General features: G+C 52.5%; 2 protein-coding genes across 3 annotated transcripts; both read left to right on the top strand.

Moving 5' to 3' along the window:
- Positions 1-427: 427 nt before the first annotated feature.
- Positions 428-7,603, top strand: SFXN3 (sideroflexin 3). 2 transcript variants are annotated; one of them, XM_065893780.1, is made up of 11 exons: positions 428-480; positions 1,635-1,798; positions 2,456-2,626; positions 2,971-3,069; positions 3,406-3,481; positions 3,867-3,952; positions 4,168-4,295; positions 4,475-4,524; positions 5,387-5,436; positions 5,926-5,973; positions 6,246-7,603. In XM_065893780.1, exons 2-11 carry the CDS (start codon positions 1,638-1,640, stop codon positions 6,340-6,342), a joined length of 966 nt encoding a protein of 321 aa, XP_065749852.1. In that variant the 5' UTR covers positions 428-480; positions 1,635-1,637; the 3' UTR covers positions 6,343-7,603. The 2 variants fall into 2 exon arrangements, with proteins under 2 accessions (XP_065749852.1, XP_065749851.1); XM_065893779.1 differs by lacking the exon at positions 428-480 and having other exon boundaries at positions 1,638-1,798; positions 2,456-2,630; positions 2,975-3,069; positions 6,246-6,342.
- Positions 7,604-14,757: 7,154 nt separating this feature from the next.
- Positions 14,758-29,535, top strand: KAZALD1 (Kazal type serine peptidase inhibitor domain 1). The gene is made up of 7 exons (XM_065893892.1): positions 14,758-14,944; positions 17,448-17,739; positions 25,571-25,721; positions 27,207-27,726; positions 28,868-29,028; positions 29,109-29,256; positions 29,441-29,535. The coding sequence occupies exons 1-7, from the start codon at positions 14,758-14,760 to the stop codon at positions 29,533-29,535; spliced, it is 1,554 nt and encodes a 517-aa protein (XP_065749964.1).
- Positions 29,536-60,948: the final 31,413 nt, after the last annotated feature.

Here is a 60,948-nt window from a genome sequence, read left to right as displayed (position 1 = left end):
CAGCCATTAAGTAAACAAGCCGGGCGGTAACCCGAGTCTCTCTGGGCGTACCGTCAGAGGATGCCCCTCCACGCCGCCCGCCTTCGCCCCGGGTACCTAGACCCCCGGTTGCAGAGGCCGGGTGCCTCCCGAGGCCAGCCGGGGGACTGCAAGCAAATGGGGCAGCTCCTCCCCTCCTCTCTCGGGTTGGGGACGTGGCCAGAACTGATCCCTGAGGTCGGATTGGCTCTGGGAGACAGCGTAGGGCCGGGTCTCAGTGGCCCGGGCTGGGGGCGTCGCCCTTAAATGACACCCATCGCCCCCAGGCTCTGCCAATCCATGGCCTCGCCGGGCGGATGCGCCAAGGGAGTCCCCGCCCCTCAGGCTGGCGAGCGTCACGCGTGACGTTACCCGTGATGGGTGTGAGGGCGGGGGCGACGCGCGGAGAGGAAGGCGGGACTGAGAGCTGCAGAGGACGGGAGCCCAGGAGCCTAGGAAATCGTGAGTGCTCATTGTGCCGGGCCGGGTTCGGGGGTCAGGGGAGAGGGGCTTGAGGGCTGGGAGTCAGAGGGGAAAGTTGCCTCCGTGCTGTGAGATTCAGCATCTTCGGCTCTAAGGCACGAGGGGAGGTGAGTTGGGGAGGGAATGTCGGGGTGAGACTCTGTATCGTCACACATTCAAGTGTCTGCAACTGATGGATATGAGCTGTGTGTGTGTAAGTAACGGTCTTTGTATGCAGGGCGTGTCCACCCTGTTTGCAGGTCTGTGTAGGGCGTGTATGCTGGTGTCTTTGTGTGTGGGTATGTGAATGTGAGTGTGTGAGAGGGGAGGGTGTGTCTGCCTGTGAGGGAGGAAGTGTGGTTGGAGAGAATTAGTCATTCTGTAGGATATTGCCCAACATGGCCAGATGAATGCTTCAGGCTTTCTTCTCTGTGCTGAGTGGAGGGTTCACTCACTGAATCCTGCTCCTTTAGAGGTAGGTAGCTCAGGGAGAGGTAGATGTGTGTTCCTGCCAGCCCTGCCCAGCTAGGGAACAAGGAGAGCCTTGGGCCATTCAGTGTGGGCTGAGGAAGATGGGTCTGGAGAGGGGACTGTGCATGCCCACGAGCACACCTGGCTGGCTGGCATCAGAGTCCCCTGTTTGAGATCTGGAATAGGTAAGCCCTGGAGTTGCCAATGAACCCTTGCTGTCCTCCAGTCAGGGCCTGGGGAGTGAGATGGCTTATGCCATCTTCCCAAACAGCCTTGGGGGTTTGTATGTAGGTCTCAAGGCAACTGGGGCCTAAAGCTGACAGGAACGTGGATGTGTAATGCATATAAGCTGCATTTCTGTGCATACAGAGCACAAGAGTAGCTGCATGGGATTAGCTGCTGCTCATGCGTCAACCACACACATGTAAATCCTCACTCATGGAAATCTGTACCAGGCCAGAGTGCAAGGACATCTGTTTTCCTGGCCATGTTCTCTAGTGGCCCAGGGGGGCTGGAACATTGCCTAGAAAACAGCTCCTCCCCACATCCTTGCTTACCTATCTAGAGTCATCTTGAGCTCCAGAAGGATTGGCAGGGACCAGGGCAGCACCACCAAAATCTCCCCCATGTGGACCCCTTGGACCCCTCCTTGGAGTCCTCTGACTTTGGTCCCTGCCCTGCAGAAAATGGGTGAGTTGCCCTTAGATATCAATATCCAGGAACCTCGCTGGGACCAGAGCACTTTCTTGGGCAGAGCCCGGCACTTCTTCACTGTGACTGACCCCCGAAATCTGCTGTTGTCCGGGACACAGCTAGAAGCTTCCCGGAACATCGTACAGAACTACAGGTGACCCCCAACCCCATTTAACTCAGGGGCTCATTCCCTGCTCTTAATACAGTACCTTTTGCACCTGTCTCCCCTAACTTGAGCATGACCCTGTTCCAATCCTCCACCCCCTCACTCCCTTGCCCTCTCGGTTGGAATCACAGACAACTAGGGCACAGAACTTTAACTTAAAGGATTTCAGGGTGTTTGGGTTGAGGAGGTGGTGTCGATATTTGTGGGTAGGGGGCTGCTCTGTGTTTCACAAACCCTGTACAAGGACCTGTCCCACTGCTGGGCCATCCTCTGCAAGGACAGAGGGGCTCAGCTGAGTCCCAAGGAAGTAGGAGGGCAGCCTCCTTGTCTCCAGGAGGAAAAACTCATGCAACACCCCAGCCATTTTTGACTCATTGGAAACCACCATTACCCAGCATTGGCCTAGCATTTGGGCAGAAACAGAAGGGCACCCCTCTTTGTGTGGCTAGAAGGGAAGTAGAAATAGGAGCCCTCCTTCTGGCAAGACATGATTCTTCCCCAGAGACAAGTAGTTCCTTTGTTTTGAGATTGGGAGCCAAAGTGCCTGGTCCTCTGCCCAGACTTCCCCTGAGCTGGGTGGGCAGGGCTTGGGAGGGCAGATCTACCCCTTAGAATTGCCTGTCTCCTCCTTGCCAACCTCTGCAGGGCCGGCGTGGTGACGCCAGGGCTCACCGAGGACCAGCTCTGGAGGGCCAAGTATGTGTACGACTCTGCCTTCCATCCGGACACAGGGGAGAAGGTGGTCCTGATTGGCCGCATGTCAGCCCAGGTGCCCATGAACATGACCATCACCGGCTGCATGCTCACCTTCTACAGGCAGGTCCTATTCTGTGTGTCTCCTCCCTGGGTGCTCTGTTCAAGGTACAGTGTAACTTGATGACTAGGCACTTCCTCTCTGGGCCCGTTTGGGCAGAAAATAGTAGGTGGGTGGGAGCTTGCGTTAGAATCCCTTCCATTCCTCAGAACTCAGCCCCCGGGGTCCTCCCACCCCAGAGACAATGGGTGTGTTTGTGTAAGGAGGGTCATGCAGGGGTCACCAGAGCAGGTTCTAGGGGCATCAACAGGGCCCCTCCTGAGGGTTTGGGGTTAACCTTTGGGGTTTTATTATCAGTGTCCAAGGATGTGGGACACTGTGGAAGTAAGTGTCTTTGTTCCCTCAGGAAGACCCCCACCGTGGTGTTCTGGCAGTGGGTGAATCAGTCCTTCAATGCCATCGTTAACTACTCCAACCGCAGTGGCGACGCTCCCATCACTGGGGGGTGAGAGCTTGTTCCCAGGGACTCTTCTCCCGGCCCTCCATTGCTCTCTTCTGTTCCCCTGGGCCTATGCAGCCAGTGGCTCAGCGGCCTCCTCTCAACCTGTCCCCCACTCACTTTCCTGGCCTGACTGAGGGCCTGAGGTCTTCTTGTGTATGCTTTGGGGGACCCAGTCCTCTTCAAGGGTAGGGATTGGGGCTTCCAGACAAGTCTGCACTGGAGCAGGGGAGACGTTTCTCTGCACTGAGGCCACCCTCCCATGCCTCACGTCCCTGAAGCAAAGAGCCATATGCTGGACTGTTTACCTCCCACCTTGTGTCCTGGCTCTTCCGTCCACAGGCAGCTGGGAACGGCTTACGTGAGTGCTACCACCGGGGCTGTGGCCACGGCCCTGGGACTCAAATCCCTCACTAAGGTAAATCTCCCCCATTCCACTGCCCCCCCCCAGTTCACGCTTTATCTGCCTCCTTTTTCCCTACCACTCCTCCACCCCAATCTACAGGCTCCCCATCTCTCTCCTCAGAGTTCCTTACCACCCCGTGGCCCTTAGGGTCACTAAATCAGCGGTCCCCAACCTTTTTGGCACCAGGGACCGGTTTCGTGGGAGACAGTTTTTCCACGGATGGGGGTGGGGAGATGGGTCAGGCGGTAACACGAGCGATGGGGAGCGGCAGATGAAGCCTCGCTCACTCGCCCGCCTGCCACTCACCTTCTGCTATGCGGCCCAGTTCCTAACAGGTACCGGTCTGCGGCCCTGGGGTTGGGGACCCCTGCACTAAATGACATCTTTCCTCCCCCAGCATTTGCCCCCGCTGGTTGGCAGACTCGTGCCCTTTGCAGCGGTGGCAGCTGCCAACTGCATCAACATCCCCGTGATGAGGCAGAGGTGAGTGGCCCCAGCTCCTGGCGTGTGCACGCCCAGGGCGCATGTAGGCACACCAGCCAGCCACACGAGCTGCAGGGCCTAGTCTCAGTCTGGTGCTGGGATCCTGGGGTGGGAGAACCAGCCTTTGAATCTAGGCTGTCTGAGGGGACTAGCTGCCCGTGAGAGCATGGCAGGTCAGATTTGGAGCCTGTGATCTGACCCCCTTCCCTTCTCAGAGAGCTGCAGGTGGGCATCCCAGTGACCGATGAACAGGGTCAGAGACTTGGCCACTCGGTGGCCGCAGCCAAGCAAGGAATCTTCCAGGTGGTGACATCAAGAATCTGCATGGCGATTCCTGCCATGGGTGAGGCAGGAGTGGCTCGGTGGGGCATGGGCGGCTCTAAGAGAAGGGGGTGCCATTATTCGGGGGGTTTGAGGACTCTGGGGGGAGTGGGAGGAGATGCAAAGGGGGATCGCCCCTTCCTTAGGGTCCTGACTTTCACTCTACTAACTCCCTCCCTCCTTGCCCTGCTCTCCCCTCAGCCATTCCCCCCGTGATCATGGACACCCTGGAGAAGAAAGACTTCCTAAAGGTACGTCACTCTCACCTCTCCCGTCCTAGAAATAGTGTTGACTGGGGGCAGAATTGACCGGTCCCCAACTTCCTCTCCAACCCGACTTGAGTCTAAGACTTGCTACCTGTTTGCCCCACCCCTGTGCTACCCCTTCCACCTTCATTAATTCATTCAGCAAGAATAAATTGAGCTGGAATGAAGGAACACTGAGGGTGCAGGAGGAGAAGGGAAGGGAAGGAAAGAAAGGGTTTCTGGCCTGAAGGAAGCTGGTGTCACTCCAGAGACCTCTGACACACACAGGGATGGACTATCACAGCCACGCTTGATATCGTGCTCGTGCTGTCAGCTACAAAAAACATTGAGACACACACACAGGCTCACCCGCACGCGAACAGAACGGAGAAGCAAGGCACAGGGATACAAGCTCTGGCTCATTTGTTGAATCATTTATTCGCAAATATTTATTGAGTGCCAACCATGTACATGGAGCAACAGATTGGTGGCCTCTAAGGCTGGAGCAAATCAAGAAGGGTGTGCAGAGCAGGAGATGTGTTTGGAAAGGGACAGATTCACGCAGTGGGATGGGAGGGAGGGAGTGGAGGGTTAGAGGAGGCTTCCTGAAGAAAGCAGCTCCTGAAGGAAGTGTGGGAAGCGATTAAGAGAGGTGAAGATGGGTGGTGGGACGCTAGGGATGGTGTCAGCAAATGGGCCTGGCTGGAGTGGAGGGTGGTGAGTCCCTGTTATGGGACTGGGGGAAAGAAAAGGGCCACATATCAGAGGCTCAAAGGCAGCGCTGATGGGATAGAGCCGCGGTGGGTGAATGTGTAGGGGTGAGGGGAGCCAGGGGACACACACCATTACATTCTCTCTCTCCCCACAGCGCCGCCCCTGGCTGGGGGCACCCCTGCAGGTGGGACTGGTGGGCTTCTGGTAAGTGTGCGGGGAGTTAGCTAGAATGTGTGGGAGTATCCTTCTGTGGTGGATGTGGGGGGGTCTTATTGCTTTTAAGATAAGATAATTAAGATAATTTAATACATTAAATACATCATTCATTCATACATTCAGCTGGTAGGGGTCTTGGACACCTGTAGGGCATACTGTGTGTGTTAGGAGTGATCTCTGTTCTTGAAGGTCAAGAATCTAGTCGAAGGGGTTCTACATCCACCACGGAAACCATGGAAATATACCTTTTGGTACCAGCCCAGAGTCTCATGCACATTTAATTCCTGATTCTGTCACTGGCTGTGGCGCTCTGGGTCACTGCTTTGGAGGCTCTTTCTTCAGCCTGAACCTAATGTCATTGTTGGCTTTCATCAGTCTCTACCCCTAGGGGCTGTCTTCAGAGATGGGGTGGGGTGCCGGGAGGGAACACTCTTAGATCAGAGCTTCACAAACCTTTCCAACACTCTTCTCCCTCAGCCTGGTATTTGCCACCCCCCTGTGCTGTGCCCTGTTCCCCCAGAGAAGGTAAGTGTTGCCCCCAGGCTTGGCTGGGGGCTTCAGACAGGTCTCTACATCTCTGGGAGCAGCTGATTTAGGTTCCTTCAGTGTGTTCCAGGAGGAGGCCTGGCAGGCATTCAGCTTATTCTGGGGGTGGGGGAGTGACAATAATCTGGGCCTCTGGCAGTCAAAGGAGAAGATTCAGCAACCTGGGAGGAAGAGGGGTGGTGATCGGGGGCACCCAGCTGAGGGGGGTGGGCTCAGGGGACATTCAGCCTGCCTGTGCTGTTCTGTTGCAGCTCCATACACGTGAGCAGGCTGGAGCCAGAGCTGAGAGCTCAGATCCATGAGCAAAACCCCAGTATCGAAGCGGTTTACTACAACAAGGGGCTTTGAGGGGGCGTCAGCCCCTGGCCTCCTCTCTCACATCCTTGGGCTGCTGCTTTAGTGGAGCCTTGCCGTCCCTGCCACTTTTCCATCTGCCTGGTACTGGGCGGGGGCCTGGTGTGGGAGCAGCCGTTGAGACCAGCAATCTGTTAGGCTGGGAGAGGTGCCCCCGTAGCCTTTTTCTCTCCTCTGATTTCAAAGAGCAGGGTCACATGATTCCTTCTGCGCTAGTGTGTCTACATATGTACATATGTGATACGTGTGTGTACAGGTTGTCCTGGGATGTCCTCATGTCTGGCTTCCCTTCTTGGCCTCCTGTCACCTGCCAGCCGGCCAGGCTACAGGACTTTCTCGCCTAAACAGTTCCACCAGCCAAGTCATTCCTGATGGAACCTTGCCCCTTCTGGACACGGGAGGAGACCCAGGATCTCAGGACAGAGACTGAGGTACACTAGCAGGCTAAACTGGGCTGAATTCTTCAGATTTCTGCTTCCTGGCTTCCGAAGCTGACTCAGGAACTGGGCTGGCAGAGGACAACATGGCAGGATAAGGGAGGCAGGGGGCTTACCGCATTCCCCACATCCTGGAATGGGTCATTTCCTCTCCTCTTCTCTGCTAGAACAAAGGAGTGTCAGTGTCCTGTACTGCTCTTGCCATCTCCCCATCTCCCCCACACTGTAGCACGGGCATCTTTAGGCACAATCCTAGGAGTTCTTGGGCCGCAAGACATCATAACCTTAAGTCTAAAGTTACAATCCCAACCCCCTCCCCTAACCAAAAAGCCACGAAGGCAGAGCAAGCATTCCTGTTTAAGAGCCCCCACTGCACCCTCTTACGGAGGGACACAGCATAGGAACGGTGCTTAAACTCCACAGGTGTCTGAGTGGCTGTAACTAGGACACCTCAAGGGCAACTAGGCCCTGAGCCTATGACCTCAAGACAGGGGATTTTGTGTTCCACTGATCTTGCTGGACGTTCAGCAGGATCCTGATCTTAGTTCCTTCTCTTGAGGCTTTTTGGCCCTGCTCCCCCACACCCCCACCTCCAAGAGGAGGAAGGGCCCGGTAGTCAATGGCTGGTCCAAAGGGGAGGTGGACTTGGGGATGGAATATGTGTTGGTGAATTCACGGAGTGCAGAGCTGGACCATGACTCCAACTCCTGTGACCTCTGGCTGAAGTGGGGTGAAGGCCCCAGTGCGATCCTCTAAGAGCACTTTCTTGCTCCCCCAAACAACCGCCACCTGTAATGAAAGCTGTGGTGCCACTGTTACTCAATAAACCGAAAACCTGTCTACTTCTTGATCTTCATTCAGTTCTATGTCCTGAGTGTCCAGGCAGAGCTTGCTGCCTGCGGCCTTCCATTTTCTCCCTACAAAGTTCAGTTCTTAGTCTCTTCCCTCCCCTTCTGTAGGGAGCCTCAGCCCCCAGCAGAGGGAGCTCTGAGATTAGAAAAATCAGTCCTCCATCAGCACCCTGAGTGCTAAAGTAGGAGGGATGTGGGTAGATACCTCCACCTTCTATTCCCTCAGCAGATGGAGTGCTGGCTTCATTTCCTTCTTTTCTGGCCGGGGGCGGGGGCGGGGGCGGGGGCGGGGGATGCAGGTGTGCTGATCACACACCTACAAACCAACTCAGGCTCTGGGCTTCTTGGTTCCCTTCAGGCATTTGGCATGGGGTGGTGGCCTCTGGGAGAGGAAGGCTAGAGGGCTAAGGACTGCCTGGCTCCATCAGAGAAGTTATTAGGGCGCCAGCACACCTCTACACCCCTACACACGCTCATTGATGCAACACTGGAACAAGCCTGGTCGGGACCATTTGCTAGTTAACACCCCTTCCCCCCACCCCAGGGCCCTCTACTCCCTCCCTGCTTATGACCCCCGCCTTTTTTTTTCCGGGAAAAATAAGGCCCAAAGTCTTGTTCACGCCTATGTAAAACTGGTGAGAGCTACTATTAAACAGTGTATAGTCGTCTTTTTTTTTTTTTTTTTGGCCCTGTGGATTGCGGGATCTTAGTTCCCTGACCAGGGATTGAACCCGCGCCCTCTGCCCTCAGCAGTGAAAGTGCACAGTCCTAACCACTGGACCACCGGGGAATTCCCCCAATAGTTGCCTCTTTTACCCCAAGTCTCGGCTTAGGAAGATTCAAAAGAATAAATGTGAATGAATCTATAACAAAATCCATTCCCTATTCCCTGCAGGAAATACCCCTCATCTCCCTTTTTTTCAGCCTAAAGCTCTCACACTAGGTGGTCAGGAGAAATCTTTAAAGCTGAATGGTCCCACAACAGCCTCAAGTGACCTGTTACCCTGGCCTGCGCTCACTCGATCCTCTTAGGAAGTAGGAGTTTACTTGATGGGCAGTGGGGGTGACACCAGCTACTGCTCATTGAGTCCTTCCCTGTTGTGCCAGGCAGGCTTACTGAAGCCAAGTGCTTTAAGTTCATTGTCTCCTTCGATCTCCACAACCACCCCTGTGAGGCCGGACATGTTATGTCCATTCATAGCAAAGACACAGGCTTATTAAAGACATTAAGGAAGTTACCCTTGAAGAGAGGCCTTGCACTTTTACTGGAAAATCTAGGTAAAAGAAACCCACTTGGGGAGTGAGGTGCTGGAATCTCTGTAAAACAAAATCATTAAGAACATTTAATAACAATTATCTGTGCTCTGCAGATAATACTAAACCATGTCAGAGAGAAGGCTGGCCAGGGCACCAGTGGGCCAGTTAGAAGAAAGGCTTTCCTGCCATCTTTCATTCCTAGTTCCATACCAGCTTCTCAAAGAAAAAACGGTTGGTTTAAGCTAACTTCACAGGTTCTCTAGGGGCAAATCCTAGCCAGGCATGTTTTCCAGACTGCCTCCACATGCTTGGAATTTTCCTCGGAAGTCAGCATTTGGGTAGAGATAGCACTTTTCTCACAGTTAAATAATCGGCCCCATTCTTGGGCCTCCTCTCTTCCTCCCAGTGCTCAGACTCCAGGAACCCTCTCTGGGAACCTGCGTCTGCATCCTTGGCCTTTCTCCCCAGCCTTCTTTCTCTCTCCTGGCCTACGTTCTAAGGGAAAAAATGGCTTGGACCTGGAGGCCTGGCTTACCCTGGCCATAGGGAGGGGACCAGGTGGCCATATCCTGCTCTTTTCCTTGGTCACTGGGGCTAACGGCCGGCATCTTAAGGACAGGTGGTTTGGGCCAGCTTTAGCTCAGGCCCTGGGGACTCATGCCAGTCAGACCACCCTAGTTCCGCCCTGGCTGTTGTCCAAAGAGCCAAAACCAAGTCCTATTTCCTCCCCGTCAAGCTTGTCAGTCTCAAGCCAGCCCCGCCCCTGGGCCTGTTAGTCATAGGTGAGCCACGCCCCTCGTGGGGGACATAGCCAGTCAGAAGCAGAGTCCCGCCCCTGCTCGGCTCCTGTCAGTCAAAATTCGGCTGGCTCCGCCTCCTTCCCGTTTCCCGGGCAGTGACTTAAGCGCCGCAGGCCGGGGATACGATTCACCTCGCCTACCTGATCCTGGAACCTACGTCAAAGATCCGCTTCCTTGATGACCTCGGTCCTGAACCGTTAAATCCGCCAAATCCCCTCCCTACTTTCCAGTTTCGAAATCCAAGAGCATCCCAGGGCCCGCCCTTTGACTTCCCGCCTAGAAATCCGCGAGGTTATTGAGGAATCACGCGAGGCCCCTCCTGGGTCCCAAGCCCCGATTTTTTCCAGTGGCCTGCGAGGCTGTTGGTCCTGCCTCTTGCACCTGCCGTGGTCTCTCCGTCTCTCCACCCTTGTATCCCACAGTTCACTGAACTCTGCTAAGTGTGGCTCTGTGCCTGGCGCTGAGTAGAAATGGGCTGTTGGGTGAAGAGGGCCTTCCCATCTGCAGGGACGCAGCTCCGTGCAGGGCAGGCATTAAGGCACCTCTCTCGGTACCCTCTTCCTCAGTCTCCCCGCACGTTGCAGTGATCTCAGGTCCTAATGCCGGGCAACCTTTTGTTAGGACTTGTGGAGGAACCTCGAACCAGCTGGATCAGTGTCCAAAAGACAGCTTCTGGGGCTGCTCCCTTCTCTCTTCTTTTATACACATCTTTTTCCTGACTGGCAGTCCCAGCCCAGCAACAGCAGCCTCAGCTTCAGGCCACAGACTCCTCCAGCTTCCTCCTTCCAGTCTTCTCAGACCAGCGACATTTGGCAACTGAATAACGACCAGGAGAATGGGGGAGGAACTCGGAATAATTTAGGCTACTTACACAACTCTGTCCTCCTCCCATCCCCATACCTCCAGTAGGAAAATAACCCTGTGCCTGTAACAAGCAATACACAGCTCCTTCAGGGTAAAGTGTTTGCTTATGCAACAAGAGTTTGCTATTTTAACCTATAAATCAACCACCCATGCTATTTTCTGACTGAAGACCTCCCCTCCCCTATTACCAGCAAATCCTCAATTGACAACTTTTATTTCCCAGAAGGGGCACCACTGGTTTGGGTTATAATTGAAGTTATTTGTAGAAAGCAATAGAGAATGATTGTGGCTAGCTTCGGTAAATGGAGGGATGTATTGGAAGGATTCTGCCGTAGCTCTCAGAATCAGACATGGAGCTAACCAACCAGGCCTTGGAAAGGGCAAGAAGCTGGGCAGTTCTGGAGGCCTCAACAATGGGAGTATATGGACACTGCCATGAAGGTAACAGCTTCAGCCAGCTTCAGTCTCTCCGTTCAAGTCTGAAAAATTGGTACAGCTTAGATCAGTTGTCTACCTCTAGGAGGTGGCCAGAGGTCAGGGTCAAGTTGCAAGGACACTACACATCATTACTTCAGGTCCACCTCTGTGGTTGGGGCTGTCCTCAAAGAAGGGCAGTTATGAGCTGGGATGTAAGTTTTATTTTGTTTTTTATAATTACTGCTCTTCATTCATTTATTTATTAACATCCTTATTGGAGTATAATTGCTTTACAATGGTGTGTTAGTTTCTGCTGTATAACAAAGTGAATCAGCTATATGTATACATGTATCCCCATATCCCCTCCCTCTTGTGTCTCCCTCCCTCCCACCCTCCCTATCCCATCCCTCTAGGTGGTCACAAACCACCGAGCTGATCTCCCTGTGCCATGCGGCTGCTTCCCACTAGCTATCGGTTTTACATTTGGTAGTGTGTATATGTCCATGCCACTCTCTCACTTTGGCTGGGACTTAACTTGATTGGTATTTGCTACAACATGTATTCCTATTGATCCTATACAAATGATTTTCTCCAGCTTAAATGAAAAACGTGAGGACAGGCAGCATTTTATTGTGATATTCACTTTTTTAAAAAAATTATTTATTTATTTTTGGCTGCGTTGGGTCCTTGTTGCTGCGCGCGGGCTTTCTCTAGTTGCCGCGAGCGGGGGCCACTCTTCGTTGCGGTGCACGGGCTCTAGGCACGTGGGCTTCACCAGTTGTGGCACGCAGGATCAGCAGCTGTGGCCCGCAGGCTCCAGAGCGCAGGCTCAGCAGTTGTGGCACACGGGCTCAACTGCTCCGTGGCATGTGGGATCTTCCCGGACCAGGGTTCGAACCCATGTCCCCCGCACTGGCAGGCAGACTCCCAACCACTGCACTACCAGGGAAGCCCGATATTCACTTTTTATTGTGATGAAAAATTCATAACATAAAAACCGTCTTAACCATGTTTAAGTTCAGTAGTGTTAAGTATATTCACATTGTTGTGGAGCTGATCTTCATAACTTTTTCATTTTGCATGTCTGAAACTCTCTACCCATTAAGCAACTATTCATATCTTCACTTTTATATGCCCACAGCACCTATAATAGTGCCCGAACCACAGTAGGTACACAATACATGTTTCCTGAATAAATGAATGTGGAATCCAGAAGTGCCCTAAACCCCACTCATATGTTGGTCCTAGGTTACTAACCACTAACCGAGTGGTTCTCAATCTGTTTTACTCCTCAACAAACCTAAAAGATATGACATATTCACAACAGAAACAATGGCTCACAGCTTCAGTGATTTTCAGCCTTGAGGATGGGGAGCATGTCCTCCCAAGGAGGCATGTCAGAATCTTGGGGGTAATGTGGCTTGAAAAGTCCCCTAGGCAAAATGAAGCTTATCCCTAGAGATGTCCCTACATACGATAGCCAGCAAGAGAAGGAGCTCAGCCCTCCCTCTTCTGTGTCTCCCTAGGAGTCCTAAATGCAGGGAGGTGAGGGAGAAAGTATCTAACATGTAATCAGAGCCACTGTCTCCAAATGTGCTATCTGCTTCCTTGCACATGCCAATGCCTTTTCCTTTTGGCAGTTCCCGGGGGTGCTGACCTGCCCTCCACCTCTGCCACTTCTTGGGGAGGGCACCGAGCAGCCATCATTTAAGGCATGCTGGAAAGGAGACACCTTCACCTCATTCTTGTCCAGTTCCTATAGAGTAGTCCCACGCAGAGTTGCTGGTCTCTGGTGATATAGTTTCATTGTCATGACCTCCTTTCCAGGGCACCAAGGTACAGTGGGGTGGAAGGTGGTGCTGGGTAACAGTGATGTAAGACTAACACCTCAACCCCCAGGCTGTCAGACTCCCCTCCTTAGATCTGACCTCTGAGTTGTGGATAAGATTCAAGTTCTTTTCCTGTGGCCAAATCAGATGACCTCTGTTCAGCCATCCCAACCTTTCCAAGACCACTAAGGAGGCTTGTTGCTTAAAGAAAACAGGTAGATTCCCTAAGTCTGTGGTTTCCAAACTGTACACTGAGGCACCCCAGGGTGCCACAATGAACTCATAGGACTGCCAGACATTTAAAGTTTTTGAGGGAAATCCAGCAATACTCGACATTTGCTAGACACTGCACAAACTACTAGCTTGAGGTAGTTCACAGTTTCAAAACTAGTTTGTGCTACATCACTTTCAATGATGTCTTTGCAAAACTGGGTTTTTGATGGTTGCTGTGACAAACAGCAAGAATTGCACAAAAGTCAGTGTGGAACAGGAACCGGTGGCAGTATCCAAGCTGATTCCAAGTTTTGAGAAGTTATGCAGAGCCCAACAGACACACATTCCATTCATTAGTAATCGAACTTAAGAATAATGTAAAAAATATTCTTTTTTTCTTCCAATTTATGTGTGTTCGTTTTTCAAATGGCTATGAAGGAGTTAGGATGTAAATATTTATTAAATTGTTTGGCCCTAAGTACTTTTTTTGGCCGTGTTGGGTCTTCGTTGCTGCGCGCGGGCTTTCTGTAGTTGCGGCGAGTGGGGACTGCTCTTTGTTGTGGTGTGAGGGCTTCTCATTGCCGTGGCTTCCCTTGCTGCGGAGCACGGGCTCTAGGCGCACGGGCTTCAGTAGTTGTGGCACGCAGGCTCAGTAGTTGTGGCTCACAGGCTCTAGAGCACAGGCTCAGTAGTTGTGGCACACGGGTTTAGTTGCTCCGGCATGTGGGATCTTCCCGGACCAGGGCCCGAACCCATGTCCCCTGCATTGGCAGGCAGATTCTCAACCACTGAGCCACCAGGGAAGCCCTAGACCTAAGTATTTAAAGGGAATTGTTAAGATATTTCTTTTGGCCTAGGGTACTGTGAAAAAAATCACTGAAAAACTAAGGGCTCCATGAATGTAGAAAATTTGGGAACCCCTGCCCTAAATGAATGAAGGAATGAGGGAATATCATTGGGTTGCATTTGGGTCTCAGACCTGGCCCCTCTGTAAGCTCAGCAAGTACTGTGCCTCTGTAGGAAACTTTCTCTTATTAAATTCTTAATAATTGCTTCTGGGGAGTCTTAATCTTGTTTCAGTGATACAGGTGTTCACAATGTGATCAGAGGGTGGTAGAGCGTTCCTAGGGACTGGGGATGGTGGTGGTAACTTGGAAGTCAGAGCCGCATTGACCTGGTCAGCTCAGAAGATCAGAAGCAAAGGAGAGAATAGAGGCTGAGGACAGTGGGGCGCCGCCTTGACGGCTCTGCTCTGCACCTTCAGCTGGGTTGCATCAGGTAGCCCAGCCTCCTTGGTAAAATCTCCAGAGACCTGCCCCACACTACGCCCCCTGGAGGCCACACTGGGTCTGCTGGACAAATAGACGCGCTATCTCTCGGCCCCCGGAAATCTGGGGCCTTTGATCCGCCCCCATCCCCGGGGAGGGAGGGGTGGGTGCCGCTGGGTCCCCATGCAGGTCTATGCTTCTCTCTACTTCCCCGCCCGCATCCTCAGGTGACTGGTGGGCGCCTTCCCGGCGCGAAGACTGCAGAACCGGCGGGTCCCTAGCGCCCCGGCTCATATATTAAAGATGCGGAGGTGCCGGGACTGCGGTGCCACAAACATGAAGACAAATTTTTAATCCCGAGCAAAAAGATGCCGGGAGATGGTGGGCACGGGAGAAAAATGAATTAGGTTTTTATTATGTGTTTTATTATGCTGTAATTGAACAGGATTAGGTGAGAATACAATATATTTCTGATGCGGCTGGAGCGGGGAGCGGGCGGGAAAGAGGCTGACAGCGAGCGAGAGACGGACGGCGAATCCCGCAGAGAAGCCGGGGCTCCACGGCGCGGCGGGCCCCAGGGGAGGGCTGAGGAGCGGCTGCGTGGGCGATCCCCTCCCAACCCTGCTTCCCCGGGCAGTTTGGACCTGGATGGGGGTGGGGGTGAGGAGGGCTGCCTTGGGAGGACTGGGTTAGCGGCAGGTCCCGCTAGCATATGCTGGAGGAGGGGACGCGCTTGAGAGTTGGAGGACTGGGAGCTCACAGACCCGCCCCAGAAGGGAAGGTGAGTCACAGAGGGGGAAGGGGCGCAAATATGAAAAGACGAGGCGCTCTGGAGCCATGGGGTCATGGATGCCCGCGAATTCACACTTGCTCCTAACATCTACCCCCTCTTATTAAACGTCGGGCACAGGCCTCGTAGGTCAGCAAACATCGAAGCGCCCACATTGTGCCCGGTCCTTGCTTACTTACGGCAGGGAGCCTCGGGCTTTCAGACCCTCCACCTCCCCGTGTATCCCACCCAACTCCTGACACCTCTGAAAAGATCCCTAACTACGCAGGTCTAACCCAGCACCTTCCCTCCAGCCCTGCGCCCCCAGGAGGCCTCTTCAGATAAAGGGCGCCCCGGTGAGCCCCGGAGCTGGGATTTCGGACGGGAATGGGCGACCCGTCCTCTCACCCCCGGAACCGCCTCCCTCCCCAAGCTCCCTCTCTGTCCGCCGCAGCCCCGGCAGCTTCATTAAGGGCCGCCGCCGGCTCCGCGTCTCACCTGCTGCAGCAACCCCTTGCGCTCCGCCAGGGACCCGCTCCTGGCGGTGATGAAGAGGCCCATTAGCCGCTTCTACCTTTAGGGCGGACTGGGCCGCTCTCCCCACCTCCCAATTAGGACATTAGAAACCGTCAACCAAGATTAATAGTTGCCCAGCTCCGGGGCAGGGAGACGAGCCCAGATACGGCTGCAGCGCCGCTCGCTACGCGCCGGGCCAACCTTGCGCGGGCCGGGCGCACCACTCGCCGCCGCCATCCCTCTTGCCACCTCCTTTTCCGCCCCCAGGCGTCCCTGAGGCTATCGGATGAGTCCCACAGTGGTGTCGCGAGTGTCAGAGACCGGAATTCTAGGCCCTGCTCTGTCTCCGACCTGGGCTTGTTCTGAGGCTAGGCGAGTAGGGGAGGCAGGTGCACCCTCTTCAGGGGTCTCCCCCACCTCCCCCAGGGTTTGATTGAAGGATTTCTGACCTTAAATGATGGACTGACCTTCGCTTTCTCGGAGAGGCTTCCTTGACCCCCTCTCCCCCAAGTCAATTCCTTTTCTTATTCTTGCTCATTTCCCCGTGTCATATTTTTCAGTATATGTACCATATGTGTGCTTTCACCTTTATCTGTGTGATTATATTATTGTCTGTCTCCCCCACTGGACTGGGGGCTCCAGGGGGAAGGGACCATCGCTTTGCTCACCATGGGCTCTGGAGCACCTTCAGTAATTGTGTGTTGAATGGATGAGTGGGCAACAGGCTTGTTCCCTGTGTTTTTGATTGAAATATCTGTTTCCTGTGTAAACTCCCCCACCACCTTCTTAAGCACCCTCACAGCACCTGCACTCTTTCTTCTAATTCGTATTATAATTGTAACTTATTTCTGTAATTATCAGTTTGATGTTTTCTCTCCCTTGAGGTCATAGCTCCTGGAGGGCAGGCAGGAGCTGGGCACACAGCTGCCTGCCAGCTGGGAGCTCAGCACTTAGTCCGTCAGATTATGGTGCCTGAGGACTCAAGAGCTTTAGAGCTCTTCCAACTCCATTCTTTTGAGGATTCCGTGGCCTAGAGTGGCAAAGTGACTTGCCTGAGGTCACACAACCAACTAGAAGCAGAGCCAGGATGAAAACAACTCTTCTCTCCAACACACTGTGATTTTTCTCCAAAGGTCACATCATCTGGGATCCTGAGGAAGCCCCTTCTGAATTCTGAGGTTTCTAAGCGTTGAGGAATCTGTGGGGTGGTCCCAGGTGTCTCTTCCTTGGCGATGGTGGTCACCCAGAACTAAGCCTTTCCCCCTCCCTCCAGGGGTTTGGGCGCCACATGTACCCTATGCTCTGTGTCAACAGGGGCAAATTCTTTCCATTAAGTCTCGACTCTAGTTTCTCTTCCTTGGATGTAAAACTAGGGGATTCTCATCTCTCCAGGCCTGGAGAGTTGTGAACTGTCTGTGATCTTCCTCTCCCATCCCCACACCTACTCCTCACCCCTCAGCTCCAGTGGGGAAATGACTTGGGAGCAGAAAATGAAGGCAACTACAGAGGAAGTACTAAGATGAGAGAGTGGGGGCCTGAGTTCTTCCTCCACCTCGTCACACCCCTCGTGTCACCTCTCTAGAACCCACATACGCTAGGGGTGAAGGGCGGGACTGGGTTTGGGGATGGAGACCAGATCGATACTTCACTAGGTTTTGAAGACCGCAGGCTTTCACCTTGCAGATAATGGGGTGAGCGGCGGTAAACTCTCACCGACAGAAAGGGCTCCCCCGGCCTTAATGAGATAATCAATACTTGTTCTCGGCTTAATTTCCATCTAATTGCTCTTTAACGACGCCGGATAATGGGACGCCTCCTGTGAGGAGAGAGCTGGCTGGGAATCCGACCCGCCTCGGACTCCCGCCCCTCCTCCCGCAGGCGAGGTGCCCTCGCGCAGGTGGTATGGGGGCGCACCCCACTTCCCCGGCGGGGCTGGAGCTCCCTCCGCCGGCCACCTAGCCCGGCGCTGCCATCTGCCTGCGGCGTTCTCGGCCCTCGCAGAGGGCGCTCCGTGCCTTGGATGCGGGACCCCACCCAAGCCGCCGGGGTCAGGGCTCCATCTGACTGGGCCGCGGAACCGCTCGGTGCCCTCGGCTCCGGACGGCGCCTCATCCTCCCTGCTACCCGCCGGGCCAGGCACGTTGCGGCCCAGCCCCCAGGCCGAGCTGAGGCGCCTCTGGACGCGACCTTTCCTCCTTTCCCTTCCTACCTCCACGCATTGCACGTGGCCGTGGTCCGGAGGCCTTGGGTAAATTGCTGTGTGTCTGCATCTAAGGAGGGCTCCGATGCTATTTTTCCCTGTGAGGTAGCTGGCTGCTTCCTGCAGAGGAGCCTCGCTGGTCACCACAGACCGACCACTCAAGCAAGGAGGGGAGAGGGACAAGAATGAGGAAGGCTGGGGCGGGACCCCTAGGCCCTATGGCTCAGGGGCTCACGCTGCCCTCCAGCTCAGAGAGCCACCACATTTCCAGTCACCATCCCCTCCACCCTAGCCACCTATAGCCAGGAAGATTCCTGCCAACTCTAGCAGTTCAGGTATCAGCTGTAACACCTGTCGCCTCCCACCTGCCTGTCTCAGCACCAGGAGGCGCTGGAGGTTCTCCCCAAGGCCTCTAACGGGGGACTGACCTGCCTCCCCCCTGCCACCTCCCCAGAAGCCCCAGCTCGTCTCTGTTGTCTTCTTTTGATGCCAGCCCTGAAGCACTTTGGCCTCAGATGACCAGATGCTGTGACCAACGAGGTTCCCCACCACCTCCCTACCTCCTGATCTGCCGTCTGGGCGCACACTCACCTGTATTTCTACAGCTTGGCTCCTGAATATAGGGTGTTTAAATTATAAAACACCAGCTGCAGTTCTGGCTCCAGCTGCACTGGAGTTAGGCTGACAAAGATACAGCGATATCGTCAGGATAATGAACGTGATGGTTAGAATCGGGCCTTGGATGTTGGCAGCCCCAGGTTCAAGTCTTGGCTCTGTTGTTTACTGGTTAGTGTGACAGTGGGCAAATTTACCTACAGGTACAAACCTCAGTTTTCTCATTTAAAAATTAAGGTTAATAATAATACCTTTGTAAGTCTGAAATAAGCTGATGTATGTAAATTGCTTGCCACAGTGCCTGGCACACTGGAACCATTTGATAAGGGGTAGCTATTGTTTTTGTATGTTAGAGCTGAAGTAACCATCTAGTTCAAGGATCATAAACTCAAAGGCCACATGGGCCAGCAAGAACCTTTCTTATGAATTTATTTATTTATTTATTTTTGGCTGCGTTGGGTATTTGTTGCTGTGCGCTGTGCGCAGGCTTTCTCTAGTTGCGGCGAGCCGGGCTACTCTTTGTTGCAGTGCGTGGGCTTCTCATTGGGTGGCTTCTCTTGTTGTGGAGCACAGGCTCTAGGTGCACAGGCCTCAGTAGTTGTGGCAGGTGGGCTCAGTAGTTGTGGCTTGTGGGCTCTAGAGCACAGGCTCAGTAGTTGTGGATCACAGGCTTTGTTGCTCTGTGGCATGTGGGACCTTCCCGGCCCAGGGCTCGAACCCATGTCCCCTGCATTGGCAGGCAGATTCTTAACCACTGTGCCACCAGGGAAGCCCGGGCAGCAGGATTCTTATGTGAGGGAAGTAAGCCTGGTTGGGACTGTGGAGAGCTGGAGAGGGCCAGCCTTGCCTGAAACAGCAGCCAATGCTCATCTTCAATGGTTGCAGGGTGGACTAGATTCCCTGGGGGTTTTTTTCCCCAAAAAATCTGGCAGCACTAGGAGCTTAGATATTAGCTCCAACTTTTCTCACTTCCTTATCTCAGCACTAGAAGCAGCTGGCCTTAGGCCTCTCTGAACATCCTGGCCTAACGACTCCGGCCCCTAAATTCTGGATTTTTATATAAAATTTCTCATTATTTAAATATTGGCAATTAAGAAAAAAGAACCCACTGTGCCAAATACAACATGTTTGAAGGCTGAATTCATCTTCGTTTCTCAGAACAAACTGAGGTTCAGATGGGTCACAGCTGCTGGCAAAGCTGACTGGAAGCCTGGATTCTATGTTAAAATAAAAACTTCTCGGAGGCCCTTCCTAGACTGTGGGGCATTTTAAGCTGCCTCCCACTACAGCTACCGCCTGCTTTGCAGACAGCACCCGGCTGCTGGGCCAGTGTTAGCACTTGACAGTTCCCAACGCACAAGACTGATATACGACAGCCTTCGCTCTTGTGATAAATCCAAATTCTTTAAAAATGTTGTAAGGCTTCCCTGGTGGCGCAGTGGTTGAGAATCTGCCTGTCAGTGCAGGGGACACGGGTTCGAGCCCTGGTCTGGGAAGATCCCACGTGCCGCGGAGCAACTAGGCCTGTGCGCCACAACTACTGAGCCTGTGCGTCTGGAGCTTGTGCTCCGCAGCAAGAGAGGCCGCGACAGTGAGAGGCCCGCGCACCACGATGAAGAGTGGCCCCCGCTCGCCGCAACTAAAGAAAAGCCCACGCACAGAAACAGACAAAAATAAATAAATAAATAAATAAAACAATGTTGTAGAGGGCAGTGTGACAGCAGGTCAAGTCCCAGGACCCCAAAGATTTCAGTCCCTTAACTTAAAACGCCATATTTCTACACAATTCTTGAGCTCAACTTCTGTGTGATTCTACTCAACAAATTTCCCACTGGGGTGTCCCCCAGTCGGGGGACAGAACCAGCAGGAGGATTGCCAGGCAGAGTTCACCTGATCGTCATCTTTTGGTACCTCTCTCCCTGTATCTTACTCCTGGGGAAAATGGTGGAAAATACACGAAGGAATTGGGGATTTGTGAGGCTGTGCATATCGACATGTAAGGTTTATGGACTCAATAACATGCTCAAAGGTTTATGCTGAGCCTCATGTTTCTTCTTTCAAGCCCGTGTTCTTCCTAACACGTCTGTTCTGATAGTACCGAATTGCCCAAACTGAACAGAGATGGCAGCTGTTCGCTGCTCAGCATTACACTTACCATATTCTGATGCTCTCCTGGAGTCCAGGATCCTATGTGTGATTTGGTTGCCTAAACACCAAGTAGTTCCTGGCTTGCTGTTAAGTTCTCTTTATTTTCCGTCAGCCCTTGGGAAAGCATCCCACCATTTTTTCCTTGGAATTCTAGCATGCATTTCCCAACTTCTTCCTTGGCTTCAAGGAAACAGCCAGCTCAGGAGAGTCTTGGATATTAACCTATTGCCCAACTCCCCACAGAAGCCAACGCTAAACTGTGTTATGTCTTAAGAGCAAAGGTTGAAAGTGGAATGTAAGCAAGGATACTGTCACTAACAAATGTAGTTTGGGGTCCAAGAAGTTTTCCTCGTCCATATGGTCTTGATGGGGCTCTCAGACAGATGGCCTCCTCCCTCTACAGAGGTTATCTTAATTTTGATTCCCCAGAAAGCAGAACCCAAGACAGGGATTGTTTGGGAGGTTATCCCAGAAAACACAGTGAAGGAGAGGGGAAGTGACAGAAGGGAGGAAAAGTAAATAAAAGGTGCATCAGTAGGGGGGAGCCCTTCTGCAAGCCTGAAGAGAATACAGCACAGAATTATTCCACTGAAAGGAAAGGAAGCAGGGGTATTTATCCTCCAACTCCTGGGCCTCGCTGGCTATGGCTTGCTCCTGAATTAACTCTGTGGCATTTTTAGACTGCCCTGCTAGCTGAGCTCACTCTAGGGGCCAGAGGACTCCCTCAGGTAGAGAGACCCATGAGATTGTACAGGAACTGTCTGCAGGTAACCTTTGCGGGGCGGGGCATCGACTACACCTGCTGCAGGGGAGACGAGCTCCAGGCTGGTCAGGCCTCAACCACGTGATTAATTCCTGTTGAGCACATCACCCCAGCAGAGTCAATAACATATTTCCCTGCAATTTGATGTACTGATGCTTTTTCTGGGAGCCATAAGTATAACGTAGGCTGGAGCTGCTTATGGCCTTCTTCCTTGGCTGCTTAGAAGAAAACATCAGGAGATTCATCAGTTTGGATATATTGGTGTGACTTTCAGGATAAAGGTCTGTGCCAGAGATAGAAGTTTGGTAATCATCTGGACATTATATAAAATAATGGTGGAAGGAATGAGGAGTCACTGTAGAGGTGTCAGCAGGGAGGTATCTCACTGGCCTCACACAAAATTGTCAAGTGAAAAGTCAGGTGGGACTGAAGAGCCTTCTGCTTTGGAGAACACCACTTGCCATCACCAAATCTTCCCTTCCAAGTGTGCCATAACAACAAGTAGACTTCAACCAGTGAACCTGGGACTCTCCCCATGCCCACAGCTGCCCCAACAGGTAGATGTAGAGTGAAAAGTGTGAGTGTATTAGCTATCCTGACAACTAGCCTCCCTTCCCTTCAGTGACTCTGGGTAATAATTGAAAAGGCAACTTATATAGTAAATGACATTTTATCTAGTATTGCAGATTCTACTGGCTTTTCCCTTGGCATGAGCTTTAGCTTCTCATACGCCAGAAGACTCATTAACTCACCTCATGGTTACATAAACCTATGTATGTGATAAATTTTCAATTATAAACACACACACACACACACACACACACACACACACACAAATACATGTAAAAACAGGTGAAATCTGAATTAATGCCCATAGTTTAATTAATAGTATTGTAGCAATGCCAATGTCCTGCTTCTGATAATTATACTATGGTTAAATAAAATATTATCATTGGGTCAGGGTGAGTGAAGGATACATGGGAACCTTCTGTGCTATTTTTGTAATTTCTATATAAGTCTAAAAATTATTTCAAAATAAAGCTTTTTGAAAATCCAGGGGAGGATGGGTCATGTTAGAATCTTAGGCTCTAAAATATTTATTTAATTGCTAAAACTAAAAAGACTGACAATACCAAGTGTTGGCAAGGATATGGCATAATGGGGAAAAATTTGGAAAAATGGTTTGGTAGTAACTACTGTTGAATGCATGCATATCATGAGAAGCAGCAATTCCATTCCTAGGTGTATCCTAACTTATATAAAAGTCAAAACCAGGTAAAATGAAAATATAGAGCTTAGAAGTGGTTATCCAGGGGGAAAAGGAGGGATTAATCATGATGGGGGCTTCTGGGGGTGTTAACAATGTTGTATTTCTTGACCTGGATGATGATCACACGAATGTTTATTTTGTAATAATTAATCAAACTCTATATCTACTTTGTGCACCTTTCTGCTTGTCTGTTATATTTCAAAAATTTTTTAAAAAAGGTTAAAAACAAAGAGAACAGAAATATAGAAAGAGTCAATGATTTTACATCACATCTAAGTTTATCAATACAAAATGTGGCCACATTGTTAGGTCAGATGGAGCTATGATTTCCATCTCAAAGGTGGATGGGGGACTTCCCTGGTGGCGCAGTGGTTAAGAATCTGCCTGCCAAAAAAAAAAAAAAAAAAAAAAAAAGAATCTGCCTGCCAATGCAGGGGACACAGGTTCGAGCCCTGGTCTGGGAAGATCCCACATGCCACAGAGCAACTAAGCCTGTGCACCACAACTACTGAGCCTGTGCTCTACAGTCCACAAGCCACAGCTACCAAAGCCCATGTGCCTAGAGCCTGTGCTCTGCAACAAGAGAAGCCACAACAGTCAGAAGCCTGTGCACAGCAATGAAGAGCAGCCCCCGCTCACCGCAACTAGAGAAAGCCCGCGCGCAGCAACGAAGAAGACCCTGACGCAGCCATAAATTAATTAATTAATTAATTAAAAAAAAAAAAGATGGTTGGGAAACTGGGAGCCTGGGGGAAGGAGTTGCCTCCTGTGACATAAAAGTAAGCTGAAGAAAATTTTCACCTGATTTCTTTCTGCATGTCACAAAGCTCATTCAACTTGCCTTAACTATTCCAGTTAATGCCTTAACTATTCCAGAGAGCTAGTCTGCTGGGTGTTCCAGCTTTCATTTGGTAATGCTTTTTGTTGCTGAATTATAATGCTTATCTTCCCACCTGGTTAGCCCAACGTTCTACATTTATCTCAACATCCTAATTTACCTATAAAAGTAGCCTCTACTTTTTTATTATGAAAAATAATTTTACAAAATAAAGGATTGTGAGCATTATACTCAACCATTTGCCTTGTTCCACACTCTCTTAGGGTGTTTGTTGATGATATATATAATATTTACACAGCTGTGATCAGTATTCATATACTTCTCCTCTTCACTTAACTCTATTTTCCAACATGTATTTTTCATTTTGACCGAGTTCACCAATTTGTCGTAGTAGGTAGCTACAAGGTATTCCGTCTTAATTATTTATGTTGAGACTTTTTTGACTTAACTGATTCTAATGTTCACTGGAAGCACAATTTCTCTGTATCCATTTCTAACGGGTCAATCTGGACCATCTATTTCACTTCTGCTTTTTCCAAAGTTGCAACCCTATAATTTTCACTAGTTGTGTCAAAATAGGGTTCAAGAAGTGACAGGTTAGAATGTGTGGGTCCTCCCAAGTAATTTCTTACCAAACTGATCCTTTATGCTGTGTTTCATCTTATATTGTTCATTTGTCTAGGACCCATTTCATTCTGTCATTATATTTAACAATTATCTCATGGGTCAGTGGCTGAAAGAAAGTAAATGTATGATAACCGTGAACTCCAGGCTATGGCTCACAGTGGAAAGCAAACTATATTCTATACCCCATTCCTTCTTCAGTACAAGAATCTATAGGAAAGAGTAAGGAGAGGAAAGAGGCAGGATTATCTGTTCTTCAACAAATTTTAACTTCACCCTCCTCACCTGAATCTAGTCTCCCTCATGCCGATGCAAAGGATGCTGCCACCTGGCTTCTTTCCTTGCAGTAGTCACATCATCTGAATTAAGAGAATCCTTTTCCTGTGGCCCAACAATTTTGCATGATCCGGTCAAACTGAGTCAACATTTTCAAAGTGTAAGTATGCAAATTTATTAAATTTATTTATTTATTTACTATTTATGATGCGAATAGATGTTACTGAATGTGTTTTGGAGCCTTAGTGGATAAAGTGTCAGATGATGGGGATCTGGGAAAGTATCTAAACTTTCAAATTGTGTCTTATGCAAAAAAATTCCCTTCTAAACGTATTTTTACAATATGTTGAGTTTTCCTGAAACAAATCTTTACTTAATAAAAGAAGATGTCCTGTAGAGTCAACAACTTTGGTGCCTACTGTATGCATGGTCCTCTTCTCGTCACCAACCGCTAGACCACCAGAGGGCGCTCGTTCCCTGTCTATCCAGCCTTCGTCAGCGACTCCGAAAATCCACGTTAAACTTGGACTTTTACACTCAGGAAAAGTCTTTCACATTTAATCCACAAATATTTACCGACAATTTATTGGGCTGCCAGGAGAGGGGCTAGGTTTATAAGATACAGTGGTGAGTTAGTCACAATTCCTAATACCAGACGTAAAGAGCACAGCAGAGACTGAAAGTAAACAACCGGCTACAAGGTGGGTAAGTGAAGAGTTTCTAGATCTGTGGAGTTTGTTATTTAAATATTGGCTCCTGGTTTTAGAAGCCGGTAACAATTCATTAAGAGATCCCGGATTGCTTCCGCTCTGTAACCCGGACATCGATCTCAGCCCTCATGGTACTTTGTAAACCAGAGCCAGAGACCTGTCCTTGGGTGGCTCCATTAGTCAGCTCCGCAATTTCAAGTCCCCCATCCCCCTTTTTTTTCAGGGCTTCCCGCAGTTCTCTTACAGTTCACTTCTGCCCCAGGTCGACACTCTCAGTTGCCCCCCAGGGCCAAGGACAAGGAATTACCCACAACCATCAGCCTTACCGGGCTCCACCCATTCTTTTTACGGTTTAAAACCCGCGGGCTTTTCCTGTTCTGAATTCCTAGACTTCCTTCCTGTTTTGATTCTCGCGACAGTTACGAGACATCGCGTGAAGTTTGCTTCCCTTCAGTCTTCTGCGTTTTAGAGACTAGGGTGACTGTGTATCTGGCTAGGGACACCTCAGTAGAGCCCTTCGAGGGAACCCCTAAATGAAGGGGCTTGGCTGCGTTCAGGTCTGGAGAGAGAGTCTCTGACCGCTTCCGAGAGCTCGACTCCCCGGCACCCAGTGCGCATGCGGAGACAGTCCTCCTGGGCGGTCCAGAGGCCGAGGCCCAGCCGCTAGCTTCGCGGTTGATGGAGAGGCCGGTGTCCACCCCGGGCCAGGTCCTTCCGGAGGGAGCCTGACTGAATAACGTCCCCTCCCTGGCTGCAAAGCTCAGTCTCCGCCCCCTACAAACTGGACTGCAGCGCGGTTTCTGTAAGCCGCTGGGGGCAGGCCGAGGCGGGGCCTGGCAGACCCCCGGTACGGAGGTCGGGCCTCCAGGAATGTTCTCCTCCCCGCCCCCAGCCCGAAGTGCCACGGTGGCGCCGGTGGCGGCTGCGAGACCGAATGCCTCTGGCCCTGCCGGCCTAGCAACCATAACCTGTAATTCTGACCCGGAGCGCTGCCCACTGGGGAGGCGCCCCACCCACCTCTCCCAGCGGCCGCCGGTCAGCTGGGACCTCTATAATCACCCGGCTCCTCCTCGGGTTGGAGCACCTGCCGGATTTGGGGAGGGAGGAGGAGGCCAGATGTGAGGAGGCAGAAGTAAACGCCGAGTCTCTGGTCTGCGACTTGGTGGGGAAGTGGGGTGGACAAGCCTGCAATCGCCCCTGGGCTGCGGGGAGACGACGTTGGTTGGCTTTGCCCTGCAGGAGCGCCCGACTTGGCACAAGAATTCCTACCTCCTTGTCATTTTTGCAGCTGCTCTAGCGGATTGGACTGTAAAGTCAGATGGGACAGGGCCTAGCCTTTCAACCAACTCTAACTTCCCAACTACCCCCCACCCTCCCATCCCCTACTCCGAACCCGCACTCCACCCCATCTCTAGTCCTTCCCCAGCTTGGGTGTCCGGTTACTGCTGTTCTGTTCTTACTGTGAGTTTGGACCAGGCTAGGGGGAAGTGGCCCAGGAGGGTCCCGTACGGCTGCATAAAATTGGCAGCTTCAGAACTAGGGGAGGGGGTGGGGTATGCAACGTCGAGGGGCGGGGAGAGGGGGCGGAGGAGCTGCTCTCTGAGTGCCAGTCCGTGGACTCTGTCAGAGATTCTCAAGTCGGAGCAGAGGTGGCTGGCGGGCCCACCCGATTCCTTTCCACTGCCTGCTTTTTCGGACAGGAGTCACGGCTGCTCTGAGGGGCATAGTCCCGGACACCAGGTGAGCGCTCTGGGCCCCAGGGCATCACCCCACCCCCACCCTAACACACACAACCTCCCCCGCTCCACCCCCTTTCCACCCTTATTAACAACTCCTTCCTCCTAGGACCAGCCATTCCCACCCACCTCTAGGGCAGGAAGCTTCGAAGTTGGATGGTTTGTGGTGGTGGTGGTAGTAGTGGTGGTGCGCGTGTGTGCTTGAGCTTTATCGTTCCCTCCTCTCACCTCTCCCCAACCCCCCAAAACAGCCCAATCAATTACCACCCAGCGTAACTGGATGACCCCTCCTATGACCCTTCGACACTTGACTCCAGGGTAGCAGGGGAGGGGGCACTGCTAGGGTCCAAGTTGGTACGAGTAACAAGGAGGTTGCTTCTGACCTCCTGACCTGGTTTCCATCCCCGGCAGGGTGCCACGCACGCGCTGAAGCCCCTAGTGCTCTCGAGGCTTCCAGCTAATCATGCCCCAGCCGCCCGCAGCTGCCTTGCCGCTGCCCGTGCTGCTGCTGCTGCTGCTACTCCTGGTGGTGCGGACGCCGTCCCCGGCTGGCGCGCGGCCATCAGTAGGCCCCGATTACCTGCGGCGCGGCTGGCTACGGCTGCTGGCGGAGGGCGAGGGCTGCGCTCCCTGCCGGCCAGAAGAGTGCGCCTCGCCGCGGGGCTGCCTGGCCGGCCGGGTGCGCGACGCGTGCGGCTGCTGCTGGGAATGCGCCAATCTCGAGGGCCAGCTCTGCGACCTGGACCCCAGTGCCCACTTCTACGGGCGTTGCGGCGAGCAGCTTGAGTGCCACTTGGACGCTGGTGGCGACCTGAGCCGCGGAGAGGTGCCCGAGCCGCTGTGTGCCTGCCGCTCGCAGCGCCCTCTCTGCGGTTCCGACGGCCGCACCTACGCTCAGATCTGCCGCCTGCAGGAGGCGGCCCGCGCTCGGCCGGACGCCAACCTCACCGTGGCGCACCCCGGGCCCTGCGAATCGGGTACGCACGGCCCACGACCCCGACCCCCGCCACTTGGGTTTCTCAAGGCGGTGCTCCCCGGTCCCCGACGGCATTGGTCTCTGGCCAGCGGAGCGAAAAAGTTGACGCCAGGGAGGCCTCGAGTCCATTATAAGAGTTTGCTCTCGGGGCCGGTCCGCAGAAGCCACCGCCTGAAGGTGCGGGTCCGGAGCTTTGTCAATAAGCAGCGTGCGCTGGGGCGCGTGAAAGCTCCAGACCTGGCTGGCAGAGACCAACCCTCTGAGAGAGCAGGCACATAGCCAACGCTTGGCCTCAAAATTGAGAGAGTGAAGAGAGACTCTCAGACTTTGCCCAGACCACTAGAATTCAGGCAGGGAAACTTGGGTTCCTGTGAGATGCAATCCGGTTTCTTTTGGGCGGCTCCGTAGAGCCAGTGCTTAGTTAACCTAGTCTCTGGGCCTCTGCCCACGCTCCCCTTTCCTCTGCGTTTAGGGCTTAGTGGAGCAGGGGGACTCTTCTAGCTCCTCCTCCCCCATCCCAGCGGGCTGAGGGCTATTCAAGCCTCAAGTTTTCTTTGGCAGCTCTAGTAACCTTCACTTCCTGAGCCCCTTTGAGGGGTCTGGCTTGGCTGGGGCTGCTGGGAAAGTAAACGCTCTGCTGGAGGGTCCCCCCACGACCCCAGGCTTTCTGCCTGCTGCCCATATTGATTTCAGTGTCCTTGCCTTTGCCACGTGGACTGCCCCACCACCAGGGTGGGGTGGGGGAAGGGCTGATCTTCGGGCCTTTGGCAGCAGGACCTGGTTAGAGAACGGGGAGGGTGTGGGGGAGGGAGGTGTTGCTTACAAGTCCAGCAGGGTAGGGGCCTAGAGGGTGGAATGAGGACAGGGGAGCAACCAGGGACAGAGTGTGGTTGCCAAGCTGAGGTGTGGGTCTCTGTGCTTGTTTGCGCATTTTGTCTGCCTGTGCATTTCCATCGCTGTGTTCCCACCCTTGTGTGTACCTGCAGCTACATTTGTGTATGTGTCATGTCTTGTTTATGGATGTGTATTTACTTCAGCATATATGTATTCCCTCACAAACACATTCAAAATGGTTTGTATATGGGGTCCTTGCTGGGCTGGATGTGCCATCCTGTTCTTAGGCCTCCTATCTCCACCCCCAGAGCCCCAGATTGTGTCGCATCCATATGACATTTGGAACGTGACGGGGCAGGATGTGATCTTTGGCTGTGAAGTGTTTGCCTACCCCATGGCTTCCATCGAGTGGAGAAAGGACGGCTTGGACATTCAACTGCCAGGGGATGACCCCCACATCTCTGTGCAGGTAGGGACAGGGAGCAGAGGCCTCCCCGGGGCAGCCCACGGTCCCTCTAGAACGATGCTGCTGACTCCTCCTGGCTCCAGTTTAGGGGTGGACCCCAGAGGTTTGAGGTGACGGGCTGGCTGCAGATCCAGGCTGTGCGTCCTAGCGATGAGGGCATCTACCGCTGCCTGGCCCGCAATGCCCTCGGCCAGGTTGAGGCCCCAGCTAGCCTGACAGTGCTCACACTGGGTAAGGGAGAGCCCTGAGCTCTGGGGGCTGGGGGAAGGTGGTGGATTCATGCCTTTGAATGTGTGTCCATGTGTGTATATGCATGTGGGTACACACACAAGCATGGCTTTCTCACAGACTGGGATACATGGGCACTGACAGCCCTCTTTCCTGTTCTCTCTCCTTTGTCCCCATGTGTTTGCAGACCAGCTGAACTCCACAGGCATCCCCCAGCTGTCATTCCTGCACCTGTTTCCTGAGAAGGAGGCTGAGAGTGAAGAGGCCGAGGATTACTACTAGGTCCAGAGCCGTGGCCCATGGGGGTGGGTGAGTGGGGATAGTTTTCAACCCTGCTCTTGAAAAGATCTAGAAAGGGGGAGCAGGGCCCCTTCACAGATTGCTTTAATGCCCTTAGTAGGGGAGATGTGATGGTGGTGGGAGAGACAAAAGTTGGAGGGTAAGGAGAGAGGCAGCAACTAGGGGAGGTGGGATGCAGAGGGGCCCATGCAGGAGGTGCTCTGGCCAGGACAGTCTCCTGTGTGGACCAACCAGGCATTAGGCAATAGCTGCCTGCTGGTCTCTAGGCTGAGTGGGGGGGTAGGGGTGGGGAGGAGTGGAGGTGACACAAAGGGGTGCAGACAACAGGATCCTTTACTTCTTTCCAGCAGCCCTCCCTCCAGCTCTGCTCAGCCAGTCTTCTGACTGCCCTTCTGCACAGCTCCTGCTTTTATTTTCCTAGTCCCCAGTCTTTGCCTAACCTCAGTCTTCCCTTTCTTGAAACTCACCTTCTAGAAAATTTCCCTCTCTCTAAGTCCCAATTGCACATACTAACTGCAATCCTCTTTGCTATTTGCCATCTGCTGTCCAGGAAGGCACGATGGAGCGTGGTTTAGCTCAGTGCAGTAAGATGGGCATTTGGGCATGTCTGATTTTCCTGTCATTCTGGGAACTCCATGAGGGCAGTACCGTATATTATACCACTTTGTACTGGACGATGCCTAGCACAAGACTAGGCACAGTAGGCACGCAATAAAGATTTATGAACAAACTGAGACAGATGGTTCATGCAGATTTGCACACAGAGACCGCATTTCTCTGGGAGGCCTCCCAGGGTAGTAGGACTCTGGCTTCCAGAAGAGAGTAGGTCCTGCTCTTTAAGCACATGCCTGCCAGATGTAGAGGAAGCTTGAGCTGGGGCCTCCCCCCTGCCCCAGGCAGGAAGTTTGGAGCCATCTGGTTGGGAGGGAGGGTATCCCCCCAGTCTGCACTCCATTGGGGCTGGTCTAGAGATAGATTGCCTGCCTCTCTGTCCCCTCCCCAGGCAGAATGGGAAACCAGATCTATGTGGGTAGGACCCAGTATGAAAGCATAAACTGGATGGAGGAGGGGAGAAGTTTGGTCACATGTATGGGCCACACCCTAGGATTTCCCTACGAAGCCGCCCATTTCCCAGCCGAACCCAGACAAAATCATGGTAAGCTTGTTTTCTCGTCTGCCCCAACTGTGACTTGTCTTCTCTGGCTGGAGGTGCCTCACAGAGCCGTACTCTTTTGCTCCCGAAATCTCTCTCCACACTCCCCTTACCTCGCCCGGGGACACTGGTGAGGCGTACTGTTTATTGACTGACTAATGGAGAAAATGAAAGCTTAAGTTGGCGAGGCCAAGACCCCCGTGTGTGGGTGTCGAAGGCCTCCTACGCGCCTGGGTTCCACCCGAAGCCTGGCGGCACACAACGGGAGAGGTCGCAGTTGACTCGTGTCTGAGCTTGTCCTCTGGGGCCCAATACAGGGAGCCCGGCCTCTTGGGAGGGGCGTGGCCCGGACCCCAACCCAAGGGCTTGGCTGCCCCTCCCGCAGAACCTCAGGACTCGTCCAGAGGCTAAGCCAGAGGACAGCTCTTGTTGCTGAGTCCTGGCTGGAGTCCGGCGTTTCCAGGAGCAGCACTCAACAGCTGGAGCGGGTTGGATACTTGAGGCGAATTCTAAGTTGACCGCGAAAGTAGGGATAGGGATGTGAGCAGTATGGTGGGGGCAGGAGGGTCAGGCCGTTCAGCGTCCGGCCCAGAAGGAGGTCTGCTCCGCGCTGAAAGAGGGGACTGGGGTCTGGGTTCCCCAGCAGCCAGGGAATCCGCCACTGACTTGTTCTTCGCCGGCGACTCCCGGCCAGCTGGGCTCGAAGGCGCCCCCTGGTGGGCCCATCGATCCTACCGCGCCCACTTGCAGAGCAGAGGCTCCGCACGATCCTAGAGGGTCACACGCATCCCCCAGAACCCGTACTCCTCCATCACTTTTGCAGATATTACAGGATGTTCAGGTGCAGCCTCCTTATAGCCTCAGTTTCCCCCTCCGCGGTGCTACAGGTTCAGGCCCCACAGCCTTGAATAGGAGGAACCCCTGCTGCGCATACCCCCCCCCCACCTGCTCCAGCGGACCGGCTTTAATAACGTCGCTGGAAAGTGACACGCGATTTATTATTAAAGAATTGCTGGGACGGGAAAGGTTTAATAAACGCGCTGCAATGCTGAGGATTATTCTCCGCAAATAAATGAGAACGCGGGCGGCGTTTTAATAAATAATTTCCCGCCGCTCCCGGGGGAGGAGAGGGGAGGTGGAGGGGGAAGCCGAGCTGCTGCCAGAACTCCCGACTTCGCCTCCCCACGGGTTTCCAAGACTTCCTCGCGTTTTTCGTCCTAGGTTGCTCACACCCGACGTATGAGGTTCCAGGGGAGCTGACTCGCAGTGGTCTAGGTCTGGAGGCAGGAGAGGCTCTGCCCCATCCTACTTCCCCCATCTCTGGGATTTTAAGTAGTTTGCCTAAGATGAGCAAATGCGCTTCCTTCCAGCTCTGAACCAGAGGTCTGAAGTCAAGACTGGACCGGGGCAGGAAGGGTTAAACCGGGACCAGCTGCTCCCAGGCTGAGGGTACTAAGTCCCAGGGCCTAGCCACTCTCCTCCCAGCTTTTGGCTGACCCGGCTGGGCATCCCAGGCAGGATGTGGGGAGTAAGCCGCCAAAGGGGGCTGTGTGTACCGGTGTGTGTAGGTGCTACAAGTGTCCAAATGTCCCCGACTCACTCCTTGGGCCATTTTGGGGAATAGGGCCACTGAAGCCGGTTGCTTGTTAGTTCGAAGGCTTCAAGGAAGGGTCCTTGAGCCGCGCTGGTCTGAGTCGAGGGAGTCCAGGTGAAGTCCAACCGCTAGCTCTTTGGTGAACGGGGTGTGTGTATGTGTGTGTGGATCTGAGGGCTGAGCAGAACTGGAGCCCCAAAGGGGAGTCCACTTCTCTAACAGAAGCCTGGAGGCCCAAGAGGATGAATCTGATTTCAGAGAGGGCAGAGATTGCAGGCTTTGGGCACCAAGGACAAGCGCATCAGTCTTGTAGGTAGGGGACAGGGCAGTGCCTGGGGTACGCCGGCTCTGCAAGCTTTGGGCGTAGGCGGAGAGAGACATGTCTGGCGACACCTCTGGCAACACTTAGGAGAACAGGAAGTGGTGAAAGAGTGCCATCTGGTGGTTATTTCTGGTTATAGCAGCCAAACCTGGGCCTAGGGTCTTGAGACAGTTAAATTGACTGTAAAAATTTGAGTAAAAAGGTGCTTGAGGGCTTCCCTGGTGGCCTAGTGGTTGAGAGTCCGCCTGCCGATGTAGGGAACACGGGTTCGTGCCCCGGTCCGGGAAGATCCCACATGCCGCGGAGCGGCTAGACCCGTGAGCCATGGCCGCTGAGCCTGCGCGTCCCAAGCCTGTGCTCGGTAGAGGCCACAGCAGTGAGAGGCCCGCGTACCGCAAAAAAAAAAAAAGGTGCTTGATTTGTATTCATATACGTATGTGAAGGTGCACATGTATATGTAGTATATATGTGATATCTATAATATGTTCATACTATTTATGTGTGTATGTGTCTACATGCACTGTGTACATGTATGTATATATATGTATGTACATCACAATGTTATGTATGTAGATTATCTAAATGCAGGTATATGTATGTAGATAACCATGTAGGTGCATATATGTATGTGTGTACATAAGCACTGTATATATGGATGTGTTGTTATATGTGTATACAGCTGTATGTATACATTTATTTGCAAGTACATGTTCTATTATTTGCCTTTCTTTCAACAAATTATTATTTTTTTTATGTGGTACGCGGGCCTCTCACTGTTGTAGCCTCTCCCGTTGCGGAGCACAGGCTCAGGACGCGCAGGCTCAGCGGCCATGCCTCACGGGCCCAGCCGCTCCGCGACATGTGGGATCCTCCCGGACCGGGCACAAACCCGTGTCCCCTGCATCGGCAGGCGGACTCTCAACCACTGCGCCACCAGGGAAGACCTCTTTTTTTTTTTTCTTTTAATTTATTTTATTTATGTTATTTTTGGCTGCGTTGGGTCTTCGTTGCTGCACGCAGGCTTTCTCTAGTTGCGGCAAGCGGGGGATACTCTTCGTTGTGGTGCACGGGCTTCTCATTGCAGTGGCTTCTTTTGTTGCGGAGCACAGGCTCTAGGCACGTGGGCTTCAGTGGTTGTGGCACATGGGCTCAGTAGTTGTGGCTCGTGAGCTCTAGAGCACAGGCTCAGTAGTTGTGGCGCACGGGCTTAGTTGCTCCACGGCATGTGAGTTCTTCTTGGACCAGGGCTCGAACCCGTGTCCCCTGCATTGGCAGGTGGATTCCTAACCACTGTGCCACCAGGGAAGTCCCCTTACATTCTATTCTAAGATGTGCATGTGAATTAATTATATACATGTATGTTTACAGGATTGTGTGTGCATGTATATATGTATAACTCTGTTTACATATATATGTGTGAGGAATAGACAGGCTTAAATACTCTGGTGGGCTTGGAGATTCCCTGTTTTTTTGTTTAAAAGCTCAGGTCCTGTCACCTAGGACTCTATTTCTAAGTGTGTAGGCAGCTGAGGGCAGAGGGAAAGAGGCTGGAGACATAGGCTGATTACCTCCTAGGATATGTTTTGGTTATTTCCTCAGCCCTCTGAATGACTAGGTTCTTTCTAAACAGGGAACAGCTAGGTAAGTCCACTTAGAGTGATGGAATGTTAATGAAGATCAATTCTCACCTCTCTGCTCAAAGCAGCGCACCTTAGGAGGAAGGATGATGGGTTGGGGATGGGTGGGAATGGAGTCTGGGAGGTCGGGGGTAGGAATAGGTTCTCGGAGGGCAGTGGTGGGTGCATTTAGAGACTGGAAGAGATCCAGTCTGGGAAGTAGTGATGGAAGCTCTGGGACTCAGTTGCAGATAATGGGGGTGATTTGAGAACTCTTGGGGGAAGGATGAGCTGGTGGATAGAGATGGGGCCTGAGGGGAGTAATGAGGTCAGGATCAGGGATGGAGTTGGGAGGGTATGGAGGTAGAGGCTCTGGTGGCAAGGAAAACCAATCTTGGGGTGGAATTTGGAGGCCATCTCAGATGGAGTCATCCCTCCCTTTCTCCCACCCCTCCCTTCTCCATGCAGGGGCCCCTAATGTTCTTCTCTAGTCCTCTCTCCTCAAGCTGGGTCCCAGATGTGTGGGGGGCAGAGGAGAAGAGCTTAGGCTCCAGAGCTTGGCCTGGCTTAGGTGACTCACTGGTGGGCGAGGTGAGGCAGAACTCTTGGCACCATGGTCCCATGAAGCCCCATCCCAGCCACCTGGCTCATTGCCTGCCCAGCTGCCATTACCAGGTTTCAATTTGGGCTCAGCCCAGGGGGTTCAAACAATGGTGACCTGGAAAAGATCACAGAACATACCCTCCCCTCACCACACACACATTCCTGGGACTGAACTGGGAAAAAGGTGCTTCTGGATCATTCCTTCCCTCCTTTTGCTAGATGTTCTCCAGACACAGTCAAGGCCAGAAGTCTTCAGGTGCCATCCTCACTCTCGGTCTGTGGTAACACCTCATTCCTGTCCCCTTCCTTCTCAGCCTCCTGTGCTGGACTACATCATCCTAAAACCAGGGTTTCTGTCCTTTCATTGCCTCTCCTCCCCTTCTTCAGTCCTTTTCTTCCCAGGGTTGAGATCTTAGGTCCCTGGACTGTGACCACACTGGTTGAGGGAAGGGGGATGGGCTGAAGATACAGGCTGGTTCCTGGCCTGCCTTTATTTTCTATATTTTCTCTGCTATCTGGGCAACTGAAAGCTCTCTGAAGAGGGTGAAGAGTTATGAAAATCAGTTTTGGTGACAAATGTTACCCCACAATCAAGTTTCACCCTGTCCCCTTGGTGGGCAGCACCATGGGAGGCAGGATGGACTTTAGGGTACTGAAATGGGGTCATGAGAAGTGATGGGGTCTTCCAGGATGAGTGTTGAGGGCTCTAGGGACAATTACTTCCTGCCTCCCCTCTGTCCCCCCATCCCAACCCCAGATCACTAAAGCGGGGAGAAGAACCCACAGGTCTTCGGGACTCAGCTGGCCCTCACAGGGGCCCAGGTTTTAACTCCTGGGGATCTCTAGGGGAAGTTGGTCTCTGAAGGGTAAAGATAGGTCTTTGGGAACAGAACTGGGGGTCTGTGGTCAAGGATAGGCTGGAGAGGGGACATGAGCTTTTGTGGTACTGCTTTATAAGTGCATACCTTGGGCAAGTTTCTAAGCTTTCCTTCTTCTGTGTCCTCCTCTGCAAAATAGTGATAAAACTTCCTCTGTAAGGGTTGTGATGAGATTAGAGATCTTATAAGTAATGTGTCTGAAACACAATAGGTATTCAACAAATGGTCAATTTCACTGTCACTATTTCTAGGTGGGTGAGCTACATGGAGATGGGGCAGGGTACCTAGCACAGAGCTTCCTGCTGAAGTGTGTGGGTAATTACAGTCTTGTGCCTGCCTGAAGGAGGCCTGAGAAATTGGGTCTTAGGAGGAGGAGAAGGGCTATGGCAAGGTGGGGATGGGTAGGGGCTGGGCTTCCAGAGAGCTTGGCAGCTTTCACCCTCACACACCCCCAACCCCCGCCCTCCTCAGGGAGCCCCTGTCAGAACCCAGGGCTCTAGCTCTGGGCTTGGAGGGAGGGGCATCCTCGAAACTCACTTCCATCCATCTCTTTTATCTGGGCTGCTGAAGGGCTGGAGCTCCAACGGGGCCTCTGATGGGGAACAGATACAGACCAGGCGGAAGCAGCCGGAACTGTGCTGAGCTGGAGCTGAGGACCAGGCCGGGGGGTCAGTGAAGACAGATAAAGCTCAGAGCAGCTGGGGACTCAGGAGACCCGTGGGGAGGGGCAGCAGGGGCTGAGGGCGGGCTGTGTCCTGGGAGGAGGCGAGGGCCGGAAGCTTCGGACGGGGATGATGTCCATCAAGGGCTTCAAATGGCTGGAGGAGGCCTTTAATGACTCTTTGGGAGGAGGGAAGGGGCAGAGCTCCCCCCCATCCCCAGATGTGGCTGCCGGAAAGCCAGGGTACCTGCCAAGCATGAAGGTTGGTCCCAGGGAGAACTTGAGCCTGAGAACAGGGGGACCTCAAGGTCCAGGCCAGAGGCAAGACTTCTGGGGGCTGCCTTACCTTTAAGACGAAGATGGGGAAAAGGTTAGTAAGTGATTCTGCGATTTTAGTTCCTGTTTTAATTAACTTTGAAGGGCTTGGGGCTTCCCTGAACGCCAGGGAAAGAAGCAGAGCAGACGTTTATTTTCCTCTTTTTCCTTTTAAAGACAATTTTATTAAAACACTTTGTTTTCATTCTGGCTTGAACATGGGGCATTTAAATGGAAAAGTAATTATTTCGCCTCATTTGCTTATGGTGAGAGGAGAGTCAGAAAAGGGAGGGATGCCAGTGAGGGAAGAGGCTGGCAGCTTTGGGCTGGCACATGCGTGCATGCACATGCACAGGTCCTACAGACAGGCACACACAATCAGGCTCACACTCACAGCAGCATGAGTCACCACACAGAGCCCCTCATGCTGGCACACATTGTGCACCCGCAGAAAGACACACCTCATCCACACCCTCCCAAATGCAGACTCCTCAGGACTTGCAAGCTCAGAGCATCCACCCACCTGAAGATACACTCCTTTACCACAGCCATACCTACAGGCAAAAGCTCTCTCTCCTACACAAACACTCGCAACACATAGTGCTCACGGTATAGGCCCCCTCACAGGTACCCACACGCACCCCTTCCAAGCACGCCCCCACCCAACATATTTAGACTTTATCAAGTCTGTCGAGTTGTATCATCACCAGTACATACATGTTCAGACACACAATTCTCATTCTTAAACACACAAGTGCAGGAGTTCCTTGGTGGTCTAGTGATTAGGATTCTGGGCTTTCATTGCCTTGGCCTGGGTTCAATCCTTGGTCGGAAACTGAGATCCCGCAAGGCGGGAGGCGTGGCCAAACCAACCAACCAACCAACAAAACAAACACACAAGTGCACCCTGACAAGGAGCCTAGCAATAAAGCTGGGGGTGAGGCGGAATGTTATCATGGAGAAGGAGGCGGGGTAGAACTCTCCCTCTCATTGGGGTCCCTGGGTCCCCAAATCGACCTACCCTCCAGGCTACTCCATGAGCCCATTTCTCTGTACCTGTAACATCCTCGGAACGGTCTCTCTCCCGACCTTGATTCCGCAGCCTCTGGGACGGAGTCCTCCCTGCCTCCCACCCGTTCCCCACCCCAGGCGGGAGAAGGCCAACAGGTCCCCTAGGCTCAGCTGCCCTGGAGGGGACCGGATTCTAATTCGGATTTCCCCACCTCCCCGGCCCCCTCTCTCCCCTGCTGTGTGGCCCGGCGTTAGAGGGGTTAAAACTTCGGTAGCGTGCCCCCCTCTACTCCCACCCCTGGCTGGTACGTCGAGGGCCGGGTTCGCGGGAGCCGTACCTGTACTTTGTCTTCATCTGTCACCGCTTCTGACAGTCAGATACATCTTGTGCGGGGGTGAGGGGGGAGTGGGGGGCGGGGGAGCAATAATTAACCTCTCCCGCCTCACACCCCAATGCGGCTGCCTCTCCTGGCCGGCCGGCCGCACTCGCTGCAGGATCTGCCAGAGAGAAGAAAGGGGGAGGGAGGGGGAGGGAGGGGGAGAGAGGAGGAGGGGCGAAGGGAGAAAGCGGGAGAAACTAGAGAAGGGCGCTGAGAGGAAAGGGAGGAAAGGCCCTGACATTTTTATTGCCCTGCCAACTTCTTTTCTGCACCCTTCTTTCCACTCTCTTCCTGGGGGAATGGCTGGGAGTTGGAAGAGGTGATTAGAGGGACGGGAGAAAGCCAAGTGCACTCACGGACTCACCACTTCCCCCTCCTATCTCAGGAGTTCAGGCCCCTCTTGAAGGCCTGGGGGCTGACTTGGGAGAACAGTGGTGTGAGGGAGAGTCTTTCATATACCAGCATTGCACAGGGACAAGCAGGAGGAAGAGAGTGTTGGGTGGGGGACGCCATGCTGGTGTTTTGCATGGATGGCAAATGACTAAAGCTTGTGTTAAGGATTAATTACTCTTCCAATCACTAAAGGGGGAGGGGTTTCACCTTATTCCCGAAGAAGGCAAGTGAGCCCAATGCCAAGGGGCTGTGGATGACAAGGACTCCAGATTTGGGGTGGTAGACAGAGGATGCTTCTAAAAAGTAAAGTAAGGCCCTGGGGGGCAGGCTGGCTGGACTCAGAGCTTGCACAGGAAGAAGACAAATTTGTCTTGGTCTAGGTCCTTGGATGAGGCAGGTGGGACTCAGGGTCAGGCAAGAATCACCGGCAGCCAAGGAGACGAACGTGAATATAGAGTATTCCTAGCAGTCTGACTGCTACGCCCTGGGGTTTTCCCAGGAAGAGGAGGGAAGCAGCCCGGACCATAAGAAGAGGTGTTGCTGTCACTGCTGGGCTCTGGGGGGTGCAGAGGGAAAGGACCCTGCCTGTCCCCTGGGCAGCCTGAAGGCCAAGAGATTCTAGCTTTTCCCATCTCTTTGAGAAGTTGTTAGTCAAATCTGTCATCTACCGTGTCTGAGAAATAGGACCTTTCTCTAAGGTCCCTGAATGAGTTGTGGACACAGTGTAGTCCACAAGTCAGGATCCCTGGTTCTCACCCTGGTTTTGCCACTAGCTAGCTGTGTGGCAGAAGAGGAGTCATTTAACCTCTCTGGACTTCAGCTTTATCATTTATAAAGTGGCAGGGGTGGAGGTTGGGGGAGACTGTTGAGACAAACTCGAAAGACACTGTTGATACTCACGTCCCATAATTTTCAAAGATCTGAGGAACCTTAGCAGGCTCAGCTGTGCCCCCCACTGCGCCCCTTACACATTCTCTGAACCCCTCCCATCCCTGATCAGCACATACACAACCCCAAAGGGTGCATGTTCTCTTCCTCTCTCTCTCTCTCTCTCTCTCTCTCTCACACACACACACACACACACACACACTCACTGCCTCCTTTCCCCTTGTATTGTGCATCCCTGGACTCCCAATCATTTACAAAATTTGCTGTGCCCAGGACCAGGGCACCCCAACAGAAAAGCTGACTCTATGTATTTCTGTTAAAAGAAAAAGGAGGGCTTCCCTGGTGGTGCAGTGGTTGAGAGTCCGCCGGCCGGTGCAGGGGACACTGGTTTGTGCCCCGGTCCGGGAAGACTTCACATGCCGCGGAGCGGCTAGGCCCATGAGCCATGGCCGCTGAGCCTGCACGTCTGGAGCCTGTGCTCCGCCACGGGAGAGGCCACAACAGTGAGAGGCCCGCGTACAGCGCAAAAAAAAAAAAAAAAAAAAGGAAAATGCCTATCAGAGCTGTAGACTGGAGCACTGAGGCAGAAAGTTAGCACCAGAAAGGGCTTGCAAGTGGGGAGAGGGGCCATTGGGAGAGGGAAGAGAGCCCTGGAGAGGTGAGGAGAGAGAAAGACGGAGACGGCTTAGCTTAGCTGCAGGGGACTCACGCTGAGAGTGAGGAGTGAAATGCTGACAGCCTTGTCAGGAAATCACCTCAAAGTGTCCCACACCCCAGCCTGTCAGGCTCCATCTCCCCAGGGGAGGAGCCCCTGTGAGTCACACTGCTGTCTGTCCCCTTGATTCCACCCCTTCCTCCTAAACACACAGCCCTGCTCCAGAAGAGGGAGTTCATGTCTGGCTGTTATTTCCTTCACCTGGAGAAATGCTGTGCATTTTGGCAGCATCAGGGGAGAGGAGAGAAGCAGGAAGAAGTCGAGACTGCCTGGGCTGGGGCCTCCTAGGATGGCTCTGCATCAACCAGAGCAATGTGGTGCCTAGTATGGAGCTGGTCTCCTAGGCAAGTGTGGCACATAAGAAAGAAGTGGGGTTTTCTCTAACAGCGTGGAGTCTGGAGCAGCGGTGGGTCACCTAGGACCCATCAGGGGCCCTGGAACAAAGCTGGGCTCTTGTATAGGCTCAGCTCTGTTGAAGGGGAAGCTTGGAGTTTGGAGAGAATGGTTCGGGCAGCCTTACTTGTGGAGTGGAGAGTCTATCTCTCTCTTAGCCTTGGAGGTCAGAAATGAGTTTAAGTCACTTTGGGAATATTCTGGGGTTTCTTCTCTGGCCCTGTCTCCTTTCTCCCACCTCCCCTTCTGTGGGAATAGGTCTCAAGTTCCAGCCCCAATCCCCACTTTCTCCCACTTCCAGAGCTCCACTCATCACCTTCATAACTCCCTAGTCTGTCTTTAAAGGATTCTTTTCATTGTTCTTTACTTTTAAAATATAATACATGAATATATGCTTATAAAAATTTCAAACAGTTTCAAACAATCCAGAAATGTGTAGCGCAAGAAGTAAAAGCTCCTCTTTCCTCCTTCCCTCTAATTCTACTCTCTTCTCTATAACTTACTGGAGTTAACAATATGGTATGTATTCTTCTAGGTCTTTTACATATTCACTACACACACACACAAATTAGATTTTGAAACAATTATTGTATATATTTATCATGTCATACTACTATTTTAGTATTTGCTCTTTTCACTTTAAAAATATCAGAGATATTTGCCGGGTCAGCACGTACGGATGTACCTCATTACATTAGATAATTTCACATGGTACTCCATAATAGATTTAACCAGTTCCTTAGTGGTGGGCTTTTACATTGTTTCGAAGTTTTTGCTCTTACAAACAATGCCACAGTGAACCTCCTTAAACATATGTCATTTTGCACAAGAATGAGTATTTCTGAGATTCAGATTTCTAAAAGTGGTACTGTTGGGTCAAGAGATATGTAGTGTATGTATATCTAACCCTGACTTCTCTTTCAAGCTTGAAACCCACATTTCCAAGCAAGAGCCCACAGATGCTTAGAAGGGGGTGACCTGCTGACTTTTTCCAGGTGAATGTCTCCAGACACTTCAAATGCAAAAAGTTCAATACGAAGCTCCTTACCCCTCTTCTTCCATCCCTCCCCCTGCCTCCCAGCCTCCTTGCTTTGGTCAACATCACCCTATACACGCTGTTGCTCAAGCACCACACCTTGGGTCATTTCTTTTTCAGTTTATTTATTTAGGCTGCGTTGGGTCTTCGTTGCTGCACACGGGCTTTCTCTAGTTGCAGTGAGCAGGGGCTACTCTTTTTGTTTTGTTTTGTTTTTGTTTTTTAACATGTTTACTGAAGTATAATTGCTTTACGATGTTGTGTTAGTTGCTGCTGTATAACAAAGTGAATCAGCTACATGTATACATATATCCCCATATCTCCTCCCTCTTGCATCTCCCTCCCTCCCACCCTCCCTATCCCACCCCTTTAGGTGGTCACAAAGCACCAAGCTGATCTCCTGTGCTATGCGGCTGCTTCCCACTAGCTAGCTATCTTACATTTGGTAGTGTATATATGTCCATGCCACTCTCTCACTTCATCCCAGCTTACCCTTCCCCCTCCCTGCGGGGGCTACTCTTCATTGTGGTGCGCAGGCTTCTCATTGCGGTGGCTTCTCTTGCTGTGGAGCACAGGCTCTAGACGCACGAGCTTCAGTACTTGTGGCACGTGGGCTCAGTAGTTGTGGCTTGCGGGCTCTAGAGCTCAGGCTCAGAAATTGTGGTGCATGGGCTTAGTTGCTCCGTGGCATGTGGGATCTTCCCAGGCCAGGGCTTGAACCCATCTCCCCTGCATTGGCAGGTGGATTCTTAACCACTGCACGACCAGGCAAGTCCCAACCTTGGGTCATCTTTACCAAGGTGTCTGTGTGTCCAGATTTGCCCAGGATTGTCCAGTGTATGTGTACTGTCCTGGGGAAATGATTGATAGCGCTTTGTTTGTACTCAAAACTGTTCTGGATTGGGCAATAAATTATATTGCCACTCTATTCCTCTTCATCTCTGATTTCTGTTCAATCCATCGCCAAGTCCCACCACCTCTCCCTTCATTCTTCCCTGTATTCCTTTCCCATTGTGTGACTTTGGATCCCATCATCAGGCTTGAATGAAAACAGGCTTCTAACTAGCCCCCAGCTCTGCATCTCTCCTCCCTTCAACCCATCCTTCTACTCCACTGCCCATCTTATCTTTTTAGGCCCTTCTTTTATCACAGAACTCTCTTGCTTGCCGTTGCCTGGAGATTCCCTAAAAGCAGGGGACCGTGTATCTCCCTCTAAACATGGACTCCGAAGGGCAGTTGACATTTCTACGGTACTGTGTCTGAGTATAGACTCGTGAGACCGAGTCCACTCACGATCTGTCACAATGCCACAGTTCACCAGAGCACATAGTTCCCGTCCCCAAAGGTCAGGAATCCGGAGAAGGGGCAGGAATTGGGCACTGGAAAAACTGTTCCATGCTCCCCCAAACTAATGAAGAGAAAGACTCCTTGTGATCTGAATGAAGCCTAGAAGGTAGCTTGGTGTCTCCCTGAATTCAGATCTGGGTTGTCCAGAGAGGCCCCCTAAGGAACTCTTTCTCTTCCTGCTCACCTGGTGCCACAAAGATTCCAACCAGTTTTCCCTCCATCTCTTGTTCCAGGGCTGGAGTCTTCAGGGATATTTTATGTTTGGCTTTTATCCAGCTGCCACCCGCCCACTGCACTCCATGCCAGCTCTGAACAGTGTCATATATAATCAAACATCACAGGAACTTCCAGTCCTTGAGTGAGAGGGAGGGTGGCAACATAGAGCTCATGATGTATATAGGTAGTGTTGTTAGAATCGACCCTCAAGCCACTGTAAGCCCCACCCTGGAGAGAGGACTCTCAGGAACCTTCAGGGCGGGTCTGGACAGGATGCCGTATTCCTCCCCCATCATGTTAACCCCCACCCACCTGAGTCTCTGGGATAAACCTCTGGCGTGCTTCACCAAACTTAAGGGCACCTGCAGCCTCTCCAGTCCCTTCCCTGGCATCCCCTCCCCTCACTTAGATGTTGCCAAATGGATGGTGATCTTGGATGGGTCCTGGTGGCCAAACTCCAGTCAGAGGGGGAGGCATCCTGGGCCCCTGCCAGCATTCCATCCAGAGTAATTTGGCAGGAAAGCACCAGCTGCATATATTTGCACATCTGTTTATGCCTCTGGCTTGTTATTTATTCTCTGCCTTTCATGGGCAGTAGAGCCAGAGCACACCTCAACTCTTCCCAAGTTAGATTAACCGGGAAAGAAGGCTGGGACACTCAGTCGTGACAATTGCTGATGTTCATTGAAGGGTATGCCTTTTCCAGCAGCTGCTGCCACTTTTCATAGAGACACAGAGGAGAGGAGCAAAGGGGAAGGGAGGGGGAGGGAAAGGGTGGAAGGAGGGAGGGGGAGGGGAGGGCTGTGGGGTTAGAGCCATAGTCATGCTGGGAGTACTTAAATCAGGTGGGCTGATCCCTGGCTCCACCGGGGAGGGGGAGAGTTGGCCAGTCTTTCAAACACAATCACTCTGATCTTTCTCCCTGCTAGACACCAGATTTCAGCTTGTGCGTGTATTCTTGGATGGTGTGGGTGAGAGTCAATCATGTGGATAAGGTCTTTAAAAGAGGTTATGTAGGATAGGCTTCTTGAGATGCTTAAATAACTATTCTTTTTTAAAATTTTTTATTTTGTTTTTGGCTGCATTGGGTCTTCGTTGCTGCACGTGGGCTTTCTCTAGTTGTGGCAAGTGGGGGCTACTCTTCGTTGTGGTGCGTGGGTTTCTAATAATGGTGGCTTCTCTTGTTGTGGAGCACGGGGTCTAGGTGCGTGGGCTTCAGTAGTTGCAGCATACGACCTCAGTGGTTGTGGCTCGCGGGCTTAGTTGCTCTGCGTCATGTGGGATCTTCCAGGACTAGGGATTGAACCCATGTCCCCTGCATTGGCAAGCAGATTCTTAACCACTGTGCCACCAGGGAAGCCCCCCAAATAAGTATTCTTGAGGGATTTCTGGGACAAAGTACTTGGTGGTGGAGAACCAGAAGCCAGGTTCTGTCCCTGGGATTAAAAAAGAAAAGGAGTAAGAAGAGGAGGAAGAAGAAGAGAAGAAGGGAAAGGAAGAAGGGGAGGAGAAGGAAAAGGAAAGAAAATGTTAAAGAATGGAGAAATGGCAGGGAAGAAAGAGGGGAGATTGGAGGGGCCTGGAAGTTTAGAGATCCTTGAAATGGCTGAGGTGCTATCCTTGGTCCTGACCGATAAAGGGCCCAGGAATTGTCCAGAGTCCCTGTCGTGGATGGGGCTCCAAACTCCCTGAAATTTCTTTTGAAGGTGACTGGATAATTTTGGAGTAAGAATAAAGAGCTTGAGCCTCATCTGGTGAGAACTGAATCCACAGGTCTAACTTCTCCCCCTCTAACCCCTTCTCCCTCTCCTGCCTTTCCCCAAAGCAACTCCCTATGCAGTCAGTGCTCCTTGCAGCGGACAGATAGATGTGGGCTCAGAGAACCCTGTGCAGGACTCCTGGGTAAGGATGCAGGCAACTGAGTCCTGGGAGACCCCTAGCCTAAGTGGGGGAAAGTGAGGGTGCCCTGCGGGCAGGGAGTGCTGGCCTGGTCAGATTAAAAGCAGTTGCCAAAAGTCTGGACAGACATTTTGCTTTCACTTTCTTTCCTGCTCCTTTACAGAACTCAAATACCAACATCATTTTTTCCCCCTCCTTCAAAAAATTATATGTAACGAGCTGTTCATAAGCGGGCCTTGCACAGATGGGGGTTTAATCAGCTAGAGTCTAAGCACACGGGCATTCCAACCTAATCCAATTCCCATCAGTTCATTAGGGGAAATATTCATCACCCAGAGATTATATTGAGGCCAAAACTCTGAATGGATTCTAAAGAGCTGTCAGTGGAGCAGTAACTGCACCAGCCAAGACAGGAGGCCAGATTGTGTTGAGGGTGCCTGGAAGTCGCTGGCCAGGTTCTGAGACACCTGGTCTTACCAGGCTATGTCATAGGTACTTTTTTTTTTTTTAGAATCACTGTTTATAGACTTTGGGGCCAGGTACTGAGGGAGAAGATAGGATAGAAATGTCAACTGCCCTTGGGAGTCCATATTTAGAGGGGAGATACATGGTCCCCTGCTTTTAGGGAATCTCCAGTCTGATGGGAGAGACATGGCTCCCACCCTCTGGACTGCTCTCTGAGCTCTCTGAAGAGTGTTAACTTGTAAGTGATCACATATCTCTGTCCTAGAGTTTCTAGCAAGAGGCAAGAAATTGCCACCTCATGAAGGCACAGGTAGGGACACAACTCCTACCAGTTCCTACAGCAAATCAGAAAGAGAAGTTGGGTATAGAAGGCAGGGTACAGACTCCAGACCAAGGGACACCATTACATTCCTTCTGTTGTGGGGTGTTGAAGCAAGTGAAGCCAGGAGGAGGGGTTAAGGGGTTTCTCCAAGGTTGGCTTCTCCCACATAGATGAGACCCTCACTGATATCAAGGGACCTTCACCTGCTGGTATTGAGAATCTTGAGCATTTCCCCATAGTTCTTTCCCACATTCCCATGTGAAGTTTGGGAAACATGTTTGTTTATCACCTCTGGCTTTTCTGATGCCACCCTCTGCCTGCCATTTTTCTTTCATCCTCCCTGGTGGTGGTGGAGGGGGTCTTGTCTTAGGTGGCACACACTCATCCCAGGGTACTTCTGACCCAAAGGCAAGGCATTCACAGGGCTAGACTTTGGTCTCAAAGCCTGTAGTGCTTCCTACCACCTTCAGTCCTAGACATGGTCCTGTGGGCTGAAGAGAGCTGGTCCCCCGCAAAACTTGTCTCCTCTGCCTGGGTCCTCTGCCATCTGCTCACCTGGCCCAGAACAGAAGTATGGGAGAGAGAAAACATGGGGCATGAGGCCTACCCTCCACTAGGGGTGAGGAAGAATTTCCTGGAGGAAGTACACTGAAGCTGAGACCTGAAGGGAAGTGGGAGGCACCCAGGTGTGGGGAGGGCAAGGATTCTCACTCTTTTTGGTCACTTCTGCTCCCTTTACCTCTTATTTCCCAGGCTCCTGGGACCTGGGAAATAAGGTCCTGGCTCAGTGCCCTTCAGTCCAGTCTCCAAAAGTTATCCTCCCCTACCCACACTCTATCCAGCCTCCCCAGGGATCTCCCAACTCTGGGACTATGCCAGGACACTATCCCGCAGGGATTCAGTTGAAAGATTTTGGACCTTGAGGAGGAGGGCACAGAGCGGGTGGAGTCTGGATGTTCCTCAAAGAGAATGACCAGAGCCTCAAAGATACGTAAGTGATGCCACTCTCAGGCCCATGTGTTCAGGAGGGAATCAGAGAGAGCATCAAGAACCTGGGACAGAAGGGCCTGGAGCTGATGGAGAGGACAAGATCCAGATAAGAAATGAAAAATCAGCTGAAACACAGTGATACTTAAGAATTATGAAGTATGGGGAGCCAAAAATACCTTCCCACGTAGACACAGGTATAACCTACCTGAGACTTGGGACCTAGGGCCAGGTCCAGCTGCCAAATGGAAAATGGTAACATAATTGGGGGTCCAACTCCAAACCTTATTTTCCCAGCTATCAAATCTTTGATCAGCCACTGTTTTTTATCTGATTCCAGTTTCCCAACCTCTAAAGAGAGGTATGTCAGTCAGGCCAAGGACCAATTGGCTGATGTGATTGTGGGGGTTGGTATCCTGGGTTCTTGATGCTCTGACTCCTTCCTAAGGAGGTGGGGCTGAGAGGGGCAAACCCAAAATCTGTAGGTCAAGCAGTCAGGAAGGAAAGATCAGGAACAAGCTGGATGCCCTGGGCACTGACAAAGCTGTTGTCCCCAGGCAGTAAGGAAGATCTAGCAATTGTACAGCGAGCAGTTGTAGGCCCAGATGGCATTTGCAGTCTCCTTCATCAAGAATAGCTCAGTCCCTTTTAAGGGCTCACCTGATTAAGTCAGGCCCACAAAGGATAATCTCTCTGGTTTAAAGGCAACTGATTAGGGACTTTAAGTACATCTTCAAAATCCCTTTTCAGCAGGCCCTAGATTAGTGTTTGATTGAATAACTGGGGGAAGGCATGTATTTGCTGCAAAGTGCCTTCTTCCCTTTCTTCCATTCTTTTTTTAAATAAATTTATTTATTTAATTTATTTATTTTTGGCTGCGTTGGGTCTTCATTACTGCGCACAGGCTTTCTCTAGTTAGGGCAAGAGGGGGCTACTCTTCATTGTGGTGCGAGGGCTTCTCATTGCAGTGGCTTCTGTTGTTGCAGAGCACGGACTCTAGGTGTGTGGGCTTCAGTAGTTGTGGCACGTGGGCTCAGTACTTGTGGAGTGCAGGCTCAGTAGCTGTGGTGCATGGGCTTAGTTGCTCTGCGGCATGTGGGATCTTCCCAGACCAGGGCTCGAACCCGTGTCCCCTGCATTGGCAGGCGGATTCTTAACCACTGCACCACCAGGGAAGCCCCCTTTCTTTCATTCTTATAGCTTAGCCTAGTTGCCACATCAAAAACCCGTCACATGGTGAAAATGATTTTCATGAAGATTAACTGTTAGATACTCTTTGTGAAAGTTCCCGACAGCCCTAGCTGTTGGGAACTCACTGTAGGTTAGTCAAACCAACCTAACAGGAATTTACACACTGGGGAGCTGGTGTCCCTCTTCCCTCAGTAAAGGGAGACTAAAGAGGTCCATCCTTTGTTGTTCTTGGTCAGAAAGAAGGGCATCTCTTCAGGGCTCTTGGGGTTTGTGGATATGGTTCAACATGGGGAAGATCTCAAGATCAACCAGCACTATGGGGATGCCCTGCCCTGGCTGTTGGGACCACCAGAGCCAGAGACACAGTAGCAGGTGATTGGGAACATCTTCAGTGACCGGTGGAGCTTCAGCAGGTAATTACCCGGCAGAAGTGAGGAACTGACAGGGTAATTATTAGCTTCTAATTGCAGGACAAACTCAGGCTGAGATCCTCCTCTCCAAAGCAGAGGGCATTACTATTTGCATAGCAATTAATTACTTTGGGAGCTACGGAATTTAATTACCCACTAGTCCGCAGGAGCCAATAATTAAATTACTCTCAGAAACAGGGTATTTATTTCCCAGTTAGGCTGAGCAGGTAGCTTCTACCTTGGGGAGCATGCCTGGGTGGTGACCCCTGAACTAATGGTTGGCCCTTGGCCTGAACAGACATGAGCAGCAAGCTCAGTGCCCCAGGAGGGAGTGTCCACACTGCAAGGCAGACAGATACCCAACACGCACAGATGCAGGCCCTCGCAGAACACTCGGACACATGGCACACTCAGACCCAGGGCTGGAGCTCAGACGTGTGGTAGCCCATGGAGCTAGGCACACTCATCCCTGCAGAATCACACACATGGTGAGAAGTGCCAAGGGACCAAATAGGGCATTTTGGGCTCGTTTTGCCATAGTTGTTTGGCCTAACTTGTGTCAAAATATTTTTTAGTACCATGTAGTTTGATCAACAGACTGTGGTTCTGAGCCCATTCTAGAATCTCTTTTCAACGCTGGTTCTTCTCAGGGATGGGGTTGGGGTTGGGAGAGGCTCCGGACAGAGTGGGAGTTAGGGAGGGGCTATGGAGTGTCTGTTTTGAACACCAGTTGATAATAATTAAAAATAATTGTGAAAGTTTGATGGTTCTGCATCAAAATGGTCATGTCGAAATGTCATATACTCCTGAGAGATACTTCAGTAGAAAGTGGCCTCTTGGAGCGGAGCTGTGTTACATCCAGCGTTTACCCCTCCCTCTTCAAAGAAAGCAAGGTGGGGCTGGGGTCATGGAGGTGAGAAGTTGCTGAGAGGAGGGAGAAGCCACCAAGGGTGTATCTGGTCAGCCTGTCCAGTGCTGGGACCCCCTGTCCCCCAGGCCTGAGAAACCTAGTGGTTGGGTAGTGTTGGCCTCCCAGCCCCCACTGCTCTCCCCTAAGTCCACCCTGTCTGCTCTCCATCTCATTGCTCCCCACTGGCTGCCTGGGAGGTCAGCAGCTGCCAGGTAGTTGAGGCAATGTGGCTTTCTCCTCCACTCCATCTGCAGAGTGTAGGGCGAGGTGTCTGGCTCCGGTGCCGGGGATTCTAGCGTCAGGGCAGACTGCAGCCCGGTGTGGGTGGGCCAGTCCTCCTGTTTGGAGGGCACTGTGCCCCTCTGAGGGAGGATGAAAGGAATAGGACTCTGCTTCCTTACTCTTCACTCCCTTCATCCTGGGAAGGCTCTCAGGAAAATCAAGTGGGTCCTGGTTATTCGGTCCTATCAGCTTCCTCCCTCTCTTTCCTCCAGGTGACATTATGGAGCCCCTGATGTGTTCAGATCCAGAGCCAGGCCACCTCTCTGCCCTGTTGCCTTTGGAGTTTCCAGCTGATATGAGCTCCCAGCTCTGACCCCTTGGAATTCCCTCCCAAAGCCTAGAGCTGAGCCCCTGCCCCCACCCCGCCCCTCCAGGCTGGCCTCAGGGCCTCCCCAGGTGGGACCCCATAGGCGCTTCTAATGAAGTTCTCTCTGACTCCATTCGTGGCACCCACCACCCGAGGAAGGAGCGGCCGGCCCTCAGCCCAGGCTGCTGACAGCAGCAATCCATCTCCATCACAGTAATGGCGTCCCCATTAATCGGCCATAAACTAATAAAGCAAGCACTTTCCACCCCTCACCCCCCCTCAACTTCATTAAGTCTTTAGTACATTAATATGTCTTACTTAGTGTCAGCTAAGCTTCTTTCTGCATTTGGGGTGGAGCATGGAGGGGTGGGCGCCTTGCCCAGTGGGTGGGTGAACATGACCCCTCCTCTGGCCTGGGCAGAGGGGCTGCTGACTCAGGGCCACCCATTCCCCTCTCCCTCCTCCACCACTGCCCCCTTGAGGGGCCTGAGAGGCAGTGATGGAAGCAGAAGCAGGAGAACAGGAGACGGTGGAGAAGCGGCAGAAAGAGGAGAGAGAGGAGGCTGGAAGGCAGGAGATAGGATGGGGGAGGAGCTGTACACCTCCAAATTAAATCTGTGATTCAGGCATCAGATGGGCCGACAGCCAGAGATTAATTCGACTGATCGAGTTATAAAGAGCGGGAGGCCTGGGTAATCAATCTTGCTGCTGTCAGGCCGACAGGCAGGAGTATTAACCTGGCTAGACGGCACATACCGAGGACTTTCATTTCATTCACCCCAACCACGTCCCTGACCACGTCTGGCCCGTCTCTCCAAATAATAATAATTGTGGCTGTTAACAATGACAGAGACAGGATGAGGGGACTAGCTCCTCTGCCGGGCCCTTCTGTCCCGGACCTCCCACCCCTCGCTCGGTTTGACTGTTCCCAGGAAGCAGAGCAAGTAACAGCTCTTGGCCCTCTTTGAGAGGTGGGGAAATGGAGGCAGGAGCTCCAACTAGACCTTCAGACAGGCCAGAGGTGGGGCTGGAAAGGCCCTTGGAGATCATTGTCCTAGATCGCTCTTGCCTCCTGGGGAAAGAGTTGCCCCCCAACCAGCTGGCTCAGCCCCTGGCATCCAGGGGCTGGGATCCAGAAGGTCAGACTTAGCTACCCTCTGGCCTCTTCGGGTCCTGGCCACAAATCTGCGTCCTGGGTGGGTTGTGTGGTGGCCCCACCCCTAAAACAGGCCCCTGGGCTGGGCAGAGCTGCTCTCCCTGACAAGCCGCCTCCTCCCCTGCTTGCTCTCCTCATCTGACAGCGTCAGTCCACACCTGGGCGGGGGGGCAGTTGGGGTCTCCCTGCAGAGACTTGTGGAAACACCATCCCTTGGACAGAGAAGGGGTGGGAGTGGGTGTGCTGCCTTGAAGTTGACACCTCTCTCAGCTCCAGTTAATTTTCATCCTTCAAACCCTCATGTCTCTTTCTTCCTCCTTGCTTCAGGGAAAGGAAGGAACATTTCATGCGTTGTGTGTGTGTGTGTGTGTGTGTGTGTGTGTGTGTGTGTGCAAGAAGTTGTGATGGGGGGGCACCTTTAGGGCTTACTGGAAGTGAGCCAGGACTAAGTCAGCCCTCTGAAGTTCTTATGTCAGTGTGGGCTATAGGAAGTGGAGGCCTTGGAGGGCCGAGGTGAGGAGACACAAGCCCGCTCCTCCTTTCTCAGTAAGAATCAGACACAGGGTCCCTATAATGCTCTAACAGTATCTATTATTATTCTTATTATTACCAATCTAGGTACCACATCATCCCTGACAACAACAATGCAACTCTCGTTCACTGGATTTTAAATATCTAAGCATTTTATGTATGTTACAACTTTAATGCTCACAAAAAGCACTGTGAAGTAGGTTCTATTTTCAGCCCCATTTTACAGATGAAAAATTGAGGTTCAGAGAGGTTGGGAGACTTGCTGAAGCTCACACAGCCAGGACACTATAAAGCCAATACCTGTACCCTACCCAGAGCCTCAGCGCAGGCTATCTTTCCCCCAAGGCACCCAGGTTTCCCTTGGCCTCCACCAAGGTCTCCTAGTGTTCCTGTTGGCTGATTCTGGATATCTCCAGCTGAGGCTCCCTGGGCACCAGATCCCTCTGGGTATGAGGAGGGTGGGGAGGGTGGTGCTACTGTTCGTTCAGAGGGTGGAGGTGGGGGCTTGGTGTCAGAGAACACCCATCCAGGGCAAAGGGAAGAATAGGGGCCCCATCCGGGGAGGCTCCCCAGTGCCTTGCCCTGGAATCACCCCAGGGAGGAGAATTCGCCCCCTCCCCAGTTCCCACGGCCTCTTGGGAAAGGAGAGGGTGCTGACTTGCCTGCATCACCCGCCCTCCCCAGGGATGGAACAATTGGAGGGGCACCATGCTGGGTGTGTGGTGGTGGTTAGGGGGACTTGGATGGGTCTAGACACAAAGCTCTCCCTCTCACCTCCTGACCCCAGCTGGGGCTGGGCCTGAGCGGGGGCCGGGGAAGGGGGCCTGGCTGAGGCGTCAGGAGTTGGAGGCTGGAGCCAGGCCAGCGCCTCTCCCAGGCTCCCTGGGACCCATTTCAAGTGGCTGCTTCCAGGCTAGGCCAGCCCGGGGGAGGGGGAAAGGGAACAGGGAGCCTGTTTCCAAGCAAAGGTTCAAGGGTCTCCCTTCCTGAGCCCCTGCCCCCTCGCTCAGGGCAGCTGTTGATTCCATCCTGTCAGTCTTGGCGGTATTTACTCCCTGCTGCTTTTCCGGGGCCAAGGCCCAGTGGAAGGACCTAAGGCCATGGAGACTTTATGTGCCACCCACCCCATCTTGAGGCGGTTCTTGTGCTTGGGGTAGGGGTGGATGGAGACCCCTAGCACAGACCCTCAGGGGCCGGAATCCCCAAGTCTTAAGATTTTGATCACTGCGGGGGGGGGGGCTGGGGATTTACTTGTGATTGCTCTCAAATACCCTTTGCTCCCCTACCCCTACCAGCCTTTGCATTCATGCCAGACCCTGGATCGGGGGCCTGGGGTCTAGTAATTCAGGGACCTCTTGTGGCAGTAGGGAACGGGAATGTTCTCTGATTTCTAATTCTCTCAACCCCATCAAGGTTGACGTGGAATCAGATCCCAAGGGCTGTCTTACTGTGATCACCACGATGGTCGCTGCAACATTCTCTATGCTGTAGTTCCCCATCCGAAGGTAATAGAGAATTATCTCCATGATCTCTGCTTCTTCTGCTTTAGGCTGGAGAAAGGTGGGTTGCTGGGGAAGGAGAGAGGAGAGATCTCTTAAAGCAGATCACATAGAAGATCTGTTTCAAAAACTGGCCATCTTTCTGGGCTTCTGTTTCTTCATCCGTAAGATGGGAGAAATAATGTCTACTTCCTTGGTTTGGGGTGATGCTCAAGAGAGATGGCAGAGGGACTTCCCTGGTGGTCCAGTGGTTGAGGATCTGCCTTCCAATGCAGGGGACACGGGTTCAATCCCTGGTCGGGGAACTAAGATCCCACATACTGTGGGGCAACTACCTAAGCCCGTGCACCACAACTAATGAGCCCACTCACAGCAAATAGACAGCCCATGCACTGCAGCCCGTGTGCCACAAAAGGAGCCTGCGTGTTGCAACTAAGACCCAACACAGCCAAACAAAAAGCAAAAAACAAGGTCCTACTGTATAGCACAGGGAACTATATTCAATATCCTGTAGTAAACCGTAACGGTAAAGAATATATATACAAAAGAGAGAGATGGCAAAGAGGGCCTCGTACTGTGTCTGGCACATTGTGGGTGCTGAATAAATATTTAAAACCATCAGCCAAAGCAGGGGAAGGGCCCAGGGTGTGGTGAAGGTGTGGCTTCATGGGGGAGGCTCCCTGTCTTCCTTGATTCCTGGCTCTCCCACCCCTCACTCTGTGACAAGCCCAGGCAGAGCTCCTCAACTTGGACATCCCACTCTGAAGAGCTCTTGGACAAGGCTGGGAGAACGTCTGCCGGACGGGGTTGTGCTTGAGGGCTGTATGTGTTTCCACATCTCTGTTTTGAGAAAGGAGTTGTTTGGACATCAGCCAGGCTGTGTGTATATGTGAGTGTGTGTGTGTGTGTGTGTGTGTGTGTGCATGCACACCTGTGCACGTGTGCTCAATGGCTGGCATCAAAATACTTGCTGATTAATCTCTGTCTTCCCACACCCAGCCATGGTCCCTGGGAAGCTCTGGGCCTGAGCTGGTGTCCAATGGGCCTGAGGGGGCAGAATCGGGCCCAGGAAGATGGATTTCCCTGTCTCCTCGGCCCCCACCCAGCAGGGGAGGGGGTTGGCTGCTTCATTATGTTTAATGGGATTATTGGGGGGGACAGTAGTCACGGGGCATTAGCTGCTAATTGGGTCCGTAATAAAGTTAATAAAGCTCTTATGGTCTTTGCCATTAAGTGTAATTAAGGGGGTGCTCTGTGGGGGGTGTTGTTGGCGGGGAACGGGTACTGAGCTCTCCCTGGTAGAAGTAGCCAGAACAGGAGCAGGTGACGGGGAGGCTGGCAGCCATGCCAAGGCAGGAAGCTGCACCAGCCTTTGGAGCCCACGCCCATCTGGGCTCGCCAGCAGGTCCTCTGGGGGCTGGAGGGGGTGAGGTAGACAGGAAGGAAAGAGGGTTCACTCTGTGCAGTAGGTAGGAGCCCAGGGGACATTATTAACCCAGGCTCAATGTCCACACCCTTGAAGAGGCTCAGAACGTGGAAGAAATATCACCTCTGAGGAGCGATGGTATGGACGAGCTATGAGCTTTGGGGCCTGACTCTGGCTTGTGTCTGCTGTGTGACCTTGGGGGAGCTGCATAACTTCTCTCAGCCTCAGTTGTCCATTTGTAACATGAGAATAATAATTTCATGGTCATGAGAGTTCTGGAAGCTGATGTGGGAGGAAACTAGAAGAGTGACTGTGGTGCCGTTTTTCTTTTTACAAGCTTTTATTTATTTTATTTTGTAATTATGCAAGAAATACTTGAAGCCTTGTTGTATATACAGAAGCATATATGTGAACCTCCCCATCTCATTTTCCCCCTGTCATCAACGGTGTTTATTTTGGGGGATAGAGTTTTGGGGATACATTTATGTAATATACAGGTACACAGAGAAACATATGGTTTTCTCTTCTTTCTTTTATTTTTTATGTAAATGGAATGATATTTCTGTATTGTTTTGCAGTTTGCTTTTTTCCCTTACATTTGTCTTTGTAATGTTTCCATGCCAGTACATGTAGATCTACTTCATTTTTGCATGGTCACTCAATATTCTATAGTTTGGATATACCACCCTTTATTTAAACAATTACCTATTGATGGGCATTTGTTTCCAATATATGACATTTAAGCAATAGACCATACTTGTTTAATCTTTGTGTACTTATTTATTTGTGTGGGCTAGACTTCTGGAAGTTGAATAGTTGGGCCCCGGGATATATGCATTTTATTTATATTTGTGTGCATAATAGATTTATATTTGAAAGGTAAAATATGTAGAAAGTTCAAAAACATCATAAAGTATGAAAAGTATAAGTAAAAATTTTGTCTCCCTCCCACTCCTGCTCTCCACTCCTCTTCCCACAGCCACTACTGTTACTTCTTAAGGATTTTTTCAAAGATATTTTCAAAGATATGTGAGTGTTTGTTTGTGTATTTCCCTTCTTCCCTGCCCCCCCAAATAGTGACATCTTCTATATTCTGCTCTGCACCTTGCTATCCTTATATCTCTTTTAAAAGAAATATTTATTTATTGTATTTATTTGGCTGCGCCGGGTCTTAGTTGCGGCACGCGGGATCTTCCTTGTGACACGCAGGATCTTTAGCTGCAACGTGCATGCGGGATCTAGTTCCCCGACCAGGGATTGAACCGGGTCCCCCTGCATTGGGAGCGTGGAGTCTTAACCTCTGGACCACGAGGGAAGTCCCACTATCCTTATACCCTGAAGATCATTCTCGATGGGAACATGCAGATTATTCTCTTGAATGGCTGCATAGTATTCCACTGTATGGTTGTGGCTTCATTATTTAGCTAGTCCTCTAGGTGGACACCTAGAAGGTTCCTAGTCTTTAGCTCTTAAATGCTGCAATAAGTTCTCTTGATATATTCCTCTGAGAACAAGTGAGGACATATGCAGACAAGTTCCTAGAAGTAGAATTGCTGGGTCAAATGAGATGTCCAGTGAAAGTTGTGTAAAAAACTTGCCAGATCGCACATCGAGATGATTGTACCAATGTAGCCCCACTCCCAACCCGGTGTAGCTGCCGCCTCCCAGGCCCTTAGCTGCAGCCACGTCGGCTGCGCTCAGGCCACTCACGGGCGACAGGTTCTGCTGGCAGCTCCTGGGATCAGGGAGCCCAAGGAGAGTGCAGCTTTCCCCGGGAGAGGTGGGCAAAAAAGAAAGGCATAAGCCCTCCCCTCTGTGCCCAAGAAAGTCACTGGGTAAACACAGTTGTCAGAGGGGAGGAAGAGTTACAGTTGGGGTCAGGGGTTAATGCAGATGGAGCTACTGGACACGCTGTGCAGAGCAAACAAAACAAGTTGGACTGAGGGAGGGGCTGGTCCTGGTGGGGGACGCCAGCTAGCTTGGACTCAGCTCTTTCCTGGGCAACTGCTGTCATGGGCACGGGTTCCGGGCTGCTAAGGACCTTGTGGCTGGCTGCTGGGGCAGCTCTCCCCTTCCATAAGGCCTCCCAGCCCAGAGCTGGCAGGGCGGGCCCGCTGAGCAGCCCTGCCTGACTCCAGGGCCCCTCCACAGGGTAATCCCCCTGGAGCCCCGTCTGGGAGGCTATTAGAGGTGAGCCAGGCGGCAGGCCCTGGAGCCAGGCACAGCTTTTAGAGCATTCCTGGGCATTAGGCTCCCTGTCCCAGCCCAGCCTTGCCCTCACCCCACTGAGCCCCAGGGCCTTCTCTGCCTCAGCCACTCCTGGCCTAATTACAGGTGTCCATGTCAGGGTCAGCAGTGGGGTTAATTTGGAGCTTGTCCTGGGGCGTCCAGGGCTCATTAATGGAGTCCCAAGGAGTCCAGAGGATGAGCCGGGCAAACAGGGGATTAGGGGCCAAGGAAGACTGTTGTTGGGGAACAACGGGTTAGACACGACTGTGAGTGGGGCCCCAGGTGGGGATCAGCTTCAAGTGTGTGTGGGCACATTCACCATGCAGACGCTCAGAGACACAGCAGGTGCTTGGACACACAGACACACGCAGCCTTGGAGCCCCATACTCACCAGACACGTGGATTTCATACCCACACAGGCTCACACGTCATTATGACTCAGAACTGCTTCCCACGAAGCCGCGGGCTATGCTAGGGTGGGGACTTGGGGGAGATGAACCAGAGATTCTCTCTCCAGCCATAAACCCTGCCCTGCCCCTGCCAGCCTCCCTTGATGCCCATCCCACCCCCACCAGGGGGATGATGTTCCCTTTTCCTTTTCTTTCAGCACCTCCTCCTGCCCCAGGACTGAAATTCTGAAGCGTTGGCCTGGGGGTAGAGTGACTTAGAGCAGGCTCCCAGCCAGGCTGGGAGAGAGAAGGGAGTTCTTCCTCCATGGCCCACAGTCCCCCAGAGGGTCCCTGTGCCCAGCTGTCAGCTCAGCTCCCAGAAGAGCCCCCACACCCACCCTGTGCCTCCTTACCAACCCTTGGGTTCCAAGGGGGAGGCATGTCCACACTGCTCAGAGGTCACCGGAGGGGAGGAAGGGGAGGAAGGAGCTGATAGGAGCCAGGGCTGGGAGGGGCAGGGCTGGGGGAAATCACTTAACCCCAGAGCCGCCACTGGTCTTTGGAACCCCCGGCACTGATGGGGGCCAGCTGGAGCTGGCTGAGGACGAGAGGCCCAAGTGTAGGAATCCAGGGAGGGGGCCTCCCAGGGCTTCCTGGGTCAGCTGGGAGGAGGGCACCAGAGCCTTCTTCCGCAGCCTGCCTGGCTGCCACCATTGCTGTGTAGGATGTGGAGACAGGACCTGGCTCCCGAGCTCTGGTGCTGATGACAGGGAACTTTTTCCAGCATTAACCACCATCCCGCCCCGGGCTAGCTGGCTGGCTCCACTCCTAGCATGGTGGCAGTGGCAGCAGGGATTGTGGAGGAGGGGCACGTAGGGGGCTCAGAAACCCAGCATTCGACAGTGGAAGAGTCAGATTTTCCCAAGCATGCCTCCTTCCATCTGTGCCCCCTTCCCAAGGCACCCCCTTGACTAGTATTTAGAGGTCACCCCAGAGGCAGTGTGACTTCCATTACACAAATAGCCACTACTCCATCCCACTAACTTAAACTTCTCATCAGTAAGGTGCCCACAGGGCTAGGCTGCCACCTGTTGTCACCTCACCTTGGTCCTAGGCATCACCCGTTCCCTCCCTGGGCTCCCTGTCTGCCCCATGCCATCCCTAGGACCCCCCACATACTCCAGGACCATAATTGAATATAAAGGCCCAGAAGCCAATGCAAACAGCAGCATTAATCACCAGCAACCTGGCAGCCTCCTGCCATAGATCTTTCTCACACGTAAAATAGCTCATGTTAATCACTGCAGCTGATTTATTGTCTTCTCCGCCTTGTACATAAATTATTCACCAATGCGGGCCCGTGTGGAGGAGTCCTGTAATGAGGGCTTCCGTCCTTCCTTCTCTGAGGTGGATCTTCAGACCTCTGAGCCCGCATGGCAGCTGTGCAATTCGCTAGTTTGGTCCCGACATGGAGTCCCAGGCAAGGGGATTGAGGGGGACGGTAGGGAGAGGGGGCCCCATTCACGAGCATCTGTCCCACCCAAGAGCACACATGGGAAGTTTTCAGCTCCAGGAAATAGAGCTAATCCCTCGGGCACCTCTGCAGTTTTGGACAGAAGAAGCGGCGTTTAGAATGGGGCCTGTTGGTGGCCCCTGGGCTTCTGAGACTGGGCTGGGTAGAGCAATATGAGACTTTACGTGGAGCTTCCTGATCAACACCTGAGTCTCCACTGCCAATCAAGCCCAGCTCTTGGGAGTTCCCGGTCCCAGGAAGCAGGATGTGGGCATGTCCACAGGACTTGGAGACCTGCCTCCCCCACCGCTTCTTCCTACCCTGGGGTCTGTGTTGCTCTCTGGCCATGGCCTCAGAAGGTGGTGGCAGTAGTTATAGCAATGTCCACCAGATGGCAGACCTAAAAACCAGGACAGCAGCTCCAGGAGGCGGGAAACAGCACTTGTGTGAGGAAGTGCCTTTGGAAAGGTAGGTATCCCCTGAGGAGAGTGATGGAGAATAAGTGGAGAAGGTAGAGTCTTCTGAGGGAAAGAGCCCTTAGCCTCAGTGGAACCAAAGGACAGGGCCCATCTCACACATCCAAACCACACATGGTGCCATCTTCAAATGAGGTCATCTCAGGAGGAGTTGGGAGCCCAGGAGGTGTGTGTAGGCAGTGGGACCCCTGCGGGGAAGGATGCAGCTAGTCCTGACTTCATTGGCCCTGGTCCAACTCCCCTGAAATGCAGCCAGCCTGTCAAGGCTCTCCTTCCCAGGCTCAAGTCCATCGGTTCCTGCTCCTTCTCTCTTGGCTGGGAGACCCTTGGAAGCAGCCAAAACAGGATCTACTGGTGTAGTGTGGTCAGTGGGGGTCCAGCAAAGCCCAGCTCTCAGCATCTGGAGCACCCACTGATCCTGCAGACTGATCATTCAAACCCACAGGCCTGTGAGTCGGTTGGATCCATTCCTCTCAAGGACCTCTCTCCCGCCACAGACCCACAATTTCCTCCCTTCTCCGAGTGGTAAGCTGCTCAGAGACACAAATGGGTCCTAAGACTCAGGAGACTTGTGGCTTCAACACTGAGCTTTCCAGAGATCCCCAGCATGACCCTTCTCCAAACCCATCAGCCTCCACGTGCCTTGGGGGTATGGTTGTATGCCATCTACTGGGGCTGGGCAGACACTGTAGCATGATGGCGTGCACAGCGTGTGTGGCACTGCATGGCTACCTAGCCGATGAAATGCCTCCACTGGAGCTGCTGGGCTCTGGCCCTTTAAATATCCTGAGCCCTGAGGGTGGAGCTGGCAGAACCAGGCTCTAAAGGACAGACAGCCAGGCCTCCTTTAGGCCCAGCTGCCTCAACTGGAGCTCTAGGAAGACAACTGGAACATCCATCTCCTTGGCAGTTCTTGTCTAGGTGTCTGTGCTGTAAACCCCTAAGCCCGGCTCTCAGCAGGTGTTATCTGGGATCCCAGGGTGCCCCTCCTGGCTCCCACCAGGGCTTTGTATCCTAATGGGAACTTCCAGCCCCAGGCAGGGCCCTGTCTCCTGCTCTTAGGCTACTTGGAGGCAAGGTCAAGACGTCCCCATCAATGAAGATGTGTTTCTCCATGTGTGACTCCTGGGCCTATTGAGCGGGCTGTGAGGATGGGGTCCAGGGAATGGAACTGTCTCCAAGCTTCCTAAAGTCTGCACAAGAGACTTCCCTGGAGCCAGAGGAAAGCCCTATTAGAACTGAAGCTTCCTGAAGGCAGCCACAGGCCAGGGCAGGTGGGTGGGGAGGTCTTCCTATTTGGCCTCAAGGGCTGACTTCCCTGCTGCAGCTGCCCTGGAAGCAGGCACACTGCCGGCCTCCTCACTGTCCCCCTCCCTTCCCAGCCAGCCCTCCGCACCCAGCTTGCCCAGCTTCCCCGGAACCGCTGTCTTCATGTCTGTCTTCGCATTGGTTCCAGGGCTGCCCCAGCCCAGCTTGTTTATCCTTCAGAGGGTCCGAGTGGGTATTTCAACCCCAATTATGCTCTGACCACAGTCACCACAGATACCAAAACAAACGTCTTAGGCGACAGAGATGGGGGAGGCTCAGACAGGCTGGTGCCAGGGGGGTTGATAAAGGGGGATCCACTTGGGCTTGGAGGTGATGAGAGCTGCTCCTAGTAATGGGGCCCTGGGGAGCAGGAGCTCATGGCAAGGCCCAGGCCACAGAGGGGGCAGTCTTCGTCTACGTGCCCCGCCCTCCCACCTCCAGCTTCCCTTCATTCTCATCTAATAGAGGCCTGGGAGTGCCTTGGAAAAGTCTTGTCTCTCCCCAGCCACTGGCTAAATCTGGCCTCACCTCCAGAAGACGCAGATCTTGACTCCTCAGCCCAGGCCAGCCCGTC

This window comes from Phocoena phocoena, chromosome 16 (assembly GCF_963924675.1).
Source record: "Phocoena phocoena chromosome 16, mPhoPho1.1, whole genome shotgun sequence".
Classification (NCBI taxonomy): Eukaryota; Metazoa; Chordata; class Mammalia; order Artiodactyla; family Phocoenidae; genus Phocoena; species Phocoena phocoena.
Note: the sequence above shows the minus strand (reverse complement) of the source record. Positions and strands in the feature narration are given on the sequence as shown.

Excerpts from the sequence above, each read along its gene's own strand:
- SFXN3 (XM_065893780.1), top strand. The coding sequence starts at position 1,638 with ATGGGTGAGTTGCCCTTAGATATCAATATCCAGGAACCTCGCTGGGAC. Across the intron at positions 3,482-3,866 it reads GACTCAAATCCCTCACTAAG|CATTTGCCCCCGCTGGTTGG; the intron begins GTAAATCTCCCC and ends TTCCTCCCCCAG. Across the intron at positions 3,953-4,167 it reads ATCCCCGTGATGAGGCAGAG|AGAGCTGCAGGTGGGCATCC; the intron begins GTGAGTGGCCCC and ends TTCCCTTCTCAG.
- KAZALD1 (XM_065893892.1), top strand. The coding sequence starts at position 14,758 with ATGCGGCTGGAGCGGGGAGCGGGCGGGAAAGAGGCTGACAGCGAGCGA. Across the intron at positions 25,722-27,206 it reads CGGTGTCCACCCCGGGCCAG|CTAATCATGCCCCAGCCGCC; the intron begins GTCCTTCCGGAG and ends CGAGGCTTCCAG. Across the intron at positions 29,257-29,440 it reads CCTGACAGTGCTCACACTGG|ACCAGCTGAACTCCACAGGC; the intron begins GTAAGGGAGAGC and ends ATGTGTTTGCAG.